A 72,089-nucleotide genomic window follows, 5' to 3' on the forward strand; every position below is an offset into this window, starting at 1 on the left:
CTCTCTAGTACTGTATAACCTTCCTGTTTGATATTTACATTTGCCCTAAAAATAGATCAACGTTCAAGTGTGACATGACGGGACAGCTGGTTTGTGAAACCAAGAAGTTACAGGATATACAGTCAAGTGTTGACGTCATGTATTGGATCCATATCTATCCATGTTATTTCTCTTCTTTATGTTTCTGTAGTGGTGAACTGAGTATAATTGCCAAAGTCCAAACTGGCGTGTGCAGAATACTGAAGACCGAGCAGGAAACACAACAAAACCTGTTGATCACAAACTCCTACTCCCCAAACCCTCACCGCAACAATGGAGCTGTAATTAAAATGGAGGACTGGTGCTCAGTGTGTGTGTGCGTGTGTGTGTGTGTGTGTGTGTGTGTGTGTGTGTGTGTGCCAGTCCACCCCAGCAGTGCCAGGCGTTACCCAGGGTATCATGGCGGGGCAGCTGTCCCAGCCAAGAGGACAATCATTTTCAGAGAAGCAAATGTGTATAGCACAAAAAAAAAACCCCCACAGTTTAGATAGTTTATTATTAAGTGTACTTTGGCATACTCTCATGTATATCCAATAGGCACAAGTACACACACACACACACACACACACACACACACACCAATCAGCCATTCAGACAGCCCTGTGAGCCGTCCAAGAGGCTCAGCACAATCAGTTGGGTTTATTTTGTCTCTGACTGTTCAGAACATCAGGAGTTTGCAACACTACACACACATACACACACACACACACACACACACACACACACAAAACACAAAAACACAAACACACATACATACACACACACACTGCTAAAAATCAATCTGCTGTGTGTGTGTGCTCAATTGATTCATTTGGCTCAGAGGGGAATGTGTATTATTCATTTACGCCAGAGACAGAGGATTCTGATTAACAAACTGCCGTATCTCTGCATGTACACACAGATGAGGAAAACACTGCATTCCTTGGACTTGTTTCAATACTCTGGTGCAACTTCAGCAGCAGGTTTATGTTAATTGTAAAATTCAAGCCGCCTTTTTTTTTTTTTTTTAATCTTAAAGCTACAATATGCAGCTTTTTCCCTTGATGCAGCAAGGTGTTTTGTTAGTCCCACCCTCCTCCATCTCCGCCCTCCTGTCACTCATCTTGATGAGCTGTCTGATGAACTCTGTGGATAATCTAGCAGAACTAGCTTACTGTGTAGAAAGCCCAGTGTCTTTGCTGTTCTTTCTTCTTTCTTTTCTTCCTGCTTTCCTCCATTGTTGTTGTTGCTTCCTGCTCTGCGGCCACTGGCCTCATCTTGATAGCCACAACCAGGGGCGCGTTCAATCGCCTCAAAACATAGCAAACAGATAGTATAAAAGGAAATGGTATAGTGCATTGAACATCCTGTTGCAAAGCGGGTTGCTATTGGCTGAGACGGCGATTACGTGTGACAGCAGGCGTTTGTACGTACGTAGCCAATGAAAATGCAGAATCACCGCGAACGGGATCGAACCTAGGCTACCTCAAAATCCGTTGCAAAATGTTTCACACAGTTGGCAGCGTTTTGCATCGTAGCAAAACGGTGCAAGGTTTGAACGTGGCCCAGTTCACTGCTGGCCCCGCCCATGATATGACACAGTTTCAGCTAATGGTACACGCCCCAAAACGTCCCAAACTTCATAGAAAAGCCAGTTTCAGGAAAATGGGCGATTTAGGCATGAACACACAGACAGACAGATAGACAGATACTGTAGAATATATTCTATTTATTTATTGTCATTTTAATGTGGAGAAGTTGCATGTTGCAGCTTTCATTTTAAGATGTGAAATGCAGGCTCTTGTAACGGCAGGAGGGCACAATAGGCTTTTTCAGCGCTTCGATGGGAGATACAACTCAGAGGCTTTATCTGTCTAAAACCTTTGCTGTTGCACGTTAAGGGAATACAGCCTTGAGACTCTTAAAAACAAATATGTTACAGCATGCCACTTTCTGCTTTTTCTTCTCTCCACATAAAGCAATAAGACATTTTCTTTTCCGTTAGTTGATCTTTCATACATATCCGTCGTTAAATAATACAGCACTTAGAACATCAAAGGGCCTCTCTCTGATGCAATCTCAGAGTAATAGTCCACTTAAGTGGCCAAAAGCCTCTCAAAGCTCCTCATGTCCAGACTGTGGGCCAAGACAGACCCTCTCCTTCTTTCATGTAGACTGCAGCATCACAGAAGTTAATTTCACACTTGCATATTCAGAGAGAATGGTGGTTGGATGAGGTTCAGAGTGTTCACTAACACCATTAGACACATCCCATGCCTCTGGAATTAATGATATACAGTATACACTTTAAAATATGAGCATTGGGGCGTCGTGGTGGCTCAGTGGTCTAAGGTGCATGCCATGTAAACGCAATGTTCTGGGTTTGAATCCGGCCCAGGACCCTTGTTGCATGTCATCCGCCTCTCTCTCCCAGTCTTTCCTGTCTCGCTCCACTTTAAAACTGTCTGATAAAGGCGAAAATGCGCAAAAAGGAAAAAAAATGAACATTGATCCTCTTGAGTATTGAGAAAAAAAAGATTAAGTTGATTTTATTATTATTTAAGAATACAAATATAGTAATAAAGATAAAATAATATGAATATGATATATAAAAAAGAATACATTGTTATTTTATTGAGATAAACTCAGTTTCAATAAAATATATAAACAGAACCAAAATTGTTGGAGGGTGAGGCGGTCGGTCAACTTATGCTGGGTGAAAATGGGTTAAGAAATAAAATCTATGCCCTATTTATAATAATAATAATAATGATAATAAAAAGCTTTATTTATATAGCACTTTTCGAAAGACAGTTACAAAGTGCTTTACAGTCAAAATAAAAGAAAGTCCAAAGACAATAATAACTACTAAAAAGAGAAAAAGTAAAATAACAACAATGTGATGGAATGTGATGAAAAGAGGCAAAAACAGCATAAAAAACACAAAACAAGAAACAGAATGCAACAAAAGCAACAAAAAAGAGAAACTAGAAGGGCACTCAGAGAGCACAGACTTCTGCCAAGGTTCGTGCTATTATTGCTTGTTCGTGAGTCGAATCCGCTCCAAAATGTAATGGGTTCTTCCTTGGCCCATGCTGCACCATTCCACAAAGTTTCATGAAAATCGGGCCAGTAGTTCTTCCGAAATCCTGCTAACAGACAAACAAACAGACAAACAAACAAATTAGAAGGGCACTCAGAGAGCGCAGACCTCTGCCAAGGTTCGTGCTATTATTGCTTGTTAGTGAGTCGGATCCGGATCCGCTCCAAAATTTAATGGGTTCTTCCTTGGCCCATGCTACACCCTTCCACGAAGTTTCATTAAAATCGGGCCGGTAGTTTTTCTTTAATCCTGCTAACAGGCAAACAGACAGACAAACCAACAAACGGCACCGAAAACATAACCTCCTTGGCGGAGGTAATAAAGATCCTAAACAGACTTAAAAACAGAAGAAAAAATGGTGACATAAAAGCAGAACCTCTTCTGAAAGGGTTTTGGCAGCAGAGCCCCAGTCTGGCCTCTCTTCACATCTTCAGTTCACGCTCCCTCCTCCATAACAGCAACCTGGAGTTGCTTCTGAATAATATCCCCAGCTGATCATCGTGTCGTCTTCGGCTCTCAGTTACTTATAGTGGATGCACTGTCAGAAGATCTAACCAGCTGTTACAAATCACGCCATTTAATACGAACGCTCACCTGGACACACCGCTGCACTTTGTTTGCTCAAGTGGAGACACCGAGAACAGAGCGTATTTATGGATCTGCCTGCAGCCACTGTGGCGACGTATTGTAATACAAGTACAAAGAAGGGTGAAAAAACACTCAGCGCTATTAAACTGTAGGGGGACACAAATCAGGGTGACACATAAAGCTCGCCCAAAGGCATGTCCCTGAGCTTGATTTTAAAAGGAAGCGATAAACAACTCCTCCCTCTCCAATAAAACCAGTGTTTGCAGCAGGATGTTTTACAGTTGATAAGTAACACAGGCGCTCTCGTAAAAAGTCCCACTTTTAATAAACAAGCTTTGTGGATGCACTTTGACTTTGAGATTTCCTCTGGGATTCACTGGAATTGTGTAACAGACGTGCAAAACTGCTTCTCTGCTGCTGTGGTGGTGTTTGATCTCACAACCTTTACTGTAGGGTTAGGGTTAGTGAAACATTTTCCTCCTAACAAAGCGACATCTTTGTTACTGTTTCTTGGATTGTTTCTTGGCTCGGGCTACTAGAATTGGCTTTGGTAGGGCTTTTTTGTGAAATAAACCCTTCTGTCTGGCCCATCTGTTTCTCCCAAGAGCTGCTCCTTTGGGTGCACCATGTTTCTCAGTAAAATTACCAGCTTAGTTGTAGTTGCAGGCAAGTTAGATTGAGTTGAGTTGCTGGTTGCTTGAGGTAAAAGTTCCCCATTCCAAATTACTGACAAATTACTATGTTCATTTGTGTACTGCTTTTGTTTTTGATTTTGCTTGAAATTTTTGCATTTGCTTGTAATTGTTTTAATCCATTTATTTGATGTAAAGCACTTCGAGTTGCATTCTATGTATGAATGGTGCTATGAAAGGAAAGTTATTATTATTATTCCCCCAGCTCGGTCTGTGTGTAACTTCCTGCAACAACTCAACTCTCACGAGACTTGAGCGAGAGTTGGTTACACACAGACCGGATCAAGCGAAAGGTAAAGAAAAACATTTCATTTCTCTGTAGGGTCCTTTCCATAATGTTGTCAGACACTTATAACAACAATCTGAGCCTGTCAGTGGCAAAAACAAGAACTTTTAGTGGACGTACATTGACGGTGTGATTTGCCCCGTCGGATTACATTGCAGCTCGTTTCGCGGCTGCCGGCTGAAGCGATCTCGCTCAATACTGGACCAATTTCAAAAATTGTTGTCCCCTTTAGTCACTTAGACACAAAAAGATGGGAAAATAGGGTCCAGGTTGAAAAATACCGAAGTTACCCTTTAAAAACTACTCAAATGCAAGTAAATGTAATTTGTTATTTCCACCCTTGTGATTGTTATAGTGATCATTCAATTAGAAACATCCAGCACCAATCCACCAAGGGCAGAAAATGTCGCTGTTTAATATTAATGAGGAAGGTTTGACATTGATCACCCTTGCAGACTGTCGTGTGTCTGAGAGCCGGGCGAGGGGCGGGGCCACGGTGACAGACGGGAAGTCCGGTTCATAAGAATATAAAGGGTATTGATCGCCCGGCTCTCCCTCTGGAAATGAAATGTATTATTATTATAAATGCTTCCCTGTCCTTGATGGAAACAGATAACTCATTTCCCCTTCTTCTAATATAATGGATGCTGCGTCTCCAATTTGTTTATGTAACTAATGACAGATGCGCTCCAAACGGTGCATAGCGATGTTAGAGCGCGGTTAAAATCTATCCGACCTCCTATGGGATTTATAAAGGGTCTTGTCTCGTTTAATGTGGTGTCCTTAAGAGGGAAAGTCATACACTGGGGGAGGGCAGAGCTCAGAGATCTGCCTGTTTATACATGCAGGTCTACCTTGAGATAAAAGATTACTATTAGCAAGCCCCATTAAGCCCGGGGATATCACAGGAATATGTATGCATTGTATTTTTCAAGGCTTGTAACTGTGTTGTGCCTCATTTGGTGCACAACAAGAACAGGTTTATGTCATCATTTGCGTACAAGTGTATCATGTATCCAATGTTAAGGTGCACCGATTCAACTGAAATAAAGTTTTTGAGACAGCCATTATCCAATGGGTGAATTTTCACCATCCATAAAGATGCTACAGGTAGCATTTTAACATCAGTAAATCAATACCACGTTAAATTTGAGACATTATTACCTTAAATGAACCTGACCATAACTGAGAGGACTATCAGCCTTTACACTGCATATCTCATTGTGGGGCACCGGCTCGGATTTGGAGGGAAATCTGCTGGATCGCTTTACGGCACAAAACAGGAAGAGGTTCTGTTCTTCCAGAGCAAACGGAGCTAAAGCTGAAAGAGTTTCTGGCAGCAGATGGTGGAAGGAGGGAAAGGAAGATGGAGAAATCACTTCCAACATGTTGATCCTCTTCAGGGAGGGGGAGGGGGCAGTTCTGCCATTAAGAAAAAAAAACTGATACCCAGCAGTATGCAATTTGCTGTATGGAACTTTAAGTTAGCTCCTTAAACCCCTTAAAGTCACACTGAAACCACATTTTGAGAGAGTCTTGCTTCTTTAATGTGATGACGTATTTCCTGTTGAAACAGGATGTTGGGGCGGAGGGATCATTCAAAAGTGTAAACCAATGGGAGATGAGTTAGGGAGAGCAAGGCAGTTTTATTTGATGGGAGGGGCGGGACTGTTAAAAAAGTAATGAGATTTTCATATAAAAATACAATAAAAAATTTTTTTTTGTCATTTCTTTGGCATAAATTATCAAATATGGTGTATGATAGTTGGAATGGGCTAAAAGAAATCACATAAAGTCATTTTTCATTTCTCTTTAAATCGTGATATGAGACTATGCTAGATTATGCTAAACACCAACAAAATGTAGAGTCTGAATGTGCAGCTGTAAATAATGACTCCAGGTTCTGCATCAGTATTCCACAGACAGGATGTACTTTACACCTTTAAGACATGTGTGACATTTGAAAAGAAAGTGTCATCTTCCTCTGACATCAGGAACATTGTGTTTGACCCCGTGTCTCTTATCTGTGACAGCACCTGGTTGGCTGTCGGCCTATCTGTTGTTGGACGTACCGCACAGATCAATCATGACCAGCATGCGTCTAACACTTTAAAAGCATTTCCATACATCAATACTACAGTCCAGCGCTGCATTCCTGGAGGCATCAAAACATAAACCTCAGTCACCTGTAAAAGTGATGTTTCTCTTTGAAGTTAAGGGTCCCATATGGTGTAAAACAGGACTCCCCTTGCCTCTGTGATGATAAAGGAGTTGGATGGTCTATCTAAACATGGTGAAAGCATCAAAACGCACAGTTGGCAACTAAATCCACACAATCCATATTAGAAAAGCGAGCCTCTAAACGAGCCGTTTGGACTTCCGTAACTTTGTGGCGTCACAAAGGTTCGCTCATTATCATTTCTGTAAGAAATAATAGACGAACAAAGTATTTTTTTCAAAGCGGTTGAGCGGTTGTCATTGTTTATTACCGGAGAGTTTTCCCTACCTGTAGCCGCCGGGCCGCGGCGTCTCACGTTTCACTCTTGAAACGGTTAGCCAATCGGAACAGAGGGTCGTTAATATTAATGAGCCTTAAAGACAAAGCGACAGAAACAGCCTGTTCTTGGTAAGGCTCAGAGAGATGCTGGAAAATGAATGTGTAAAAGTGGATTGAGAGTGTTTTTGGTTCATGACACCACACACACAGCTTTGAATGGACCTCAAGACACAAAATAAAACACTGGGAAGTGGAGAATATGGGACCTTTAAAGCAATAATGAATAAATAAATGTCCATTTTGCTACTCTGTATCACTGGTTGATATAACGCACAACAGTGATTCAACCTGTATCCAGTTGATGAAGGCTTTTTCATTGTCTGTTCTAAACAGCCGGTGTCTGGTAGCTCCTTCCTGGGAAAAATCCTCTACTGCACAGGAAGTGATGCGTTTCACGTTTCCAGTTTGTTTGGAATAAACAGAAGAAGAAGAACTGGGTAGTTAGCATGAGCAGCGATAGCCACCATGGCTGAACAGACAAAGAAAAGAGAAACTCAATCTGCAGCAACAGGAAATCCAAGCTCCGCCCACACTGTTTGATTGACAGGTGATCTGTGGGAAGTGCAGTGCAGAAGTACCACAGTGATGAGGCTGAGCAACAAAGATGTCAATAACATCAACTAGCACATTACCATTTTAAGAACAAAAAGCTGATGTATTTCAAACATTTTGCCTGTGTACAACATCTGCTTTAATGTTTCCTCTCCACACACACCAACACACACCTTACCTGCTGCACACCTAGTCGTCCTCTGTCTGTATGCAGCTCTGTGTGACTGTATGTTATATCGGGGGAGGAGAGGCCTTCTCTCTGTTTCCCCTTCGCTATAAATCTTCCATCTCCATTTACAATGTCCGGTGAAGCAGTGAAACAGAAGCCGTAACTGCTCGGCTAATCTTCCCACTCTGCATCTCTGCTGGCCATTATGGCTCAAAGAGTCCATTCATCACATCTGTCTGTGGCGCTATTATGGATCAAGGGGAGTCTATCTGACACTTGTGTAAAGGATGGGAAGGCAGAGGGAAGGGAAACTAATCCATAAAGGCAGGTCGGCACGGAACCTGCCTGGGAACACAAGTGTTCATCTTTGATGTCTCTACAAAATCAGAAAAGGTATGATTTCTTAAAGGATAAGATCGGCGGTCTGACAGTTGCATTTTCCCAGAAGAAACCCTATGCTAATTTATGCTAAAGAAGCTTAAAAAACTTTGATTATCACTTATCTTAATTTTGGAGCTGCACCAATCAATCGGCTAGACTGATTAGTTACGGGGTCTTAGGCATTCACAATATCAGTGTTGTTCTCTGATGAACACTATTGTGTGGTTAGTTTTCTTGATTGCATTAATTTGCAGGCAGACAATACTGTGTGAAAAACAGTTTTATACATCTGTTACATTTATGAATGAACTCATCAATTCCAATTCAGCTGAGGAATAGGAACTGGAATTTGAAAAAACCTGCAGGAAACTGAAGTGGAATTGAATTGGAATTTCAGGAAGTTGAATTTACGTAATTCAGTGAAATTCTGTGTTGTTCTTCTTACCACATATCTGAGATTACATAGTGCTATATATTATCAATACTGAATATCATAAAATGTTAAAGGAGCCTTTCAGGTGGTGTTTGAAGCATAACATGTATTCGTAATCTGTACATTATGATTGAATGTGTTTGATTTGTTGAACTGTCTTTTATTTGATTCATAATGTTTGATTTATAATGTTTAGCGAGTCGAGACAAACTCTCTTAGAAGTGGAATTCAATGGAATTTAATGGAATTCAATTCTGTTTCTTGTCATTCCAATTCAATTCACATTCTCTTTCCTTACAGCTGGGTGACATTCACATTCACACTGCAACTCCAGGAAGTGAATTGGAGTTTACCATGCATTCTCAATTCAATTCATGAACGGCCCCGACCCTGTTGTGACTATTAGTCTGTTAAGAACTTCGTAGTCAGGCACTAACTAAGTGTAACTGTAATGTATTGATTTTCCCAGGCTCTGAAACATGTCCACTGGGGCCTGCAAGTCTGTTTAGACTTCCTTAATCAAGTCCTCACTCAGATTCATCACCGAGTGCCACATGATGAATAGCCTGCCAGCACATCAGCAGCCTCAAAATGTCACCCCAGTCCCATGACATAAACAAGGATTGGATTAAAGACCAGTGTGTATGCTAGATGATTGCAGTTTTGGTTGAATGTTAGTGATGAAAAGGCTGTGTGCGCTCATAAAGTTCATTACAAATGGACCAAAATATCTGTTTAAAAACAGCCTTGGTACTTTGTGTCACTGTTGTCAATGTGCAGCTCATTCAAAGCGCCTTCCTGTTCTTCCCTGCTGGCTAGTTCACTTGTGCAGCGTTGTCATTTGAGTTTGAGATGATCTCCAGTCAATACTCTCTGGTTCACTCAACGGTCAAGCCGGGAGACAGTAAAGGTGACGTCTGAAGAAAAATGACTCAGCACAATCCAATCTCCCCCTCCTGTCCTACAGTAGTTACTGAAAACAGATGACTCACTGAATACAGGTAATGGAAAAGCAGTGCTACACATATTATGTATTATGCATTTTTTTTGGGGAATATACAGTAGATACCTTGCAGAAAAGATAGGGCTGCTATACTTTCCCTGTGTGATGTAAGTGTAAGTAAAATACCTATCTGTGTTATTTGTGTGTATTAATGTGTGATTTAATGTCATTAGTTGCTCATGAAATGCCACAATCGAGTGGTAAGTGTTTGATTTGCACTTGTATCTGTAGGATTTGTTAATGTGCTGTATGACTAGTCGAATGGTTGAATTCAGTCCAGTAAAAAAAGAGAAGAAGCAGGGTGCGTAATACATAGATAAATATATTTAAGTAAATACATTCAAACAGAATAGATTTTTCAGTTGTTGTCACCAGCATGTTTACATCTGTGAAGTACAGAGAATTCATGACTGGGAAATACGACCTGCCACAAACCTTCACTTTACAGCCAGGGGTTGAACTGGAGCGGCGGGAGCTTTGGAACGTGTGTTTGGATTACATCTGCTTTTTACAGATCCCAGACCGTCCCATTACCACCGGAACTCCCGGCCAATTTAATCCCTGGTGTTTACAATCCACCATGCCTTACATAACACAGAGAATACCAACAGGCAAATAAAACACTGTAAGCCCCCGGTGGAAACTGTTCCTCACAACAGTAGCTGGGTTTCCATCCAGTTATTTTTATGCAAATTTTGACCAAGCAGCAAACGGCAAATTTCAATAAATGTTCCTCTATATCGCAAAAACGATGTTACGCTTACTTTGAGGATGAAAACATTTTTGTTGGTCAAGAAATAATCCAATAATCCAATAAAATATCCAATTGTCATTATTCATCAATAGGTGTATTTGTTTGTTTTTGTCTTTGGAGGAAAGCATGAAACATGGCCGACATTAGCTGACACAAAAGAACAATAACAACTTGACCAATACTATTCAATTCTTCAAAGACTTTTTCCATTGGATGTGTTTTTTCTGGCGTTTAGGAAGCCGATTTATTCACTTCAACCCACTGATGGAAACACACCGAATTTGAATTATATTTTTTGTGACATTTCAAAAGGTCGCTTTTCATATAGATAAAGAAGAACTGGGTAGTTAGCATGAGCAGAAAATCCAAGGGAAAAGAATCAGATTAATCGCTCAGAGGAAGGCAAGCGTGCTAAAAAAGGAAAACATCGGCATCGCCTTTCCAAAGACGAAAAACACTCCAAGATGAGAAGGGACTGAGGAGCGATATACAGATGTGGCTCTTTCTTTTTTGGACTGGTAAGTTTTGCTATTGTTTATTAGCCGTAGTCGACATTGATTGTTTTAATCATTACAGTGTGTTAGCCTAGTGCGTATATTGAGTGCAAAACACCGAAGCAATGACCGCTTATCACCAAAGGTGTCGCCAAAATCAAGAAAACAAGAATCTCCCAAAAAAAAAAGCCCAAACCAAACCCGTGTAAAGTCTGTCATCTAATGGTAAAAAACATGCTACTGAAATTGCCATCTGCTATTGGCTGATCTTTGGTGTCTGGTGATGTCACTACCCCATAGAAGGTGACATCATCACCTGGCACCAAAGGTCAGCTAATCAGCAGATGGCCAGTTCAGTACCCTGCTTTACTCAGAAGTTTACTTTACCCAGCCCTGGGCTTTACACAGATTTGGGTTTGGGGTTTAGTGACTCTTTAAAATTCACTTTACAGTTGGACGGTAATATACTGTAGCTAGTGTGTCGTTTCCTCAACCTTGATCCAGTGGAGTCATGTCACGGCCGAGCACATAAACCACATTCAACTTCAGCTTTTTTTTTAATGAAATTTGGAAGGCCCAATTGCTATATTACACACAAAATACTCAGGAATCATTTTCTCGGTACATCCCCAAGAGACGAACATACATTTCTGCCTGTCATCGGAGGGGTCGGGGCTCAGTGATTTGCTGAAGGACACTCTGGCAGGAGAGGACAATGACTTTCATAAGGGATTGAACCTGTGACCTTTGGGTAACGGAGCGGTTTCTCATATGGCAGCATGCACTGGTGGCCTATTAAGGGTAATTTATACTTCTGCATAGTGTTGCCGTAGATTCGCTGTAGGTGCTGCTGTAGCTTAGGTGCAACTCAAAAATGTAACTGTGCTTAGGGCGACCGCAAGAACTGTGATTGGTCCGCTTTGTATTTCCTCCGACCTGTATCTGGTTGATTTCCGTTGATAGTGAAAACAACATGGAGCAGATCGAAGAGAGACGAGCTGAGGAGGTTCAGATGTGTTCATCAGCTCATCTCCCAATTATAAACACTACTACTTCTGTTGTTATTACTTCCTTGTTAAAAAGCACCACACTGCCATCTAGTGTTTCGGTGGTCTACGCACAGAATCACCAACGCAGAACTATAACAGCTACAGCAGCAATTCAACGCAGAAGTATAATTTGGCCTTTAGTGAAAAAATTCCAGATTACTGTTTTCGTTGTCATCTTTATACTGTACATATAAGTAGCAGAAAGCGTTGATGAAACAGCCCATAGCAGTAGCTGTTGTTGGTTCGAGGACGTTTCTGAGTATAGGATGCTTGTGGCTGCGTGAAAAAGATTTGAAAAACAAAAAGGACAGTAAACACTTTACATGAAATCCATTTTGCAGCACATTCATAACAGCCTGATGACGGCTACATGGCACATTCATGCATAACCCTAACCCTAACCCTTCGATCCTTATACCAGCTTTGTCAATGCACAATTACTGCACCATATTTGACAATATGAATGAATGTGACATATAGCTGTAAACAAGCTATTGTTTGTGCGGTGTTACAGAATTTCAAGTAAAGTGTCACTGAATTAGTTCCATAAACCATGTTAAGTACGGGACAGAAACAGAAACCTAAACATCCTCTGGATTCCTGGCACTGTGAATGAGGAAGACTGAGTTTACATTTAGCCACGACAGAAGACGGGCAGTCAGGTTTACAACAGTTGTTATAACAAAATGTGCAACCGTCTAACTACAACTGCACAGTGCAGCGTCACTTTTAGGGGTTCAAGACATGAAATCAAATCTATATATATATATTTATCAAGGCATATTCAATGAAAAGTCAAGCAGTTCCATCATGTAGCCTACTTCCTGAACAACCACTGAACTATTTCATCTTCTACTCTACATTCATGTTCTAGACACAGATCTGTTGAATATAATTTTGGATCAGCTGTAATTTAATTGAATGCTTTAAAGCAGTTGGGACGTCACTGGCAGTGTTTAAAGCAGCAAACTGGGGTCGGTTTAACGGTGTCGTGGCTGCCTTATCAACAGGATTAAAACGGGAATTACTGGCGTTACAGTCATGTTGCGATTTTAAGTTCTGTGGCAGGAACGGTGAAAAGCAACCACAAGGCTGCCAGGGAGAGAAACACCAACTGTCATTTGAAACCTTTGTCACTATAGCCCAGTTTCACCAATGTGATGTTTTTAGCTATGCTAGACAAGATCAACACAATCAGAAATGAACAGACATGTACTTTTTTATAACTCCAAACACTTTTTTTTTTTTTTCACATTCAGCGTCATAAATAAAGGGCATGGCCTGGACATGACCCATTTTCATTGGAGGACTAGGTACGGATATTAAAGGTGCTGCATGTAGTATTTTGTATTTCTCAAAATTAAGACCACATTTCCCATAAACCCTGTTGCCAAGAGGATGTTGCTACCTGTCCTCTCTGGTGTGATTTGTTTTAAAGTGGCAGAAGAGCCGATAACAGGCTTGATAACAACAAATGGAGCTGGAATAAAGCTGTGGATTACTTGCAAAGTAAAAATGATTCCTGTGCCATTAAACAATCTAGTAGATTTCCCGCCAAATCCGACCCAATGTCACGCAGTGTAAAATACAGCGGAGGTGTGTATTACGCTGCTAATCTAATTGGTAATGGTCTCTTTTGCCTATAATATTTATATTGATGTCTCAAAATATGATTGATTAAAATCCTACATGCAGCAGCTTTAACTCTGCTGGAGAACACTGTTCACTTCTCGTTCAGTACATAAAGAATCTTCCGTCACAGTTCTGACGGTCAAATATCTCATTCTCTCATTCAACTCTTATATATAGTTTTTCATACTTTCTATATATTTTTTCTTTTACTTCTTCACAGATAGAGAACATATGAATCGACCCTCATTAATTTTCGCCGAGGCTTGACGTTCCTCCACGACTCTTCTCGTCAGGCCCGTCGATATTCTGCTTCATGGTTGTTCAAACAGAAAATAAGGACTGCTGTGCTTTTGCGTTGTTTGGCGCGACAGAACCTGCGTGGAGCCGCGTCGTCGCCCCGCCCACCACAACCCTGGCCACGCCCCCTTCTCTCACATGCACCTCCCGCTCCCACGTGTGACTCCTCCCTCCTCTCAGCACTGCTCCTCCCCAAGAGAGTCTGTGTTCTCCCCCAGGTCTATGGAGGCCGCCGGAGCTCTCATTTTCCCCCGTCCCGGACCCGGACCGGGACCCGGACCGGGCCCGGGGCCCCCGACGATAAGCCCGGCTCCGGGTCCGCCGACTCCCCCGGGCATGCCCCCGCCGCCGTGGCCGGGGTAGACCTCCACGGCGCTGGAGATGGACTGGAGGGAGCGGTCGCGGAAGTAGTGGAAGGCCTCCTGGTCCAGGTAGGTCTGCTCCTCGCGCAGGCCCTGCTCAAACAGCTTGCGCTTGTGCCGGAACTCGATCACCGTCTTGGTGTAGGAGTTGAGCGTGGTGACGGAGGCGGCCATGCAGCAGGTGAAGGAGCCCCAGGCCATGCTGGTTGGAGAGAGAGAGAGACACAGAGAAAGAGAGAAGCGATGATGAGGGTGAGTCATGGAGGATGGAAGGAAGTGAATCTCTCCCTCTCTCTCGGCTTTCCTGTCTCTCATGGCTTTCATCTATCTAATAAAGGCAAAAAAAATGCCAAAGTAATAAATAAGTAGGTCATGTTGAGCCTAAGGTTTGACTGATGCTTTATGGTTTTTTTTTTAAGGCTGGTACTCATACTGCTATTTTTGGATTGAAGCTGCCAATAGCCAATATTCAGTGTCTTTAGATTTGATCATTCTATGCCAAAAAATTCAAAAAGAATGACAAGTATTCAGTGTCCCCAGAATTTAATTGGTGGCATGTTGAAAAAGCTTCTGAAACAGCATTTAGACAATGGGACACTACTACTACTACTATTAATAATAATAAAACAAATCAAAATCAAAAGATCAAAATGTCTCATTAGAGTCAATTCAGGTTAAAGTGATAATCTGTCAGTTCCTAATTTTTTTTATTTAGTCTCTTTAGTCTGTGGTTTCTGCATTGCACTTCCCACAGATCACCTGTCAATCAAGCAGTGTGGGCGGGGCTTGGATTTTCTGTTGATGCAGTTTGAGTTTCTCTTTTCTTTGTCTGTTCAGCCATGGTGGCTATCACTGCTCATGCTAACTACCCAGTTCTTCTTCTTCTGTTTATTCCGAACAAACCGGAAACGCAAAACGCATCACTTCCTGTGTGGCAGAGGATTTTTCCCAGGAAAAGCTTTATGAACTGGATATAGGTTGGATCACTTTTGTGTTATAGCAGTCAGTGATAGAGAGGAGCAAAACAGACGATGATGAACAGACAAATGAAAATTATTACAGACAACCAGTGTAGTATTGATCAATTTTACAGTAAATATGCAATCAAACAAACTGCATCATATCCATCATATCAGAGGTTGGCGATACCGACCTGACAATTTTTAATAAAAGCTCAGTATTGGCCCAATATATCGGTCTAACTTTAAGTCATTTAAATGTAATTTAAATTAAAACAAATAAGGAAGTCTTTTTTTATCAAATGTGCATAATTCATCAAATCATTTCCTAACAGGCTCTCTAGAAACTCGTGGATTTGGAAAAACACTGGGCTGTAGTCAAAGGGGGAGGAGTAATTGGCCAGATGGCGAAGAACAAATGAGACAATTTCCTCCGGGACTAATAGCACTCAGAGAAGCATCTGGGGTGATTCAGCCAATATTCAGAGCTCTTTAGCCTCTCTCCTCCAAGAAACCGAGCCCGACTCGCTCCCAGACAGGTCTGCTTAATGTTACTGGGCATATAACTGATGTGCTGCTAATTGAGAAAGTGGCGGGGCTCCGGGGAAATGGGTCTGTTATTAGGTTCTTAATAGGGAAGCTAACAGTCCCTCTGTGCGGAGACGTACTGTACGCCAAGAAAATACCAAGCAAGCATCGTTTCAGATGCTAAGCACAGAGTATTTGAAAAATCATGAAGATAAAATGCGTTTAGATGCTTGCTTCAAATCCATTATAGAACAAATTCATCATTCATTCTCTTTAAAACAAAGTATCACAAAGTATCTTATCTATAGTCTAATTTGGTGTTGTGTGTGTTTTTTTGTCAACTGAGGACAATAGCTAACTACCATCTTTTAAAAAAATACCACAATCTGGTTTTATGTTTTGCTATCAATCACTTTGTAATAGTAGGCTTCCCTTTTTTCACATGGTGGATATTTTATTTTTTGGAGTAAAACTCTTCCGTTTGCGTTCTAAATTCAAACTGTATTGTCCCATAAAGTTAACTGAACTTATAAAAACCCCAATAAAATTACAAAACATAAAAGCAAAGTAAAACACATAACAAATCACCACAACATAGACTAAAACCATCAGTTGATTAGACCAGACTGCTGGGGTCTATTACATTCTTTTTATTACATTTCTAGGCCTTTTTTGGGGGGAAACTATGTTTAGACTGAAATATTGGGTCAATATCACCATTTTATCAAAAATCAAATATCAGCCAGTCAGTGTCGTCCTCCTCTGATATGATGGACATGATGCAGTTTGATTGATTACAGATTTATTGTAGAATTGATCAATATTACACTGGCTGTCTATGCGTCGCCTCATGCTGTTTCAGAGGCTTGGCATGGAAATGGTCAAGTTCAAAGATATTGGCAAAAATATCAGCTATTGGCAGCTTCAGTGCCAAAAATATCACCCTGAAAAACTCACACTGGTGGAACCATATGGGAAACTAACTGATTGGCTAATTGATTATGGGCTGCGGTTTAGAGGTTTGGATGTCAGAGGTAGGGAGGAAGGAAGCGCTGCCAAACGGGACGGCATTCATGCAGCCATCATGGAAAAGAGTGCAGCATGTACCGTGGAAATGTCTGATTCATGAAACTTTCTCACACCACCTAAATGAGTGCAAATTACATCGTGGATTGATCAATCAGAGGCAGCTGTGGAATGACTGTGACTGTGTGGAATCAGTTGGCCATTTACATGTGACAAACCCCAAATTAAGCATGTTTGGCGACTCTTTAGCCTATAAACAGGAAGGCTTGGCGCGGCATCATTTGCACACAGAGACGGGAATATCCGAGAAGCAGAGATTTACCGAAGCAGGAGTTGATGTTTTGGTTGCAGAGGAGTGTTTTATTAGGCGGTCGGTCTTAAAAGTGGGATTAAAGGCTGTCGTAAAAACAAAACTTGGCAAGAAATCGTTATCTGTCAGCAGTGTTTCAGCGGAGAAAAGGACTCTCCGGGAGGTTTGTCTCTAAAATTACATGAAAAATGCATAATTCTACAAAGAAACACATTTCCTATATCCTAACCATGCCATATCAGTTCTCAGGTCAGAAAGACCAAAAAAAGCTCATATACTTTGAAATGAGCGTACACGTTTTCCGAGCAGATGTGAGATTTAGGACTACGAGAAAGATGGACTTGATAAATACCGACTTCTGCAGTGAAATGAGCGTACACACACACTTCAATATCAGATTTGATCGTATGTTAGCCTGATTAATGAGGGCCAAATCCCAACTGGGCATTTTGTTTATTTTCACTGTTCCTTTTCTCACATTTCCCAAGCTGAAATGAAGCCAAGGTTATCAGTTTCAAGAGTGCATTAAAAAGCGCATGTGAGAGCAGACATCGCACCCCCCCATCGGCCTCACAATACAGCACATTCACACTTTTTTTAGTTGTCCTGAAGGGGCTCTTTGGCCTTCCACTCCGGTGGAGGTTAATTACTCCTACAGACTTTATTCCGCCTTAACGATTCTGCTCGAGTCCCACACGGTGCTAAATGAGAGGCCTTCGTCTGAATGACTGGCAGAGGAAAGCTCCTGTTAGCATGCATGAGGGCAGAGTCCTCATCAACGGGAGGATTTCACAAAACAAAAGATATTCTAGCGAGTGTCAGGTAGGAGTGTGTGTGTGTGTGAGGTGTGTGTGGGGGCGTTTGCAGGTGTGAATTATTAATCGACTCCACACACACATACACACACACACACACACACCCCAACGTGAGGAAGCTGGTCTTTTCCCTGCCTCCCTCCCCTCCCTTGCTCATTCATCCCTCCCTGTTCTTTGCACTGGTTTTCGTCCTTGGCGTTGCCTTCTGCCGATGCGCAAATGAGCTGAGCGAAGTCAGACAACAGCTGCCGCCCGGCTTTACCTTCGAGGAGACAGAAGCGAAGGTCAAGGCCAGTCTTGTCTAGCTAATTATCCCCGAGACAACAGCCCTGTCACTCCCTGTGTACCTGGACGCTGCCTGTTGGCACGCTCCTGCGCCGCGCCGCCTCGACGGACAGCCATCGACGGACGTCCTAAAGGGGGTTTTTTGTGGTTCGGTGGATGAATGGACTATGGATCGGTCTCCGTCCGTCTGTTCGCTCAATCGTTTGTTTGTCAGACACCGTTTGATCGGATTTTGCCGAAACTTGGGGGATGATGCCTTCCGGCGTTTTCAAAACAAGTCAAACATTTGTCCCCCCTGAATGATGGATTCACCCCTTATGCCAATCGGCGCCAAAATGCATCATCCCTCCAAGTTTTGAGAAATCACGTTTGACAGATGGACAGATTTTCTCCGCCACCCATTAGTGGTGAATGACATGTTTACTTTTTGCCTCACGCTGCATTCACACTTTGTGTTTTTGCCATCTTTAGGTTGTCCATCACAAAATATTCTGCCATGAACGGTGATTGGCAGTCCCGGGTCGTTCGTTCATTTAGTGCCTCTGGAGTCCGAGCGAGTGTCTTAGGTGTATTCACGCACCGACGGTCGCTGCGAGGTGCTGCGATGGAATAAGTTGTTTTTCCTTCCGCGACGCCATTTTGAAACTGCAGGTGGGCATGCTGTTGCCTTTCAGTCGCACAGTGACAGAAGGACGGCTTCAACTCGCACAAGATTCTGGCCGTTATTCACAGAACTCAACAGGAAATCTTTGGCTCGGTAATTTGAACTTACTCATAGCGTTATCGGGGCTGTGATTGCTGTGATGGAGCCTCATTACTGCTGCCTTATACTCAGCGATAGCCCAAGTGACAGCCAAGGAAAATCAACATGTTAATTAGTTACATATTTAACAGACACTCTGATTATCCAATGGACCGTGTCCTGCTGAAGATCTGTAAGAAGAGATGAAACAAAATCCTACTGCAGCAATCACAATGTCAGGCATGAACCCAATCAAATCAGATTGCTTTTAAAATTGAAAACAGGACGTTAATGATTGCAAATTCAGTGTGTAAATTTATTAAACACTTTACATTTTTTCCAGAAACATTGATGACGACCTATGAGTGTTTTTTGTAACATTTTTAATATTTAAACTTAATTTCACAAATAAGATTTATTCCAAAAACGTATACGGTCTGATTAGAGCAGGTGGTATTTTTTCCTTTTATGAATTTTTTATGGAGCATGCATGTGATCAAACAGAGGGTGCTGGTGCTGCATGAACACAAGCGGTGAAACAGACCCAGTAGTTTCCCGTTCATGAACGCTGCTGTTTTATGAATTCTGATCACATCGCACAGTCTGGCATCAGAAATGCAAAAGACGGATGAAACTGTACGTGACTTTCATCCTCTGGCTTTACTGCTATTCTTGTTTTTGCATCTTTCGTGAGATTATTTAATCAATGTTGTTTCTATAAAAATCTACAAACCCACACTGGAAATCACCCCAAACCCCCACACACACCCTTCAGAACTAGTGTGTGTGTGTGTCTGACTGTGATTGTATTGTAGACTAGTGGGGATTGTGTTCAATGTGATGTAATGTGTGTGTGTGTGTGTGTGTGTGTGTGAGACTGACCAGAAGGACCAGCCGTAGTCCCAGCTGTGAGGCCTCCAGTCTTCAGGACCCAGGCTCACCGTGATCTGGAACACCTGAGTGTACATCATATGGGCCACCATACCCAGAAGACCTGTATAGACAACATGCACACACACACACACACACACACACACACACACACACACACACACACACACACAGACACACACACTTGCTGTTATAAAAATATTTTCTGCATCAAACACAATCCCTATCAAGGGTGATTTATGCTTCTGTGTCGAACCTATTTCCGTTTTCTCTTTTTCCACCTGATGAACTTGATAGTTTTAAGCGACTTTAACAGGCTGGATAGAAAATTTGGGAATGTCTCACATTCACAACACTTACCTCTGTCTCTTTTGCAGTTGTCTCTCTCCTTAATAACCAAACTGTGTGTGAACTTTACAGGATTAAGCTCCAGTGAGGACTGACAACCCTATGTAGCTGCAGTGTGAACGTAGCCAGTGAAGATCAGGATGTTTTGGGGGCGTAAACACCATTTGCTGTGGGTGTGACTAGCAGAAGTCACAGCAACAACAACAATGGAGGAAAGCAGTAAATAAAGAAAAAAGCTAAATGGCGTCTTTGCTGTCTGCTTCTTGAAAGCCTGTGGTGGCTTTACAGGTGTCAGTTACCAGTGCTGAGGTTTCCCTCCAGTGTCCATACAGACACCAGATTTTAATTTGGGTAAACAGGGTGAATTTACACCCAGTTAGTGGAGATGGGATGCTCTTCTTCTTCTGTTGCAACCACACTTTGTGATTTAGGATGACAGGCAAGATCCGTACATACAAATCTGGCCTAATGCAGCTTTAACCTCAGCACAAGCTAATTTGCCGTGCTAATTAGCATAAACATAAAGATACTAAATCATTACACAATCCGAGTTCCAGCTAAGCATCAATAATAAATCAGAACACATATAATTATCATAATTAGTCACTATACAGTATCAATTGATTTAAGGTGCCGTTGTTAGACATACAATCAATTAGAGATGGGGACATAATCACTCATAAACATACAGTAAATCAAATGGCCACAATACAAATAAGTCAATGTGAGGGGAATGGCATTAATGCAGAGGTTGTACATCATATCCACACATTCAACACATGACATGGCTTGCTTTCCTCTGTGTGTGTGTGTGTGTGTGTGTGTGTGTGTGTGTGTCACGTGGATGTGAAGGATGGATGAGAGCCATGTGTCTCTGTTTGCTTGCAATCACTCTCGCTGTGTGTGTTTCTGTGTGTGTGTGTGTGTGTGTGTCTCTGTATGTGTGTGTGTGTGCAGCATCATGCCATAGTAAATAAAGGATGTCTGCTCCAGATTTACAGTTTGCTATAAAAGGACCATAATTTCTCCCCGGCCTTCAAACCATGACAACAGAGATTTCTAGGAAAAGTCTGTGCATGCGTGTGTGTGTGTGTGTGCATGTGTGTGTGTTTGTGGGCTTGCGTGCACATGTCACATGCTGGTAAGTGTGTGAGATCCTTGTTCTACTGTATGTTTGTGAGTTTACCTGCATGTTAACAGCTGCACGCATACAAATTTGTGCACATTTTCTCTGTGTGTGTGTGTCCAGAGTCAGGAAAAAAGATGAATCCCCTGCAGAAAGGGTTTCTGTGGTACTGATTGGGAGGGTTTCCCAGTAATGAGGAGTATAACAAATTACTATCACCAATCTAAAAAATATTCATCGCTCCCTCTGAATGTCGGAGTGAAGTTGGATTATCCAAAACGTGCGTCCCGCCGCCGCCGCCGCCGCCGCCGCCGCCGCCGCCGCCGCCGCCGCCGCCGCCCCCCGGGCCGGTTTCATCAGAGTGACTCATCGGCCGCTCATACTGGACTCAATTCCCAGTAAAAATAATAAATCTTGAAATAAACAAAGATAGCCCGCACTCTGTTTCTTCTTATTTGATTTTTCTTTCTTTTTTGGCACGGACGTCTCAAGATTATCCATATTAGCCGACACACCAAAAATAAACTCTGTGAATCAATGAATTCTGTTTTTTGCACAAGGACTCCATGTTTGTTCCACTAAAAATGGTATAAAAGTGGATTTACTGTGGATGGAAGTATTCCCACTACGTTGGTTTGATCCAGTAAAAGGACGACGACAACATGGGACTTCATCGCTGTTTAGTTTCCTGATCATTCACAAGAGGGGGAACTGAGGTTTTTTTTAGGAAAGAGAAGGTGCAATCGCTAATTTCGGGGGTGGAACAGAAAAGCGATATAACGAGTCGTGTAACGAATTACTGCTCCCAGGAAGTAGCAGTTAAGAAAATAAGCGAAAAGTAATGCATTACTATTTTACGGTTTCTTTCCGAAAAAAAGGTGACTCTTACAGCATGATTGCTGGCAAAGTAAAGCACATGAAGTTAATATCTCTCTTAAAGCTGCTTTGTGTGGCATTTTTAAACATCAGTATACCGTCATGAAATTAATTATGATTTACCGTAAACAAATAAGACCATATTTGAGCCTCATACCAGTGGTATTGTTAGTGCTGCTGACCGCATTTCCCGCCAAATCGTGAGCACGTTTACATGGACTGCAATATTCCGATATTAACCCGATTAAGACAATACTCAGAGTAAGAAACTACCATGTAAACGGCATTTTCTGATTACCTTAACCCGAATAAGATCATAGTCGGAGTATGCAACAGTCGAATTAAGACGTGGAGTATTCTGAGTATTCCGATTTTAGTGATTTTAGTGATTTTTTGTGATGTCCTATCTGAGTTTTCGCAGCATTTTGCGACACGTACGGCAATCCAACTGCTTGACGACGCATGCTCTAGCTTCCAAAAAGTAACGGCTCGAAGCACAGTGTTTTTCAAAATTAGCAAGAAAATACTAAGGGTATATACCACGGCAGCAACATGACAGAGAGGGTTTCAGGTTCAGTTCCGGAGGGAAACTCGGACGGAGGACGTCGGGACGTAATGTGGCCGTGCGTCTTCAGTCATTAATCGGACTCTGCTCTGTAGCATGTAAACGGGAATATGAATGGAATATTCTATAAGCAACTCATGTAAACACCTTAATCAAAATATTGTCTTATTTAGAATAAGGTCAATAGTTGGATTATTGCAGTCCATGTAAACATAGTCAGTGAGAAATGCAGTGTAGAGGTCTGGTCTGGTTTGTTTACGGTAATTAGAATTCGGCAAATGCATGTGATGCTAAACATGTCACTTTTAAGTCATTTGATTATCAAATAGTACCAGTTATAAGACAGGCAACCATCCGGTGTTTTTGAAATATTGAAATACCCATGAATCAATTTCCAGGTCGCAATTTTTTTCCCCTCCAATCTCTATGCCTTTCCTTTTAGAAAGCAATCCTCCTGTTCACTAATAAAGGCTGGAGTCACCCACACTGATATTGATTTTCACCACATAGATTAACATTTCTCTGGTGAAGGATATTCACCCTCCCTCCACCCACCCACCCACCCACACACACACACACACACACACACACACACATACACACACACACACACACACACACACACACACACACACAAACCCTCCCATGTCATTGGGGAATGTGACTCAGCAGGTGACACTGGGTTTCTCTCAAACTCTACACTGATAGAACAAAGGTGCTGACAAAAAGTGTGCAAAATACTGTAGCGTGTGTGTGTGTGTGTGTGTGTGTGTAATGTAAAATTGTGTGTCAGAATATCATAGTTGCTGTCATGGGAAATTTAATTTAATAAGGGTTCATTTTAAAGTGTGTCTTTAATATGAATCAAAGGCTGTAGGAGGAGGCACTCAAACAGTGTGTGTGTGTCTGCTTGGCTACCAGCGTGCCTTTGTGTGTAAACATCTGTGTGTGTGTGCGTGTGTGTGTGTGTGTGTGTGTACAATGTGCCAGCAGACATCTCCAATCATCCCTGACTGGGAGAGCAACAGCTGGCATCCACTCATATTGTGTGTGTGTGTGTGTGTGTGCGTGTGCGTGCGTGTGTGTGTGTGTCTGTGTGTCTGCGTGTGTGTGTGTGTGTGTGTGTGTGTATTACTGTATTATACTTGTGAGGACCTTCCACTGACTAAAGTCGTTCCCTAACCCAGTGGTTCTCAGCCTTTTTCCAGTCAAACCCTCCTTTGAAACTCCCATCCATTTATTGTAGTTTGTTTGTGTGTTCAATTCTATGCACTGCGACACGGTTAAATTACCTAATTCCACTATCGTTACTTAAATACCACAAGGTAACGTTAAAGTCACCAACTGTTAAAGTTTGTATGGCAGCGAAGACGAGTTACTGTCTGCAGATCCTGTTACTGACTGTGGAGTGTTAAGTTTCACTTTTGTTTTCCCACCTGGAGACTCTGTGGACTGAGTTCAGTCTGCTGGTCTGCTGTCTGTACATCTCCACATTACAGACATGATGTGACATCAGGAGCATTAGAGATCCATTTAGATCCATTTATATACACTGAGCAACTTTTGATTTTGTGCCTCTGTATGGGAAACACTGCACCTCACAGTCAAAAACGCCCTCTAGAGGCCATCTGACGAAGCGCATCATCTCACTAAGTGTTACCTGACTGACTGCCTGACTGACTGACTGACTGACTGACTGTCTGACTGACTGACTGACTGTCTGACTGACTGTCTGACTGTCTGACTGACTGACTGACTGACTGACTGACTGACTGTCTGACTGACTGTCTGACTGTCTGACTGTCTGACTGACTGACTGACTGACTGACTGCCTGACTGCCTGTCTGACTGACTGTCTGACTGACTGACTGACTGACTGTCTGACTGACTGACTGACTGACTGACTGTCTGACTGACTGTCTGACTGTCTGACTGCCTGACTGCCTGTCTGACTGACTGTCTGACTGACTGACTGACTGTCTGACTGACTGACTGACTGACTGTCTGACTGACTGACTGACTGTCTGACTGACTGACTGACTGACTGACTGTCTGACTGACTGTCTGACTGTCTGACTGACTGACTGACTGACTGACTGACTGACTGCCTGTCTGACTGTCTGACTGACTGACTGTCTGACTGACTGACTGACTGACTGACTGACTGACTGTCTGACTGACTGACTGTCTGACTGACTGACTGTCTGACTGACTGTCTGACTGACTGACTGACTGTCTGACTGACTGACTGACTGACTGACTGACTGACTGACTGACTGACTGACTGACTGACTGACTGTCTGTCTGACTGACTGACTGTCTGACTGACTGTCTGACTGACTGACTGACTGTCTGACTGACTGACTGACTGACTGACTGCCTGACTGCCTACCTGCCTGACTGACTGACTGACTGACTGTCTGACTGACTGTCTGACTGACTGACTGACTGACTGACTGACTGTCTGACTGCGCAGAAAAAGAAGAAAGGATGCAACGTACGTTCAAACTGACTCATCTGTTGTCACTTGCATGTTTCACCTGCTGTTATTTATGTCGACAGCGACAACTGAGGAACTGGATTTGGAATTTGAAAAAACCTACAGGAAACAGAACTGGAGCTGAATTGGAATTTCAGGAACTTGAATTTAATTCAGTGAAATTCTGTGAAATGTTTTTTCTTTCCTTTTTTTACCATATCAGATTGCACATAGTGTTATATATTATCAATACTGAATATCATAAAATGTTAAAGGAACCTTTCAGCTGGTATTTGATGCATTTGAACATGTAATCATAATCAGTACATTATGATTGAATGTATTTTATTTGTTCAGCTGTCTTTTATTTGATTCATAATGTTTGATTTATAATGTTTAGCGAGTCGAGACAAACTCTCTTACAAGTGGAATTTCATGGAATTTAATTCTGTTTCCTGTCATTCCAATTCAATCCCAGTTCCAGTTCCCTTACAGCTGGGTGACATTCACATTCACACTCCCCGACCCGACCGGTCCCAAACCAAAGTCCTAACCCTAAACGAGCTGCTGGAAAAATGTCCTCACTTTGAAGGTTTTTCATCATCTTTGTACAAGTTTCTAAGAGTACACAAACACACAAACACACACACACACACACACACACACACATGCGCTCCCCTTCTCCCAGCAGTCCATGCCTATGTTTTGTAAATGGCAGACGGAGCTGGCAGCCATTACTCACTGCTGTGTGTGAGGGAGCAGACCTACAGCAGGCAGCTTCAGGCAAAACATAGGAACAACAGAGAGAGAGACAGAGGGATGGAGGGATAGAAAAGAAAGAGTAAAGAAAGAGAGAGGTGGAGAAGGTTGGAACAAAGCAAGGGTATACAAAGATTAGGCTAGGAAAGGAATGAACAAATTAATGAAGGAGGGAAGGAAAGAAGGAAGAAAGGGGTGGAGGGAGGGGAGGAACGGCTGAAAGGATGGAGGGAGAAAAGGTACAATGGAATGAACGAAGGAAGAAATGTAGGAAGGAGCACAGTAGGGAAGGAAGGGAGGCTGGATGGAAGAAAGGAAGTTAGGAATAAAGTAAGGAGGGAAGGGATGCTAGATAGAAGAAGGGAGAAAGGAGGAAGCTAGGAAAGAAGGGTGGAAGGAGGGGAGGATGGAGGAAAGGAGGGCAGAGATGGCGGGATAGAAGGAGTGAAAAAGAAGGAGGGAATGGACGAAAGAAGGAAGGAAGGAAGGAAGGAAGGAAGGGAGGGATGAATGAAAGGAGGGGGAAGAAAGGAATGAAGGGATGAAGGGAGAAGGAGGGAAGGAAGGAAGGAAGGAGGGAGAAGGAAGGCAAGAAGAGAGGGCTAAATGGAAGGAGGAAAAGATGGAAGGAAGTGGTGAACGAACAAACAAACAAAAGAAGGAAGGGACTGAGGGCTCCGTGGAAGGAGGAAAGGAAGGAACAAATGAAGGATGGAAGGAAAGAAAGAACTAATGACTGAACGCAGGAAGGAAGGAAGAAGCAGCAATGGAAACATATTTTAATAATTACTGAGGTAGCGATGTTTGAGCCATATGTTGTTTGTAAAATAACAACCTGACCGATACTAATCAGTTCTTAAAAGGTGCTGCATGTATCATTTTAACATCAATAAATCATTCCGGCATTCATTTGGAGACATTAGTATAATTACTGTAAACAAATAAAACCATAACAAGATTAACAGCCTCTACTCTGCATCCTCTATTGTTTCTCCACCTGGTGGATCTGGAGGGAAATCTGCTGGATCGCTTTACGGCACAAAACAGTTTCTGGCAGCAGATGGTGGAAGGAGGGAAAGGAAGATGGAGAAATCACTTCCAACATGTTTTATCCTCTTTGGGGGGGCAGGAAGCACTGGGGCTTATGGGAAATGTAGTCTTAATGTGGAGAAACACTAGCACTAACAACACCACTGCTGTGAGATTGAGGAGACCAATCGACTCCAGCATGCTCTCATTGGTTTACAGTAATTATAGCAAGGTATCGCAATTAATTTGACAATGATATACAGTATTTAAAATGCTGCACATAGCACCTTTAAAATCATCTGTATGTAGATGTAACAGGTATTATTATCTTCATCATTATTTAACTTCTGTTATTTCTTTTATTTTTTTATTTTATCTATTTTATCTCTTTCTTTCTTTCTTTCTTTCTTTTTTTCTTTCTTTCTTTCTTAATGTCATTTTAAATAGCTGTGGTGTGTGGCCTTAGGAGGATTTTTATGTGTTTTTTCAGTTTTATGTAAAGCACATTGGATTTGCCTTGTGTATGAAATGTGCTATATAAATAAAGTTTCCCTCGCCTTGCCTAAAAGACTCTTTCCATCTTTCCATAGGTGTATTTTCTGATGTCGTTGCGATCTGATGTTCAGGAAAACTGTTTATTCACTTTTCATTTTTTGCGACATTTTAAAAAAAAATGTGCTTAAAAGAAATCAGTTGGCAGTGGGATGGAGCGGCAGCCAGAGCGTCCCGAGGCTGCCAGCAGCTCCCGGCGTGGAGCAGCCAGAGCCAGCGCCTTGTGTAAGAGGTTTACTGCTGCTGGGAGGAAAAAAAATCCCTGGAACCAAACACAGCGCCGGCTTCCAGGAGATAACCTCTGACCTCAGATGGCCTCCGACAAATCTGCATGTGTGTGTGTGTGTGTGTGTGTGTGTTTTTCTCTCTCCGTCTTCCTGTTCCCTCATAACTCTCCTACTGTTTGTTAAGTGTAAAAGTAAGTTACTGCTTACTCTGCATGCATACGTGTGTGTGTGTGTGTGTGTGTGTGTGTGTATTACACATGTGCAAGAGCATTTGAGTGTGCCTGATGTGTGTTTTATGCATCCTAAAGAAAGTCAAAATCAAAAGAAAGAGAGGTGCTGGATCAAAGAAAACATCAAGTGAAATACAACAGAAGATCCACACACAAAAATACACAGCTGGATGAAAAATATGAAAGAATATGTATGAATGTATATTCCCCCAAAAGCTCTATTTTTAATGGTTAATATTATATTATGCTGATTTATTTTTCCTCACAAACACCAGTTACATAAACACAGAAACACTGATAGTCAGTGGACAGCGGAGGGTCGGAAAACACAGCAAGACTCACACACACACACACACACACACACACACACACACACACACACACACACACACACACACACACACACACTGATACATGGGAGGGGATGGGATTCATTTTCTGAAATGATGATTAATTGATGATTCATTTCTTGTTCCATGCTTTGGGAATATTGTTTATCATGCCAATAAAGCACATTGAATTAAATTTAAATTAAACGGAATACTCACATATGAATAATTTAATAAACAAGTAACGTTCAAGCAAAGCGCTCTTCCTCTGAATTACACTACCAGTCAACAGTTTGGACACACAGTTTTCTTTATTTTTTTACTATTTTTCACATTTTAGAATAATAGTAAAGACATCAAAACTATGAAATAACACAAATGGAATTATGCAGTGACCAAAAAAGTGACCAAAACTATCTTATATTTTAGATTCTTTAAAGCAGCCGCCCTTTGCCTTGATGGAAAGACAAAGGCTTTGGAAAGAAATTCATACACAGGATCAACTTCACTATTTATATTTGTCTAAGGAACTCATTTCAAGCATTTAAGCAGAAGCCTTTAGAACAAAATGGCTTTAAGAGAATGAAAAACACAGAACATTCAATCAGGTGTGTCCAAACTTTTGACTGGTAGTGTACAACAAGTGTTTTCTCTGCCTGTGTGTGTGTATCGTGTGCCGTGTGTCACGTGCTCTGCCTCCACCCACCGGACAGCACGGTGAAGACGGCGGCGAAGGCGTTGAGTTTGAGTCCGTCGATGACGTTGCTGGAGTGGAAGAGCTCCAGACACATCAGGCTGAAGCCGACCACCAGCAGCAGGATGTACAGCACCTCCGACACCACCGACAGCCACAGCACGCCTGGAAACACACACACACACACAACTCAGTTATACACACATATATACAACACACACACACACACACATACACGCATCAAAGCAATACATGCAGTTGAGAAATCATTCCGGTGTGGTGTGGGAGGATTTTACTCCAAAGTTGCAGTTAAACCTGCTGGTTTTTGGCTTTCGATGGAGAGTTTTAGTGTCCCATGATGGTCTGCATGCTGTTTCAGAGGCTTTCCCACCCTGAGCGGAATACAATTTGAGGGGAAATGTGGGATACTTTCAATTTTTGGGGCATGAAAATGGTCAAACTGAAAGCTATCGAATATCAGCAGAAAATATCGGCTATCAGCAGCTTCAGTCCGAAAAATATCAGTATCAGCCTTTAAACCCATGTCGGTAAAACCCTACAGACAGTGAGGAAAACCATGAGGAAAACCATGAGGAAAACCATGAGGAAAACCATGAGGAACTTGGGACAGCGGCACTCCAAAAAGACCAGAAAACAGCAAGACTTGGTCTCAGTTTACCATTTTAAAAATTTTGAATAATAAAAAAAAAATAAGCTGAGACCAAGTCTTGCTGTTTTATGGACTTTCGGAGTGCCGCTATCCCATGTTCCTCATGGTTTTCCTCATGGTTTTTCCTCATGGTTTTCCTCATGGTTTTCCTCATGGTTTTTCCTCATGGTTTTCCTCATGGTTTAGTGATAGCAGAGCACCTAAAGGCCCACAAGAGGAAGCACACCGGCTCTTCATGTCCTACTACAGACAGACAGTGTGACACATGCTGAGCAGGATCCACGCTCACAGCGCTGTCCCGGCCTGCAGAGACAGCATGAACCACTTAGACTCTGTCAGCCGACAGAGGCAGAGTGTATTTATGTGTATTTCATTTCAGAGCTACAGTGAGAGAGAGAGATGGAAAGTGAAAGAGAGGCGGTTCAGATGACCAACTGAACGTTTATTTTAAGCTCCGTTACATTTTAAAAGCTCATAAAACCTCCGTGGGAGACTGGAAATCGTAATGTTGTTACAATAACACCACTAACCACTCTGGAAGGAAACACAGTGATTTGTCAAAGCTCTGACAGAGACGCACCTCGCTGCTGCTCACAAGGATCATTAAGTTTAGTATAGCAGCATGTGGACTTGACCTTTTTACTCACACTGCAATAAAACGTACTCTTTCAAACAGGATGTGTCAATTTCAGTGTCGTCCATCGACGATATGATGGATATGATGCAGTTTGATTGATTACATATTTACTGTAGAATTGATCAATACCTGAATTGATTCCACACGGGTATGAATGAATATGTTTTATTATTATTATCATTAGTAGTAGTAGTAGTAGTAGGAGTAGTGTTAGTAGTAGTAGTAGTTGTAGTAGTTAATAGTAGTAATAGTTGTATTAGTAGTAATAGTAGTAGTAGTAATAGTTGTTGTAGTAGTAGTAGTTGTAGTAGAAGTCGTAGTAGTAGTAGTAATAATAGCAGTAGTAGTAGTAGTAGTAGTAGTAGTAGTAGTAGTGGTAGTAGTAGTAGTAGTCGTAGTAGTAGTAGTTGTAGTAGTAGTGGTAGTAGTAGTAGTAGTAGTAGTAGTTGTAGTAGTAGTGGTAGTAGTAGTAGTAGTAGTAGTAGTAGTTGTAGTAGTAGTAGTAGTAGTAGTAGTTGTAGTAGAAGTCGTAGTAGTAATAGTAGTAGTAGTAATAGTAGTAGTAGTAATAGTAGTAGTAGTTGTAGTAGAAGTCGTAGTAGTAGTAATAGTAGTAGTAATAGTAGTAGTAGTAGTAGTCGTAGCAGTAGTAGTTGTAGTAGTAGTAGTAGTAATAGTAGTAGTAGTAGTAGTAGTAGTAGTAGCAGTTGTAGTTGTAGTAGTAGTAGTAGAAGTCGTAGCAGTAGTAGTAGTAGTAGTAGTAGTCGTAGCAGTAGTAGTTGTAGTAATAATAGTAGTAGTAGTAGTAGTAGCAGTTGTAATAGTTGTAATAGTAGCAGTAGTTGTATCCTGGGTTTCAAAGGAGACTTTTAGTGTCCCATGGTCTAAATGCTGTTTCCACCCTGATAAGAATAAACATTCTGTGAGAAACACTGAATATACAGTATGTAATTTTGGGGATTTTTTTTAGCATGAAAATGGTCAAATTTAACAATATTGAATATTTGCACAAAATATCGGTTATCAGCAGCTTCAATTCAAAAACGTCGGTATCGGAAATGGCCTTGAAGAACCCACACCTGTCAGTCAAACTGTAGTATCAGTGTGTGTATGTTTTTAAGGGTGCAGTTTAATTCCCCAGCAGGTTCCTAACACAAGATTTAGTCACAGTGAAGTCTCCGCCTGGATTCTGGATTCTTTAACTCCAAAACCAACAGCGCCGCAGATGAAGCTGAGGCATGTGGACAAATCACAAACAACAGGATACAAGAACCATCAGGTACACCTTACTGAGGGTTTATCTTCCTGTTATCTTGTGTTTTTATTTATTCAGAGACAGTGAAGACATAGAACAGCCATCTAGACACCTGAGTGACCAGGCCTTCTCACAACGCTCTGATCTTATGAATGGGTTATTTTATTGTTTGTACATATTGAATAAAGGGCTTATTCAGAACTGAATTGACCCTTTTGACAAAACAAGTTCTATTCTCCTTTATAGCAGAGATTTAATGCAAATCTAGTCTGCACGAGCTGTATGGAGAACATTTAAGGATATTTTTTCCCTTGTTTGTAAGAAAGCTTCTCCGGCAGTGAGCCTGGAGAACTGCTGGTAAGTTGTTTGAGGAAAAACGCTCATCTGAGTTTGTACTGGCATGAGGATGAGTAAATAATGATGTGAGTTTTGGGTGAACTATTCCTTTAATGGCATAAACTTATGCGTGATGGTAAGTATTATCAAACTACTGTAAGTCATATGAAGATCAGGTCTTTTAAAGCTGCACTAGGCGAGAGTTTTATGTAAAAATCTATCTGTTTTGAATCATAAAGTGTGGTTGCAACAGAGAAGAGCGTTCCAATCACTAATTGAGATGCACATCCTATGCTCATCCTATTTACCCAAATTAAATTCTGGTGTCGCTATGGTAACTGGTGGGAAATCTTCTCCACACAGGAAGTGACCAATCCAAACTTAAGAGTGAAATCCAAAACTGTAGAGAAAGCTGGACTCAGGATTTCTGGGTAGTGAAGTCTTCAAAATTAAAACTGTTGCCTCTCGCTGCCATTTGGGGGTGCCAACGAGCGATGCCGCCTGCAGCTTCAAGCAAAATAAATATATTTGTGTTTTTCTGAAAATATTATTGATTTTTGTTTATATTAGTGGTTACAATGCCTTATGATGATCGCCGACTGCAGGTCAGAGTTTATCCTCCACTGCTCCACATGCAGCCACTGTAGAAGTCTCACTACTTAGTTAATTATTTAGAAAATGCAAGTTTTACTCTCTTTTCAGCTGTTGGAAGTTACAAGGAATGATCCGATCACTAGCTTATGGAGACACATTGGGATTTTGAGTTAATGTACACATTTCAGTCTGCAGTTGTAATGTAGGTTGGATGGAGGATTAAAATAAGATGAAACTTAAATGATCCCTGTGGGGAAATTGAGTCACTGCAGCAGCAAAATAGTAATAATAAGATACAAGACCTAAAAAATTGCATATAAATACGAATTTAACAAATGGGGGTTATAAACACAGACGCCCAGCAAACATTTCACTGCTGAATAGATGTTGCTGTCCTGCACCAACGTTAAAATCCTGTGTAAACGCAGAATGAAAGTTGATATGACATCTGTAGTTTTCCGTAGCTGCTACCTGCAGTGCTTTGTGAGATTGGGATCGAAAAAGTGGACGACAGCATCATGACAGCGTGGAAAAAACAGCACTAGAACTTTCTGAGACAAAGAAAAAAAAAAACCCAACAAAAATAATATGAAATATATGCCGTTTGAAATGAGTGAAAAATAATAAAAATATCATGAGGCATTAAGTAACAAATAAAACACCATGGATGAACTGGGGACTTACACAGCACATTAACAAAACTGTATTATGGCTGAGTTTAAAGGAAACAGGTTCTCAAATGAAAGCGTCTGTTTGGTCCAGGTGGCGTCATTCAGACAGCAGATAAAGCGGCGCTGGGATTGGGACCAGAAGCGAGAAGACATCAAACCGAATACAGCAGTGACTTGTGGGATATGGCACCCTTCACTTTCTCTCCCTCTCTCCCTTTAAACTCTATGTCTCTCTCACTCACACACACAGAAATTCACAGAAAACGCAGAGACAAAGTGTTGTTGAAAGAGCGGCTGGACTCTGCAGGTCGGGCTGTGGAGGCTTATCAGACATCTGAAGGTTTTCCACACGGCGCTCAGGGAAAACACCATGGGGGATCGCTGCAATACCATGAGCTGAACCCTATGATGTATACTGCGCAGGGATAGACTGATATTAGGTTTCCAAGGCCGATACTGGTACTTTTGGATTGAAGCTGCTGATAGCTGATAATTTTTGCTAACGTCAATACCTTTAAATTTGACCATATTCAGGCCGGTTGCAAAAATTAGCAAGTATTCAGTATTTCCACCTAGAATTTTCTTCTTCTCAGGGTGGAAAAGCCTCTGAAACAGCATTTAGACCATCATGGGACACTAAAACTCTCCATTGAAAGCCAGACTAATGAAATTATTTTAGGTGGGTCAGTAGCTCTTTAAAGGTCCCATATTCTCCACTTCCCAGTGTTTTATTTTCTGTCTTGAGGTCCATTCAAAGCTGTGTGTGTGGTGTCATGTACCAAAAACACTCTCAATCCATTTCTCCACGTTCATTTTCCAGCATCTCTCTGAGCCTTACCAAGAACAGGCTGTTTCTGTCGCCGTGTCTTTAAGGCTCATTAATATTAACGACCCCTCTGTTCCGATTGGCTAACCGTTTCAAGAGTGAAACGTGAGACGCCGCGGCCCGGCAGCTACAGGTAGGGAAAACTCTCCGGTAATAAACAATGACAACCGCTCGACCGCTTTGAAAAAAACACTTTGTTAGTCTATTATTTCTTACAGAAATGATAATGAGCGAACCTTTGTGACGCCACAAAGTTACGGAAGTCCAAACGGCTCGTTTAGAGGCTCGCTTTTCTAATATGGATTGTGTGGATTTAGTTGGCGACCGTGCGTTTTGATACTTTCACCATGTTTAGATAGACCATCCAACTCCTTTATCATCACAGAGGCAAGGGGAATCCTGTTTTACACCATATGGGACCTTTAAGGCAGAGTGAGACGAGTGTATGGGTTAGCAGCTCACTTTCTGTATTGAACGTTGTTTCAGACCGATAGCCCAAAGCCCAAAGTGCTGCTGGCAACTAAACTGTCACAGGTGAGGTGACGGGTACAAGGGTGAATGAAATGCACCAGTCCTGAACTGATTCACTACTGTTGGACACCCACAAAATATCAAATTAGCTAAAAGAACCAGTCTTCCTACCACTAGTACTGAGTGAGAGATACATGTGAGTTCATGTTTTACAGCGAAACAAACATTGCAATGTCAACCACAAACCAAAAATCCAGCCAGTAGTCGTGTCCTGCTACGGCATTTTAAGAGTTGTGCTCACAAAATGACTTACGCAATGAAAATTATTAATTTTGTTGGTTTTATTTGACATTCTCTACACTTGACTGCAGGTATTTCCTTATTGTCAGAATTCATGGAAGTCTGAGAAATCGGGGTCCATCACCAAACCCCCGAGTTCCCAAGTAGTATTTACCAGCTGAAAACTGAGGTGAACTGTATTTCCTAGTAGGAAACTCGTATCTACCATCTTTCCCATGGGATGTGAATGCAGCATGAGCACAGACACCACTGATGTAAAGGGAGATGCAGACAGACAGTAGACAGAGGCAGACTGAATATAATTCGCCAAATCAAGTCCAAGCGAAAGACAAAATCAGAAAAGGAACCTATGCTGGGTTTTCACTGTTAGAAAGTATGTGGTGTGAAACAACAAAGCGGGAGAAAGCAGAAGTGTGAGACGGGGGTGGAGGAAAAAATACAAAAAGGAAAAAAACATAAGAGAACAGAGGAGCGAGAGGAAGTGGATGAGGATGAGAAACCTTTGGAGGCATCAGTGATGAAAGCAGCGCTAACCACATCATGACGTCAAGGTGCAATATTAATGTGACGGCTGTTCATAGAGCCTGTCTGAAGAGAGAGAGAGAGAGAGAGAGAGAGAGAGAGAGAGAGAGAGAGAGAGAGAGAGAGAGAGAGCCACTGAAACCACAAGTCAATCTGAAGTGTTCAGATGAGCAGAGTTTTCTCATTATCTGGTTTTCTCATTACTAAATGGAAGCTGGAGTGTAAACACGTATCTAAAGACAGTTGTGCAACCTGAGGTGATGTTTAACATTCACGTTCCAGTGATGGGTTTAATTTCAAAATGAGATATCTGCCATTTTAACGCTGCAATGTGCAACTTTTTCCCATTAAAATATCAATAATTATTCTACATTATCAGTCTGGGTCTGTCTGTGACCCTGTGTGTTCACGCCTGAATCCCCTCATTTACCTGAAATTGGCTTCTTAATGATGTTGGGATGTTTTGGGGCGTATACCATTTTCTTTGGGCGTGTCTTATGGGTGTGGCCAGCGGTGAGCTGGTTGTGGCTATCAAGGTGAGGCTAGTGGCCACAATGGAGGAAAGCAGGAGGAAAAGAAACAGTGAAGCTAAACATTCCAGAAATAAGATGAACGTCAGCGTCAGATCAGCTGTGTTCTCCGTCTGCTTCTTCAGCGCCTGTGGAGGCTTTACGCTGCAGGTTTCCTCACCCTCAGGAGAGATGACATCATCAAGATGACTGACAGGTGTCGGGGCGGGAACTTGACCAGCTGAGGGGGAGGAGGGCGGGACTAACAATACACTTCCTGCCTCAAGGTGAAAAGTTGTAGTTTGCAGCTTGTATATTGTAGCTTTAAAATGGTAATTCTCAAACTCCTCCACTCTAATTCAATTTTATTTCATATAATGATGCATAACAAATTTCAGAGAAATCTGACAATAAAGTTCTATTCTATCATATCGTATCATATAGTATTTTACTTTTGTTATACTTGCAAAAGCTACACTTGAGAATAGGATACTTTGGTTTGTACTTTTAATGCTACTTAGACTTGTTGAATACTTTTTTACACTTTTGCATAAGGGACTGAGAATAATATAGTGAGGCTTACTTGTACTTTAATACACTTAATAAACTTAAAAGTGGTCCAATTAAATCACAAAAAGTTCAAATACACCTAAATACACTTTTAGTATTTGTGTGCGTCAACCTCAAATATACTAAAAGCATAAAGATATAAACTTAAAGTTAACTTAAGTATACAAGTACTCTTTTATAAACTAATAAGTGGGCCAATTTAGTCACAACAAGTAACAAAATAGTACACTTAACAGTAAACTAATAGTTTACCAAAGTTAGTACACTTGTTATACTTAAGTATACTTTCAAAAATAAACTTTAAGTGTACTACTTATTTGTAAGGGACAGGCTGAATCAGTATTGTGTTATATCATATGGAGATAGAGAGTAGAAACACGGACATTTATTTATATGAAAATGCTACAGATTATTACTTTAAAGAAGCGACACCAACTCTGACATGATATGAAAGTATTGTGTCGTATCATCAAAGTTACTAGATATTTTAACTCTTCCACCTATAAAATAGTGATATTTTTAGAGACAGGATGATCTGCAGCTTTAAAGTACGGGGTCGTATTCAGGCAACATGCAGCGCTTTAACTGCACGACTAAAACACCTTACAGACGGTGTATCACAGGCCATACTTGTCTGAAAAGCACAAAGGCTGACAACAAACACACACACACACACACACACACACACACACACACACACACACAGTTGTATTCCTCACATATTTACACTGTTGAGATCTTGCCTGGATATCACAGAGTTCTCTGCTCACCGTTTGCATCCACAGGGGGAAGAACAAGCCAAACAGAAACAAATGGAGACGATACAAACACACAACAATCTACCGAGATGCGGTCCCGCTACACAGAGTTTCTGTCACCCTTCAGATCTACAGCGAGTGATTTCTCTCAGGGAAACATGGAGGCAGAGGGAGAGAAAACAAGAGCGAGAGAGACAGAGAGAGAGAGAGAGAGAGAGAGAGAGAGAGGAAGAGAGGAAGAGAGAGGTAGAATTGAATTGTAATTGAGTTTTCATTTGTTATGTCATTGCTGATGGTTCTTGATTTTTGTTTAATTACTACTAATCGTCCAGTAATGTCTGTAATATGGCTTCAGTTGACACTGTATTGCTTTGGCACCGCACTGCAGGTTTCATTCCTGTCATGCAAATAAAGCTTAATTTAACTGATTGAATGGAGAAGTACAGAGAGATGGAGAGACAAGGAGAGATGAGAGAAAAAGAGATAGAGATGCCAATAGAGAGAAATGGAGAGACAGATAGCGAGAAAAACAAGGACAGAGAGAAAGAGAGAGAGGACTAAAGCTGTCACTAGCTCATATTTTGTGCCGATATCCAATGCTTTTAAATTTGACCATTTTCATGCCAAAAAAATTACAAGTATTCAGTGTTTCCAACAGAATTGTATTCTTGTCGGGGGGGAAAAGCCTCTGAAACAGCATTTAGACCATCATGGGACACTAAAACTCTCCACTGAAACACAGGATGCTTTTACTACTACAACTAATAATAATAATAAAACATATTCATCCAGAGGTGGGGACTCGCGTCACATGACTTATTGCTTGAGACTTGACTTGGGTTCTGGTGACTTGGGACTTGACTCTGACTTGTACTTTGATGACTTGAAAAGGTTTCTAAAGTCTTGACTTGAGATCTTGTGTTTGTGTAAATGACTTAGATTGAAAGTGATGAGATTTGTTCCAGCAGACGACTGAATTTAAATTCTGTTTTCTGAATTTGTATGGAATGATTGAATTTATTGAAGTTGAAACTGAGTATAGAAATCAAACTCATGATGCTCTTACCAAGTTTTTATCCTATTAAAACCATATTGCATTGAAAAGTCCTAGATATTTAGTTTTCTTTAAGATATTAAATTGATACTGGACTCTTGATTTGTTCTGACTTGACTTGCTGTTCTACATTTAGACTTGAGACTTGACATTAATGACATGGACTTGACTTGGACTTGACTTGGTAATCTACATTTAGACTGGAGACTTGACTTGAGACTTGTGCCTCAAGACTTGAGACTGACTTGGGACTGGAGCAAAGTTGACTTGGTCCCACCTCTGCTTGTAGGGAATCTGATTAACAGAACTGAACAGAATCAGTTCAGGTTAAGGTCGTCCCATAGACAGTGTAGTATTGATCAATTCTACAATAAATATGTAATCAATCAAACTGCATCATATCCATCATATCAGAGGTGGACGACACTGACTGGACCAGACCTGATATTTAATAAAAGGCCTGACTATCGGCCTGATATCAGTCTAACTCTCTCTCTCTGCTGCCTGTCTTATTTCTCGTTAGCTGCTAATTTCCAGCCAGTCGATGGAAACAAACTCCGGGGTATGAAATGCCTGTAAGGGAAACTCCAAATGCAAAATATTGACAAAAATATTTTTTTCCCCCTGAATTCTGAATATGTATCAGTGGATCGAGCGAACTGAAGTTTCATTCATTTGGAGGCGGTGAATAAAACATGACTCGACTGACTTGGCCAGGAGCCAGGAGAGCAGCGATAACAGGAAGCCAGGAGCTCATCAGACCGAGCCGCGACTTGTGCTGAGTGCCTCGTTTCAAATGGATATAATTACATCTTTAATTACTGCGTGTGTGTGTGTGTGTGTGTGTGTGTGTGTGTGTGTGTGTGTGTGTGTGTGCATGTGCAAGTGTGCCAATTGGTGTGTAACGTAGGCTATTTCTGTGTGTAATACATTTTTGCAATTTTCTGTAATCTTTGACACCACAGTCCGGGGGTTCTCAAGCGTTGTCGTATCACAGAAACCCCAAACAGACACACATCAAGTCAAGAACTGTCTCCACTGTGTGTGAAGAGATGATAGCAGTGAGAGTGAAATTAGGATTAGAATAGACACTTTTATACATTCTCTAATTGGGATGACTTCTATTGAATATAGCGAAATTAAACTATTCCTCATTTTTCTGGTGGGACGCCAGGAAACCCCCTTCATTTTTGGCAAATCCCTTCAATCACTTTACTGTTGAGTGATGGGAATACTGGCAGCGGTTTCACCTCTGTGTACTCCGGTATTGAATTCCATGTGATGCATTTTAAAGGGTGACAGCACCCTCAGTTTCAGTCGCTCTCCGCCTCCTTCACTAGTTTGAAAGATGCGATGAAATGGGCGTGGAGAGGGAGGGGGGGGCGGTGAGGCAGGGAGGGCGGCTATCAAGACAATCTGATTATAGAGTTGAACTGAAGTAAGACCCAACGAAACATCCAACCCGGGTGCAGATTGCCGGAGGGGATGGGGGGGATGGGGGGGATTCCCTTCCTCTGCTTTTGATATATCCCCCCCTCTGGTCATTCATTTTTATCGCCGGTGGGGATACGTTTTATCCCTGCTTCTGGTCAGACTGAATTAAATACATGTATTTCTCCAATATGACAGTACATGGCGCAAACAACTTCCAAAAAAACAAAACGCATGGATTATAGAAGGTGCGTTCTTTCCAGCTCATAAATTTGCAGAGCTGTGGATAAAAGAAGGGCGACCAAGTGTAAAAAGAAAAGGAGGTCCGTCATCAACACTAATTGTTTAGCTAAAAGAACGGTATGTGAGAAATCTTTCTTCCTGCTGTCCACAAACACATGCTGACTGGCACACAGCTGGCATCACCTGCGGGCCAGACGCATAAAACTGTAGATTCAAGCCAAAGCAGCCACTGTTTTACGCACAGCCATTACGCACCGGCACCGCTGTATATTTTGAGCCATAATGGCCCGATTGATCACACCAGTAGGTCTGATTTATTATCTGATGTGCGTTATTCCTATTCCCACATTACTGTACGATATGGTGACAATATGTAAACCTATTTACTCCACTAGAATAGAAATCAGGCTTGTAGAAAAGGGATGTTAACGCACGCATGTATTACATTTAAGGCTCAAAATAAAATGTTGCACAAATTCCCTCTTTTATATTATCCTTCTCTTTGCCACATAGTTATATCACACTCACCGGGAGCTGACACAAGCATGCATTTTTAAGCATGCATATTTTTCATTTTCACGCCTCCTTGTGTAAAATATCACCCAGGAAAAATGCATTCCAAAAATATCCCCCCCTCTGTTTTTTGTTTTTTTTACAAATCGCACCCTGCATCCAACGCACTACTCACACTGTAGAGACAGACACAACATACGTGTTGTGCATTCATTTGTTGTTTCTGCATTCGCCGTTGCTCTCGTTGTTGTTGTCATTGTTGCTGCTGTTGCTGTTGTTTATGTAACACCAAGACAAACTCCTAGCAACCATCTGTCGCATGGCAATAAAAGTTTCTGATTGTGATCATTACAAGAGAATTATATATATTTTTTAGAATTATATATATTTTGCACATTCCTGCACAAACTGTACAGCTTTTTCATTTCACTTTAAAAACAGATATATTGCACATTTTCTATTATATTTTTTCATATTCTGTATTGTAAATATCTCTATTTTTGTTTTTTATATTTATGTTCTTGACTTTTTGACTTGCAGTACTTGTGTTTTTTACTTCTACTTTCTTATTTTTCTCCATGTTTATTGTATGCACCTACATACCAAGGCAAATTCCTTGTATTGTGAAAACTTACTTGGCAATAAACCTGATTCTGATTCTGATATATGTGGAGGTAATGCCTGGTATTATTGTCTTCTATCTCAAACAGCACCTACAGTATGTATATGTTTTAGTGTTTCTGGCCACTTTAATATCACTCTGTCTATGTTTAGTGGATGGTACGAGCGGCGGAGCATCATGTGGAAAACACCATTCCACATTAAATACTGAGCACATACCGAAAAAAAAGCGTTGTGTTCCTGTGTATAAAAACACAGCAGGCCTGGTGCGCGCGTTTGCCTCAAAGGAAGGCAGATTAACATACTGTATCCTTGTGTCTTAAGCAAGGTCGCCCTGCTCATTTACACAATACATCACACCGTCCAGCAGCACCCTCCACACACCCGACACCGCACCTCCACTTCTTCCAGATGGCATTTACAGATGAAACCACCGGAGAACTTCCATTATTAACTACCTGCTCTGCATGCAATAGTGAATCCGCGGCTGAGTTTACATGCAGAATAATATTCCCTTTATTCAGGATGCTCAAATATTCTGTTTATGAGCTGGAGCTCGTAAAAAACAATATATCCTGTTGATAATAACCAGGATAAACCCTTATTCCCGGCTGTGAGAGACCTGGATGAGGTGCCTGCATGGGATATTCCCATATTATCCAGGATATTGATGCATGTAAACATGCTCTGCTGTCTGTTTTGCATGGTGTCATGGGTGTTATGGGATCATGCAAAATTTCATGGAAGTTATTTGGTCAAAACATGGCGGTGAGCGTTGGTAACTCTGGTTCCTCTCACATCTGGAGAGAAGGTGAAGCGGTCTTGTATCTTTCTGTCATGAAAGATGTCAGTATTGATGGTTGTTTGGAAGGCAGAAGGCATCAGAAGGGTCATTCCTGTCCAGAGCCTTTTCTGCCAATAGGAAACACTGTATCTCAGTCATTTAGTGGTGAATCTATGTGTTTAATGTATATCCTATATTCACTAAGCCCTAAGGCGAATCTAAAATCATCTGTCACCAAACTTCCTCACCCTCCTACAGTATATCAGCTAAATTTCCTGGGAAGAGTGGAGCAATGACTGATGACTGACTGACAAGATGTTATTATTTGGTCAGTGTGATAAATTATTAGACGCCGGTCAGCAAACTATCAGCTCAGAGGGAACATTTGTCTTAAATGATTCCCTGATGTGATTTCTGTCAGTAGTTATGGCTTCCAAATCAATTTCTGGCAATTTTGCTTCATCTTTGCTCTCCAAAAACTACAAGATCAAATTTGGATTCACATAGGCCGGCGTTACACCGTGAAACTATTCATGCAACTTGGTTGCGTTGGTGAGTTGCGAGTTGCATGACGTTCATGCAACTTTACTGTTACATGATGCATTTCAAATGCAATCAAACCTACACACAACAACAACAACAATAGTTGACAACACTCTACAATAGTTTAAACTGTTGAAAGGGGGGGAAAGTCAAGTTTTACAACAGCAAACATTATTTTGTGTTGACATCAAGTTAAAAAGTAATTCAGCATATTAAATCTCTTCATTGTGGTGTAATATTAACACAATGTAAGCTATGTCCACAGTTAGCGGTTAAGCTAACGCCAGCTAACGTCCACTGCCAAGTTAACTTTCTTTATTTGTCTTGAATCTATGACACAAGCTGTTTGCCATCCATTGTTTTTGTTAGTTACACTTTCAGCTAGGCCGTAGTAGTACTGGTCTAACTGAAAGTCATGTGACATGATATCAGCATTTTGATTGGCTGTTGCATTAACCTAGTTGCAAAAAGTTCAGTTTCAGCTTGATGCAACCAGGTTGCACGCAAGTTTTCAGTTAAGGAGGTGATTTCAGCAGGGGGTGAGACACAGTGCAGCTCCGATGAAACTCAGCTGCATACGGCTGAGTTGTATGAAAAGGTTTTGCCGTGTAACGCCGGCCTGAGGCCACACCTCACCATACCTGACACACATGTCTATATGTCATATTAACTAACCCTAACCCTAAGACCGACCATCACATAAGACCTACACACCTAAAAAAGACAATCAGTTAATGCGCGGCGAGTTTCCTTCTACTCCCATATAATCACAATGAGGCCAACTGCAGCTCCAGTCTCTCTGCTGACCTGAACTCTAACTGAAATAGTCCAGAAAAGAGATAGGTAATGGATAGAGATGCCTAGTGGATTATTTGAGGGGGATTCTTTTTGCGCGGTTTTCCCTCGGCATGGCAGGAACAGGTGGGGAGCGGCCGGGAGCGGCGGTGAAGCCTAATGACGGTCATTACTCACCTCTCTCCGACGCAGGGGCCAGATCGATGAAGCTCCGACACTTCTCACCTGAGAGAGGAGAAGGTGAGAGAGGGGGAGGGAAAAGAGGGAGAGAAAGGTAAGAGAGAGACGGAAAGAGGAAGAGAGGCGGGATAGGGAAAGAACGAGGGGTGAAATGAGGTGGGAATGAAGCGGAGAGGGAGGGAGGGAGGGAGGGAGGGAGGAATGTGGCAAAGCAAGGTAAAGCAGTGGGGAATGTAAAGATGGAGAGAGGTACAGTAGATGAGGTGATTAGTGAGAAGGAGATAGGGGTGTAAGGATGAAAATTAATGTAAGATATGTAATGGAAAAGTGCCAAGAAAGAGAAAAGCACAAAATGAGCGTTAGTTTCAGTGTTTCAGACTGATGAAATAATACAAGGAAAAAGGATCGAAACCAGAAAATCAGTCAGAACAAACCAAGAGTCCAGTATCAATTTAATATCTTAATGAAAACTAAATATCTAGGACTTTTCAATGCAATATGGTTTTAATAGGATAAAAACTGGGTAAGAGCATCATGAGTTTGATTTCTATAATCAGTTTCAACTTCAATAAATTCAATCATTCCATACAAATTCAGAAAACAGAATTTAAATTCAGTCGTCTGCTGGAACAAATCTCATCACTTTCAATCTAAGTCATTTACACAAACACAAGATCTCAAGTCAAGACTTTAGAAACCTTTTCAAGTCATCAAAGTACAAGTCAGAGTCAAGTCCCAAGTCACCAGAACCCAAGTCAAGTCAAGTCTCAAGTCTTCTCTTCATGCATCAAGTCAAGTCTCAAGCAATTAAAACTGTGACTCGAGTCCAAGTCATGTGACTCGAGTCCCCACCGCTGATGTCTAATATCTCAGAATTTATCATGTTATTCCTATGGCCACAGTTCATTTTGTACGAGTGAATTCTTGCACAGTCACTCCCAGCCAGAAAAGAGTGATGGCACACTGATGTTCAGCCAGGAGACCAGGAGGATGTCAAGTCTTATTCTTTTGGTCCCTAGTTTTATTTCTTTCAGTCCATAAGTTCTGCCCTTTCTTCTGTTTTTATGTGAAGCATTTTGTGAGCTCTGTATTTAGAAAGTGCTAAGCTATATACTGTAAATAAAGTTTATTATTATGATTTGAAGCCAAGCCTTGCTGTGGCTTATTAATCACGATTATTTGTCTAAGCTTTAGGAAACAAAATTATTTTATTGAATTTTTTTACCTTAACATATACGTATTTTCACTTTTTTTCAGATCTAAAAATAGCAGCAGCCAGAAAGTCTTGTTTTCACTCTTACTGTCTTACTCTCATAGTCGTCCTTCTTTACAAAATTCACATCATAAATAATTACTACTTTTATTCCTTTGGGGTGCAGCTACAGCCCTTAGGCAAAATTTTGCACAGAATCTGTACTAGTTTGTCATCTGGTTTAAAGCCAAAGTGTCAAATGACAGACGATGACCCACTTTCAGCAACTAAAACGTTTTCAGGATTTTTTTTCTCTAATGTCGGGCCGATCCATTCTTTTCCACTTTGCTCGTCTCTGTTTTTAAAAAGATTCTCTATGTGAGGTTTCTCTGCTGCGCCTCCATCTCACCTTTCATTTTGGTCACATGTTTCACGCATTCAAAGGTTGTGATTGGTCAGGAGTAACGGAAGCGGTTGAGATACCACAACGGGACTTTCAGGGGAATTAAAACACTTAAATTTCGCAGAATTACACAGTTATTAATCATGATGGGAAACATAAAATTGCGATATACGATTATCTCTGATTATTTGTGCAGCCCTATACTGAATAATGAATTTCAGGCAACAATTTTCTTTCAAAATGGATCCATAACATTTTGGAATGAAAACCTTCACATATAAATTATTGAACTGAGTGCTCTTCCCCATGAAGCCAAAAGGGGCGTTGTAATGTAAAGACTATAAACAGATGAAGTCAGACCAATTCCATTCACCAACAGCGAATGTGGACATCAGCCTTTTTGAATACTTTCAAAAGCATCTGTGGAAGAGTTCACTTAGATATAAATCATATATAGATATAAATTTAGAAAGAAAATGTACCCAAAGTTCATTTAATATGCGTAGTTGAACCATGCTTTAACTTTGTGCAGTGAATCATTTTTTAATGTTGCAAAAAAAGTAGTTTAAGAACATGAAAAGAACTTCTTGTACATCACACCTACATCATGTCATCCTAACATTTTGGATTTCATATGAATTCTTTAATTAAGTCGATGGAGCCCAAGCTGTGTTTAGCTAATGAGTTGGTCTTTGATGTCCTGACTCCACAGCCACAGTGATTCAGGCTATAATCTGACAACCGGTGATCAAATGCGGTTTTTCTCCGTGAGGGAGGGGAGGGGAGGGAAAGGGTTAAGGAAGATGAAAACCTCGTAGCTCGAAGCCTTTCAGGAAAGGCAATCTTACTTTCAGAGTCATAACCGTGCTTTTTAAAGGAGTCCTGTGTGAGACGGGGCCCCCTGCAGGCACAGAGTTGAACAAGGAGTCACAGAGTGAATAGAGAACATTTTGGGATTAGAGATCATTTTGTGTAACGTAATACAACCACACTACTGCCAAAGCACTGTAGTTTACAGTCAGTGATGGACGTTGTTAATACCCTAAACTGGTATAAATGTGGAGTGAGGAGGAGGAATGTCTACATAGCAGATAGTGACTACTGTGACTGTTCAAAAGTTAAACAGAAATATCTTTCTCCAGCCTATAGAAAACTGAGACACTATCTCTAAGACTGCAAAACCTCCAGCGAGAAAAAAGTAAAGTCTGCATACACAAAGTCGCAGACTCTCTAAATCCAGTAAGGAGGGAAGAGACTTGAAATTGAAAAAGCCTTTATTGTCATGGATCAGAGCCAGCGCGCTTCAACCAAAAATGTCTTCATCAGGGCAAGAAATGGCTCCACAATGAACAAGGACTACTTTACTGTAAAAGGACTACAGCCAATCAAATTTGAGCAATCAAAAAGCACATGCAAAAAGTCTGTGTAAAGACAGTGGAGGACCAAACCAAGGAAGCAAACCCCTCTCCCAAAAAACATACAGTACATTAACGCAGGGTGGGAGGGGCTCCAGCAATAGGGGAGGAGCTATTTTACGACCCAGAAGAAACATACATTGAGCTGAATACAGGGGACAACAACACACCAAATGGAAAACAAACAGATTAGAAGTTTATCCTTCCTCCACATCTTTACACCTACTGAGAAGACTGTAGGATACAGTAAAGTGAAAATCTTACATAGGATGCCTTATGTTTTCTACCTCAAGACTCAAGACGCAGGATGATATTGTACAAGGCGGCATCAGCCAGGTTAAAGCCAGAATAAAGTCCCGGGAGACTCCAACCACTGTGTTTGTGTGTGTGTGTGTGTATCTGTGTGTTTGCATACTTGTGTGTTAGCGTTCACATTCACACATACACATAGTGTCCAAGTGTCACGTATGTACGAGAACACGCGAGTATGCATATACAACCTTGCGTAGACTGTATGTGTGTGTGTATACAGTATATCTGTGCGTGTGTGTGTGTGTGTGTGTGTGTGTGTGTGTCTTTGCGTCACCCTCAGCAGTTGGCTGTAGGGAGTTGATCAAGCCTCGGTGGGACACTGCAGGTCACAGATCAGCGGCCACAACATGAGCCATAACTCAGCCAGCGTCCAGCGTCACAGCCAGCAGGCAGGCCCATCCATAACCAGCCTAAACACCAACCCCCCCCCCCCCCCACACACACACACACACACACACACACACGCACACACACGCACACACACCTCACAGAGCCCCTAACACCAGATGAAGAGATACACTCTGTTTGTCTATCAGATACTGAATGAGAAACCACTGGTCCCGTCTGCGAATGGATTTGCACGTTTTGATACACAGGGTGAGATTAGATTGATTATGACCAGACAATAGATTATATTAGATTAGATTAGAATAGAATAGAATACATCACATTACATTACATTACATTGTATTAGATTGATGAAACATCACTGATCCCTGAGGGGAAATGTGGCCGTTGCAGCAGCAAATAGTAAGAGAATATGAAATGAAAAACAAAACAAAAAAGTAGGATAGAAATATAATATATAGGCGACAGTGACTGGCTGAAACGTGTCTAACCCTAATAAGTACATTCACTTATTCAACGCTTGCTGAAACATAATGGTAATATCTGTTGATAGGAGTGAATCCAAAAACTGATTTTAGTTTTTAACAAATGAAGCCATGTTGTGTATATGAGCAACAGGTGTCATGCAGTGTAGACTGAACTACGGTCTGCTTGGTTATTTTTCCACTAACAGCTGAGATTAGGCTTGATGCTCCTTTACTGAGCACAATGCATAGTGAGGAGGAAACTAATTAAAATCCAATATATTGAATATCCCGGTGTCCATAGTTTATGGTTGGTTCATAGTTTTCTTATTATGCATGCAACATGCTTTTTTGGCAAATATAGTGCAGAAAAACTCAACTCAGGTAACTCATCTCTTCCAAGGTTATATCTCCAGAGAAGTGAAGAGAGAGAGAGAGAGAGAGAGAGAGAGAGAGAGAGAGAGAGAGAGAAAAGGAAGAAGCAGACAAATGTGTTCATGACTTAGTGAGCTGCAGTGAAAATATGCCGAGCCAAAAGGTGAGCATAGCGGCTGATTAGACATGAATCTAAAATGTAATTAAAGAGTGACCCGGGCTGTCTGTGACCTGATGACAGGACTAACGGCACAATCAGTATTCCTGCTCCCTCCTCTCCCAAGACCGCCTGCAGGCAGAAGACTCTCTAATATGTCACTTATCAAAAATCACAACATCTGCCAGGCTGTAGCGTGGAGACGTTCATCTAAAATAAGAAGGGGTTTTAGGTGAGTTCAGGTGGTCTTTTCTGGTAGGTTTTTTTTAGCCCACAGTCCCATCTCACACTTACATTCTCACCAATCATCTCCCTCCCTCCGGCCCGGCGGCTCTGCAGTGTGTTTAATCACTGATCCGATGTCATTTGGGGCTAATAGCACCTGTAATGAATATGAATGGTTTTGCGTAACCACAGCTATTGTACCATCACTGTTGCAATTGTATCTGTGTCTGCATTATTCTGCTGTAACTGCAAGGCAACGACTCAACAGGCAAAAAACCTAACTCGAATGAGATGAAAAGGAGTCAGCATTACTTCTTCTATGCTTTAAAGGGGCACTAATATAAGAACTTTTCTCTATTTATATACATAAATTAACAAAGATATTTAAAGAAGACATTGTTATTTTTTTTTAGTTTTTTTTTTAGTTCAATTTAAAGTTATTGCATTTAAAAAAAATCCACAGATTTTTTCAGGAAAGCATCACAGCTGGACTCAGTCCTGATTGGCTCCCTCACTAAAGAGTCACTGAAATCCATCCAATCAGGCCAGTTTGCAGCATTTGAACTGGAAAGCCTTCACTCAGCAGGTTTACCTTATTTGAATGAGAGGAGCCGCTGCTGCCGGCCAATCAGGGTCCAGTATTTTGACTGTTCAGCCTGCCAGGACTTAAGTCTTCATGTTCATTCAGTAGCATTTTAATTAAATTACATTCATTCACAAAACATCACAAAGAACATTATTCCTATCCTGAGACAAAAATCATGAAAACTGAATAATATGGGACCTTTAAAAACTAACTGCTAAGAAATGAAACTGGTGAAATGTTAAATCTGCTAGTTAACAAACAGGTTAGTTTAAAGTCCTGTGAAGTTTTCAGCGTGAACTTTCTGTGAACTAAAGCCTCTTTTACTGCTTACTGCTCTTCAAGCCACTGCTCACAATACTGAGCTCAGCTGCTTACATGCTCACTTAGCCTGCCTGGCCAGAGTGTGGTGATGTAATGAAGTTAGTAAGCCTGACCAAAGTCGACAAATCCTGACAGCACTCTCATTTTATTTTTTTATTTATCCTTTATTTAACTAGGCGGCCTTCTCTGTTTCTTAATGCAGACTTGACTAAGAAATCAACAGGATAAACAAACACATAAAAGCACTCAACATTCCAAAATATATGCAGATATAATATCGCAATCAAATCCCTAGAAATAAGCTTTTAATTAACCGGTGTCACTAAATGACCGCCCAAAGTCCATAAACAGTCAGGACAGAGATGGAAAAAGCAAACCTCTCCATATCCAGTCTGACTTGAGTTCATTAATAGTCATTTTAAATTCTCGGAGGAGGCCCGGCTCCTTCAATTTGACATTTTTATAGTTTACTCCATGCAGAACAGAACAGGGCGATTTGGACAGTAAAGAGCGAAGAACAGTGAGACTGATGAATAAAAGAAGTAAATTAAAACGATATTCACCAGCCTGACCGTGCGTCAATAACACTCGGACACGTCTCAAGCTGACAACTATGCAGCGACTGAGATCTGCTCCTGGACCAGCTGAGTGTTGTTAAGGCCTGAAAGCAACCAATCAAGTGCTTCTGTGAGGAGGAAAAAGTATAAAAGTATAAATTAATGCCTTGAAAACTTGACTTTTGCTTCTATTGGTGATTGTGATGTGTTATGATGGAGGTTAGAGTCTACCCACCTTAATTTACTGATACAAATAGAAACCATGCAAAAAAGCCATTTACAATAGCTCAAGCGTTAGCACCATTAAAAGGTGATTTCACAACAATGTTTGGGCAAGAGTGTGGAAATAAACTAAACTTTATTCCATTTCCAAGTTCTAACTACTGTTGCCCTCAGGATGGATGATGTGACACCTAATGTTACACTGCAGTTAACTGATGAGCTTGAAACTGCTGACAAAAAAGTTCAAGATCAGTGTTGGGGTTGTTACTCAAAAAACAAAAAAACATTAGTCATTACACCTCGAATCCTCCCTTATCTTAAAAAACCTGGATAACTCCATTACCTGTCCTTCTTTGTGAAGGATCAGAATAAACAAATAGCACCGCATACTGAGGCACAGTCGGAGGCAAGAATTTTAAATTTTGATTTTTACACATATCTGCATTAATTTGCACACTTGGGTAATTATTCTCTGTAGCCTGGGGCTGGAGCTGTCTGCTTTCTGTTTGTCCTTTTAAACACAATTTGGGGGTCTTTCACCATTAGTTCAATGTTGTCGCGCTATTTAAAGCTGCGATATACAACGTTTTTTCATATTAAAATAATAATGAATGAATAAGATATATTATGCAGTATCAATCTGTGTGCCTGTGACTCTGTGTGTTCAGGCCTTAATCTCCCCGTTAACATGAAATTGACTTTTCAATGATGTTTGGGGCGTTTTGGGGCATATACCATTTCCTGTGGGCGTGGCCAGTGGTGAGCCGGGTCGTGGCTATGGAAGTATTATATTATCTGTAAGTATTAGCATGGAGCCTATACTATCACTCAATAGTAACTCGTTTAATATGGGAATAAGTCAGGTTTCTCATAATTGGAGTATCAGTTTACCTTCTTTTAAATCACTTTTTAAAACATACTTTTATCGACTTGCTTTTGATCTTGCCCACTTTTAATCTTGTGTTGTTTCTTTGTTTTTAATCTCATTTGATCGTCTTTCCTATTTTTGTCTCCCCATTACGTATTTTACTACTCCTGTCTTTGTGCCTTCCTGCACTTTGTAAACTCTGCTTTACAAACTCTCTGTTTACATGCATCGACCCAAAGCCAGGTTACTTGACTAAGTGGGTTAAGAATTCTCCATGCATGTAAACATAGCCTGACACCCAATCAAAATCTCATAAAATTTGACTTCCACTGTACGTAAATTCCAAGCAGCCAGTAGCAGGTTTGGAAGTTAATGAATGTTCATTAGGGATGCCGGTGGTTTGGTGTCTCTATGATCTCCTCAGGATGTGGCGCTGCTGCTCGCTCGCACTTACTTCTCCATCCTTACGGGGAACATGAGCGGCGATGGTTCAAAGGATTTTTTTGCTCCACAAAGGCAAACAGGAACATAGAGCGAGGGAGAGTAAGTCAGAGAAGAAGAAGAAGAAGAAGAAGAAGAAGAAGAAGGAGGAGAAGAAGAAGAAGGAGAAGGATGAGTGAATGAGAGTGAGAGGAAGAGAGACAGGGAGTTACACTTTACCATGTTAATTAACATAACTGTGTTCAGGGCGACATGTGATGTCGAAGCCCTCTTTTATCCTCCCATGCTAGAATTACCATAATAAAGATTTTTTTTTTTACGTACATTGAGGAACGCACCACTACTTGTAAAGCTCTAAGGCGGAGACTGGAAACATCCTCAATGCAGTCTCAGTGACAAAGTACTGAGAAATGTTCTGATCAGCACATCACCTCTCAGACAGATGAAATTCAGTCTGAACTAGAAAAGCTGCATTTTCTGAAGAAACTGTATGTCCTTGCTGAAGTAGTTCAAATGGAGTCATGTTGAGTTGAGTAGTTGAAGTAGTAGTAGTATTGGTAGTGGTAGTGAGAGTAGTACTAGTAGTAATAGTACTATTAGTAGTGGGCTAGCCCTACTTTATATATCAGAATTATTGTGTCTCTTGGCCACAGTGAGATCATTGAGATCTCTCAGGTCTTCTGACCAAGGTCTGTCCCAAAGTCCAGGCTTAAAACTAAGGGAGACCGAGCTTTTTCAGTTGTAGCTCCCACTCTCTGGTCTTCCTTTAGTCATAAAAAACGCAGTCAGTGGATAGTTTTAAGAAGCTTTTAAAAACTCACTTGTTTCGTAAGCACTTTGTTTTGTAATGTGTGTTTGCCTTCTGTGCAGTTTTTAATGTTTTTATTTTGTTATTTTCTGTTTTTCTGTTTCTAACTTTCTTTTTTATTTTTTATTTTTTTAATGTTTTCATTGTACAGCAACTCTGGTTTCGAAAGGCGCTTTATAAATAAAGTTTACTTACTTACTTACTATTAGTGGCATAATAATAATATTATACTAACTAAAAGCCACTCGGTAGAGCACAGTGTTCCCCAACGCTGAACAATTCTCCAAACCTTTTGTTTGTTTATTGTTTGTCTAACAGATTTAATTTTCCAACAAAATTGCCTGTGAATATAGCCTGATATACAGACTGAAAGGCCATTTTGTTCCCACTCCATTATTCAGTCTGAGATTGCCTCCATGTTAGCCGTTTTCTGTGTGTGTATGTGTGTGTGTGTGTGTGTGTGTGGGGGGGGGATATAGTCACTGACATATCCGGCCGCTCTGATGTTATTTTCAGTGACACTGATGCTGGGCATATTTACTAACTTCACCAAGAATGTCAGCCATTTTTGACAAGAATATTGCCTTTGCAAAGACAATATGTTGGTTAAGGAATGATTTGAACAAATATTATTCTGCCAAAACGCCAAATAAAAACCGCTGCACGTACGGTTCAGACTTTAGTCCCGCACACAAAGGCTCTGATTGGCTCGATTGTTTCTCAGAGCGAGAACAAGCCGTTGACTAGAGCAACACCAGACTCTCTGAATCTGGAACCAGGCTAACGTGAATGCAGCAACCAACTTGGAAGTCCCAAATGTCGGTTTTTCCCACCAGCACATGAACACAGCATAATAGTTAAGGCTAAAAAACAAAATTGTCTAACGGCGGAAATCCCAGATCAGGATCACCACCAAAATCTATTCAACTGACCCTTGGGCCGAGGGTCTGTCAACCAAATTTCAGACAAACAGACATGGTTGGAAACTTCAGCAGGCACACTAGTTAAGGAAGATATAAGATAAAAACTTTGCAGACTGTGCAGGGAAATTAGTCTTGGACATGATGGCAGAAGCAAAAAAAAACAACCCCAAAACAAACAAACAAACAGCAGATTGACATTTCTGCAAACATTTCTGGAAGGCAGAGCTGCTCTGGAGGCAGAAAGTAAAACCTCGGTGGAAGCTCAAACACTTCCGCTGCATAAAGGATCCAGAGCCGCAGCTTTTCCTTGACAGTGAAACCTGCATGTTGGGACATCTGAGTCCCACCGTTACGCATCTTAAATTTGTTCTATCTTATCTAAATAAACAAAAACTAGGCTAACAACTGAATAATACTTTAAATAAGGCAAGAAATCACCCATATTTTTCTAGTGGGGTATCCTGTATACGTCCTTATTCTCCAGTATCCCTCCTGACTAATAACTGTCAGCAACTGAACCAAATATCAGGGGGAGAGAGAACGTACACCGATATCATGATGTATAATTATTCTCATTATTCCAGCCCTTCAAGGCAGATGCTGCTGAGAGAAACCAGTGAGCCGTGAGCATTATCTGGTCTCTGCGGTCACAACAAATGGAGTCAGTGTTGGCAGGTTTCAGTCAAGGATCCACATAAATGCGGTGTGTCCCATCAACATTTTTACAAGTCTCTATACATTGTAATGTGAAATGTAGAGCCTGATATATCAGTGCGTTGAATATGCCTTTCACACATCACTACTGGCCTATTTTAACTAAAAAAAAGGGAAATATTTCAGCTGTTTCACACTGGATCCTTGAAAATACAGGCTATGACCGTAATGATTTGATTTACATAAGACCTGGGAAAAGCCAGGCAACAATCCAAACAATTTTTATTAGACAATTTAATTTCGGTTACTTTTTATTTTGACAGTCAATTCCAGCGGTCAGTACAGCCCGTCTCAACTACTCTGGATTCAATATACTTTTGATATACTCCAAAAAGATGTCTGGATTTTATGGTACTCGCCCCAAAAATATTACTGGCAGATATATTTCATATCATTAACTTTTCCTCCCCAATTATCAATGTCAGCACTGACCCCAAAGTCTTGTATTTGTCAGCCCCTAGTGGAGAGTGAGGCATAATGTAGCTGTATACTGTACACCATCCATTCTTTCATATAGGATAATATTCAAGCAGAACAGTGTGCTTGTACGTCTGCTGGAGGTTTACCGCGGATCAATCTGCAGTAAAGACACTCTCAGAAAGACAGGCACACGTTGGGACTGGACCGATATATCAGTCTGCCAATATTGGGCTTTTATTAAAAATCTTATTTAGGCCAGTCAGTGTCCACGGATGTGATAGAGGTTGCTGCTTCAGAGGCTGTAAAGCCTGCAGTGAAACCTGCCTCTCTCTGCCTTAAAGAGCTGATAACACACCTGAAAGGCTTTCAATGGAGAGTTTTAGTGTCCCATGATGATCTAAATGCTGTTTCTGAGGCTTTTCCACCCTCACAAGCATTGATTTCTGGGGGAAACACTGAATACTTGTCATTTTTTGTTGTTGTTTGTGGCATGAGTATGGTCATATTTGAAGATATTAAAGTACAAAATATCAGTTTATGGTAGCTTCAATCCAAAAGTATCGGTATCGGCCTTCAAGAACCCATATCGGTCAAACTGTGACACACACACAGCCTCTCACTATCTATCTTTCTCTCACAAAGCAACTCTCTCACTCTCTCTCAGACACACACACACACACACAGTCACTTGCTTTCTCATACTCTTTATCTCTCTCTGTCTCCCTAAGCCATTTATTTACTCACACACATAAACATGCACACACACGTGGTTTCTCGCTCTGTTTTTGCTAACCCATTCATTCACTGTCACCCTCTCTCTCTCTCTCTCTCTTTCTCACACACATCACACACACACACACAGCTATCCCATCTCTCCATCTCGGAGCAGTGTTGCTGGACAGAAGATGTCTCATCCCGGTGTCCTCTCTGCCGCCGGCCTGGCAGCGACCGGCCGACAGCTGGGCCGAGGGGTCGAGGTTCCAGATACTGTCTGCCAGCAGGAAGAGCTGGAAGCTAGACCAAGGAGGATTGGCTTCACCCTCTCAGGACAAATTACGAAATGGGGGGGGAGACAAAATACCAGAACCACCTAACAGTATACAGTCCTCCTTATCCTGAACTGTTCCTACTGAGGCTGTAGTTTTGTGGTGTTTAGCAACTATCCTGTTAAAGGAATACAAGTTTTTGGGAGGTTGGCCTTTAGTCAAGTTTAGGGCATTTTATACTTTAATGAAAACAGCGTCTCTGTACGTAAACTGGTGTTATTTGACGTGTATTTTGGGTTGAAAAGGGTCTCTGTAGGTGTTGTGTTGAATCTCAACTTCGCAGAGTCGAGCACTCTGATTGGTCGATCATAGGGGCGATCATGACGGCATCCAACTCTTCAAGCTCCACCTGCTTCAAAAGCTACTCCACGAGCTGCGTAGTCACGTCCATGTTTGATTTTTACCAGTGATTGTCGTCACGTCTGCTAAAAAACCTGCTGTATTCCTTTAAAGCTACACTAAGCGATTTTGTTCTGACCACTAGAGGGCGACAGAAACCGCAACACATTTTGTAAACACACAGCAAAGCTACTGGGCGACGGAAGCCCTTAAGGACAAACCGTGCATAAAGGCTAATAGTTAAAATAAACGTACCTACGGAGAAATATTGCCGGTTACCAGTCTCACTTTGCCAGATTTTTCTCCCGCTGAAGGTCACATGTCCCACGAAGACAAGTGAAGAGGCAGGCAGCAAGTTTACTAGTTGAAAAGGTTTACTCGCTCGCTTCATCGATTCGCCATTACTTGGGCCGAACCTGACAACAAGCTTTAGGAAAGAGCTGAAAACAACAACACAGCTGCTGCTGTGTGGCTGTGTGTTTCTATCATTACGTCTCACGGAAATCTCCATGTAGCACATGTTAGATTCAGGATTGGTTACAGGGTCTGAAATCGCTTATTGCAGGTTTAAGTATCTGTAAGTAGGTTCGACTTGCCATGTTGATGTGATTTCCCAGACTGTTCTCCTTGACACATTAAATAATGCTCCTACAATTCAGGCACCAAATATTTGGTCTCTTTGGAGCTGTTAGTTGCCTCACGTTGCTTTGAAAACTTATAAAAGCGGTGACTGTCAGACCTCTACATACTGCTAATGGCTGCTAACTGCTAATATAACTCACCTGTGTAGCTGCCTTTTAAGATTCAGTTACATGAAAGTAAGTAATCTGCTGTTTTCTTTACTTTGTTCTCCCCTTGTAGTTTCTCCTTTTTAGCTCTAGGTTTTAGGGGAAAGAGGGCAGCAGCAGTTTACCTCCTGACTATCCTCCTGTTAACCTGGCAGTCAGGATGACTGAGTGGTTAGAGCAAATAGAAAGATCACAGGTTCAATCACTGCAACAGCCATGTTGAAGTGTCCTTGAACAAGACAAACAAACCACAAAAAAGAACAACAACAACAAACCCTTTAGCTGTTGCTCTTAGCTGATGCTCTTATCAACTTAATGCCTAAAATACTGTGGACACACAGGAATAACTGAAAGACTAATTGACAGATCGACTGGCTTTTTTAGGTTACCGGAAATCAGAAATCAACCACAGACAGTACAGTAGACATAAAATGATCAGGGATGAAAAAGAGGGAATGATGTAAAAGGACCCCAAGCTGGATGGGGCCGTTCAGAGACACAAGGTGATGCTGTACTAAGTTAGACGCATCATGCATCACAACATTCAGCAGCAACCCTGGGAATGATATCAACTTCTTGAGAAAAACTGGACACTGGGATGCACTATACCTACTATAGGAAGTGAGTGAAATAAAGTTAAGAGCTTAGAAATATTTCATCAGACTACTGTCGCCATACAAGCCGAGTAACACTTCAGGTAAAGTGACAAGCCAAACTGCTGAAATGCCAGCAGTGTGCCCTCTTTCATCAGAGGCGGGATGAGGTTTCCAGCTCTCTGCAGCGGACCTCAAGATGATGAGGAATTTACTGCAAGAATGCCACTCAGTAAGAGTCGCGGCTATAGGCTGCAGTGCAGGCTACAGCATACTCTATGCGCCGTGCGCCTTGAACGCGCAGCAGCTGCCTTTCACAGCATAAAGCCGCATGGATATCAAGAAGAACACATGACCGCTGTGTTAACCATAGGTAGGCTGCGCAAAAACAAAGCAATCAACAACACATCGTGCTGTAATAAATATGAAACCGAAACTAAGAGGGTGTCACTTTTACGCACGGAGGCGTTTCTTTGTACGCGCCGCTTTAACCGACACAGGAGCGTTAACTTTGTTTCCATTCTCACCTGTTTGACCAGATGGGACAATTCTCTGAACCATAAACTGTGCCAAAGTCCGACCGAATCTAATACAACATAATTTACCACCAAAACCGCTTATATAAATAAGACTGAATTTGCGGGGACAAAGTGGAGCAATGGTCATCAATCATTGCTGATGGGATGACAAGATTTGTGATTAATTAGATTTAGGTCACTAATCACATTTTAGAGGGAACATTGGTACTGAATGCTCCCCTGATGAGATTTGTTTTTATTATATTTATTTTATGACAAATTTTGCCTGATCTTTGCTCTCCATTATGACAATAACAACTACATGATCAATCCTGGACTCGCTGGTTTACAGCAGGTGCGCACACCTTGCCTCACACACCCAGTTGCCGCCCATGCGTTACCCACCTGCCTCGTGGATGTTCTCCTCGCAGGAGTACCAGATGCCGGTGTGGAAGCGGCGGAAGAGGAAGCGGTCGTCCCCGGTCTCCCAGCTGTAGTGCACCTTGTTCTGGTCCGTTTCGTTCACGCCGTAGTCGATGCAGTTGTGGCGCCGCTGCTTGCTGCAGTTGGGCTTGGGGACGCGCTGGGTTCCCTCGCACCAGTACGTGGTGATGAAGGCGGTGGTGGAGAAGAAGAGGGCCACCAGGTTCAGCCCCACCGACAGCAGCGCGCGGCATTTCCGCGTCGTCTTCATGATCTTGCGAGCGGTCGCGTCCCCGCAGGCCGCAAAAAAGTTCATCCAAGGCGGGAGGCAGGAGGCGGCGGCGCCCGGTCAGAGGAGGAGAGGCATGGTGGAGAGAACCGGCGAAGACGCACAGGGAAATTACGCGCGTCCGCCTCGTTTCTCCCGGTGTGTCCTCAGTGCAGAATGAAGTGACAGCAGCTCGGCCGGGCGCTCCGAGGGAAGAGTGACAGCGGCGAATTGGAAGTATCGTCTTCCATCTACTTCAGCATCACATCTGACAGTCCAGCCGCACAACGGAGGAGCGGACAATCCAGAGAGAAACCAGCCGACAGGACGCTCAGAGGAAAACTGCAGCTCGGTGCTGCGTGCATTCCTTTAGCCTCTCTCTCTCTCTCTCTCTCTCTCTCTCTCTCTCTCTCTCTCTCTCTCTCTCTCTCTCTCTCTCTCTCTCTCTCTCTCGCTGTCTGTCTGTCTGTCTGTCTGTCTGTCTGTCTGTCTGTCTCTCTCTCTCTATCTCTCTCTCTCTCTCTCTCTGTCACTATGTCTCACTGTCTCTGTCACTGTCTCATCTCTCTGTCCTTTCTCTCTCTCTTTTTCTCTCTCTGTTCTCTCTCTCTCTCTCTGTCATGCCTCACTGTCTCTCTATCTGTCTCTCTAATGTTTATAATATTTCCTCAGTTGATCCTACGTCGCTTTACACTGTTAAACTGGATGTGTGATTTTTCACTCATCTGTGTCTTCTTTGGGACAAGGCATATTTGTGTGTAGGTAATAAACAGCTGTTGTGTTGAAAAGTAACACAAATGTCCGTTGTCGACACACAGATATGTGATAATAAATAAATAATGTAAATAGTGTAATAATAAACGATACACATTTATAAATAGTTTAAATATAATAAATTATAAATATTGAACTACATTAAATATTGAACAGTCGTTTGGCTACAAAATACTTGGATTATTGAGAATTGAAATTGAGAGTGATCAGTTTTCTACAGGGTTTGTAAACCCACTGCAAGGAGGAATGTGTTTTCTAGCAAACTAAAGAAGTGAAACATCCTGGAGTCCCAATGCACCAAAAGCACAAGTGGTGAGTGGGTAAAAGACCTAAAACTTTAAAGTGGTAATCTGTAAGATCCTCATTTTATTTATTTAGTCTCCATCTTTGTTGCTCAGCCTCACTGTTGCGTTTCTGCACTGCTCTTCCCACAGATCACCTGTCAATCAAGCAGTGTGGGCGGAGCTTGGATTTTCTGTTGATGCAGTTTGAGTTTCTCTTCTCTCTGTCTGTTCAGCCCTAGTTTAATACATCCATGGTTCAGCCATGGTGGCTATAACTGCTCATGCTAACTACCCAGTTCTTCTTCTGATTATTCTGTTTATTCCAAACAAACCGGAAACGTAAAACACATCACTTCCTGTGCGGTAGAGGATTTTTCCCAGGAAAGAGCTACCAGACACCGGCTGTTTAGAACAGACAGTGGAAAAGCTTTATGAACTGGATATAGGCTGGATCACTGTTGTGTTAGAGCAATCAGTGATAGAGAGGAGCAAAAATGGCATGTATTTATATACAAATTTTTACTTTACATTTCCTGTAAATTCCTGTAAAACACTCAAACCAACTTTTGTTAACATTATTTGCGTACCTTCACAGGAGTGATTGAAGAGAGCATCTGGTTAATTCCAATCACATCCCAAAAATAAGTTTAAGAGTTGACACATTTATCTGTCAAGATTTACTATGAAAACCAAATAACAAATCACCATCGGTGTCACTGTCATCGGTGTCACTGCCTAGAAAAGGCGTTTGAAAGTCAGGCTTCAGAAAGAGTTCCCATCCCCTACAATACAAACTGTCTGTAGGCTTTAAAGTTTGTCTGCAGTTAACGCTCGCAGGCAAATCTGACTTTTCCTTCTTTATAGATTCCTTAGTGTTTCCCTCAGAAGTTTTGTCTTTGTCTGGAAAAGCCCTTAAGAAACAGCATTAACACTAACTTGCCGATATCCGTTTTTCCCCACGGTGCGCCGAGGGCATCAGGAGCCAAGTTCAGGTCAGGCAGTCAGGCAGTCAGGCAGTCAGTCAGACAGTCAGTCAGACAGTCAGTCAGTCAGTCAGACAGACAGTCAGTCAGTCAGTCAGACAGACAGTCAGTCAGACAGTCAGTCAGTCAGACAGACAGTCAGTCAGTCAGGCAGTCAGTCAGACAGTCAGTCAGTCAGTCAGTCAGTCAGTCAGTCAGGCAGTCAGTCAGTCAGTCAGTCAGACAGTCAGTCAGTCAGTCAGACAGACAGTCAGTCAGACAGTCAGTCAGTCAGTCAGTCAGACAGACAGTCAGTCAGTCAGGCAGTCAGTCAGACAGTCAGTCAGTCAGTCAGTCAGTCAGACAGTCAGTCAGTCAGTCAGGCAGTCAGTCAGTCAGTCAGTCAGTCAGACAGACAGACAGTCAGTCAGTCAGGCAGGCAGTCAGTCAGTCAGTCAGGCAGGCAGTCAGTCAGTCAGGCAGTCAGTCAGTCAGGCAGTCAGTCAATCAGACAGTCAGTCAGTCAGTCAGTCAGTCAGACAGTCAGTCAGTCAGGCAGTCAGTCAATCAGACAGTCAGTCAGTCAGTCAGTCAGTCAGTCAGTCAGTCAGACAGTCAGTCAGTCAGACATCTGTTGCTTCGTGAGATGATGCGCTTCGTCAGATGGCCTCTAGAGGGCGTCTTTGACTGTGAGATGCAGTGTTTCCCATACAGTCAAAAGCTAATGCGTACCTTCACAGGAACGGTCGTTTTGTCTTTGTCTTTGTCTGGAAAAGCCTTTAAGAAACAGCATTAATACTAACTTGCCGATATACAGTCAAAAGCTAATTAGTGTAAAGAAATGGATCTAAATGGATCTCTAATGCTCCTGATGTCACATCACATCATGTCTGTAATGTGGAGATGTACAGACAGCAGACCAGCAGCACTGAACTCAGTCCACAGAGTCTCCAGGTGTGAAAACAAAAGTGAAACTTAACATTCCACAGTCAGTAACAGGATTTGCAGACAGTAACTCGCTGCGATACAAACTTTTCCGTGTTTAAAAAGTAGCATCATGAAATGATATAATGCTTGGCCGGGTGTTATTTGAGCTGGTCTGTAGCTCAAGCCTAATGGTTGAGTAAAAAGCATTATAGCTGGGTCACCATGCTGCCTAACTCTTCACTCTGTCTCATGGTTGGCACATTTAGGACGTCCTGATTGAAGCACTTATGAACTACTGCACTTGGCTCCTCAGCAGCCAGGCTCAGAGAGTGCTTTCTGTGTGTCGCTGTTGTAAACTGTGGCGCAACATGAAAAATTAGTCCAAGCAAAGTGGGACACACACACAGCTAGAGCCTCTTGTTTCATAAAAGGCCAATATCGGCCTTTATGTATCGGTGTGACCCTGCAGGGAGATAATTGAAATGCCAGGTTTGGGCCCAAATATCAATCAATCAGATTATGATAAATCTCTCACAGGATAACGATGAAAGCTGGAGTTTTCCTGTTTATAGCAGGACTATTGATCACATGGCCTTCTGATCAGCTGACAGAAAACCAGAAAACCCCTCCTCCTCTACGGCAGACCCACGTATCTCTGACCGCCGCACGCTTCTCACCGTTGTTTGTTTTTCCAGGTGTGATGTCCTCGATGGATACGTAGAAACCGGCCGGCCTTCTTATCGATCAGCCAGCAGAGCGTTCATACTGCCAGGCATGAAAATCACCTCTGACAAGGCTGCACCGCCCACCGCAAGAATCCATCACCTCCCATTTTATGGCTCCCACCCTCAAATCAATACAGCCTGTGTCGGCTGTGTGGGGAGCGTGTATGTGTGTGTGTGTATATATGTGTGTGTGTGTGTGTGTGTGTGTGTGTCTCAGAGCTCTATGCTGTATGCGTGACGTATGGCGGTCCAGTCTGATTCAGTGTGACAAAGCGCCTTGGGAAAGTCAATAAACAGAGCAGAAAATGGTGAGCGGATAAATCTGTGATAATGCTGCTGAATTTCTCCGCAGTCAAACTCTGAAACTGGACAGAATGGTTAAAACATGAACGCTGAGGAAACTGAGATGGGTTCAAGTCGGCTTCAGTTCAGTTTGGACGCAAAGTAAATACATGTGATGAAGACACTAGGAAAGGTACAGCCATCTAACACACAGAACCAGTTGAAATGGAACTACTGGTAATGCATGGGCTAGTCATTAAACTGAACAGTGGGTGTTTTCTTTGGTCTGAACCGGAGTGGAAAAGCGTTCTTTGTTGCATTTTTGTATTTGGTTTGTTTAGTTAAGTGAACCCGGGCTTGTAAACAAAAGTCACATGACTCACAAGTCGCTCCTTTATTGGACAGACTTTTGGTGACCTGTCATCCTGCCAGGTTAGAGATTGTGGTGTTGGAATAAAGCAAATCTGACTCCAGTTCTTGTAACTTCTATCTAACATGATGGACTTGGTCTGCACTCTTCTTCTGTGGTGTTCATACCAGTTAAGAACAAATGAAGAAACAGCTGAATATGAGCATCAGTCCAGACTTCGTTTTGTTCTGCTAGGCTTTCCAAGCATGAGGAGCTGCTGGCTATCAGAAGTCAACATCTGTCTCCTTCTACCCATAATTCCTTGTGTTTTGGGTTTGTTTAATGTAGTTGGTTTGGAATATACGTTCTCACTGCTAACAAACTGCACTGCGTTACAGCAAATATCATGTGAACACCTTAGTTTGATTATCAAATACATCCAAGTACACCCGAGTTAAAGGGGGAAATCTTCGCAATTAGAACCACGTGAACGCTTAAATCAAACGATCTCCTTAACACTAACTTGAATATTGTATTTCTTTTAATGCAGCCAGTGAGAACGACGTGTTTTAGTCGGTTTCTCCTTTAGTCTCAGCATCAAAATTGGTGGCTTTTAAGCTCCTAAAATAGAGCTATGAATCACCTTGTCTGTTGGACGATTGGATCCCGTTTCTGCCTTGAAAACACACACACGCACACACATGCACACACACACACACACACACACACACACATATATTTTGCTGTGTTGTTGGATAGATGCCCCTGACAAGATTTCCCATTGGATATATGGTACCATCTGTGGGTCCGCCCCAGCTTTGTTTGCCGTCTGAATTAAATCCCGGCAGCAGCCAGTAGATCACGACGGCCACGTTAACACAGCGCTCTGCCCACACAGCTCCCTGCAGCAGCCTGAAACACTATATACCCCCGGCACAAACACACACTCCCTCTAACACACCGACTCTGCTTCAAGTGCGTACTCTGGTTTTCAAGCTTCACACACACCAAAGTTAGGACGTTTTTCAAGCACCTTGTTTTTATGCTTTGTTTCAGATTTAGAGTTATTATGTTCCGCCACATTTTTCAGGAAACTTTCACTGTTGAAGGCGAGAAGATTTAGCTGAAGATCGCCCAGATAATTGTCTTCTTTCCTGTCCATTGCTTCCTATTTGTGGAGATTTCTCTGCCTTCTGCAGGCTGCAGGATAGTCATAAATGATGGCTATGAAAAGGATAGATACACCCAGAAAAAAACAGGGATCCTCAATGGTTCTTCGGTTAAGGATAGTGGTTTTATATGAAGCCGTAATCACTCAATGAACCCTCTGATTTGTGAAATTTGACAGAAATGGAAAATTAGAATCAAAACCCAGTGCGGTTCTTAAAAGATTATTTCGCTGCTGCTGTTTTGGGACATTTCATGCATTCTTAAATGTTTCTATACAGCACAATAATAATTTGAGAACCATTTCAGCATAGAGAAGCTTTCTAAAAGGGTTCAAATTAGTCCCAAAAATAGTTCCATTGGTACTATATAGAACCTTTTTTGTTAGGAGTGATAAAGAAGGAAGGAAAGAAGACAGAAAGGATATCATAGGTACAAAACTTAAAGTTGGAACATACCCAAGGTGCTAGTTAAGCTTCTGAGGTGTGTGTCTGTGTGTGTGTGTGTGTGTGTGTGTGTGTGTGTGTGCGTGTGTGAGAGAGAGTAGAGAAATCCCTCCAGCTGTTCCTCAGTGTGTACTGTGGGCTGGTTATCGCCCCCTCCTGATCCTATTAAGGCTCAGTTTATACACACACTCTCATTAGAGGGGAAAATGACTCCACTCTCAGCTTAAGCACACACACACACACACACACACACACACACACACATGCATGCACGCACACACACACACACACACACTCTCACACTATATGGTCTCTGAGCCACATTCATTTTCACTTATTTATTAAGCACAATTGCACCTTTTGGGGCGGGAGATGACTCATCATTAATTTTATATATTTTATTTATAATTTTGACCTGTTATTATAGCACCCCCCTTAAGCCCAATTAGTGTAATTTGGAAAACGCTCTAACACACTGATGTGATGCATCATTTCCCCAAGTTTCATCCAAATCCAATCAGTGATGTCTGAGATATCATGCAGCGGATGGGCAAATATAACAACTTTTTAAAAAACAGAGTTTACAAAGTGCTTTACAGAGAGTCTAAGAAACAAAACACAAAACAAACAAAAACAAAAAGGGCAACAACACAAGATTACAAGACAAGAGACGAAAATGACATCAAGGCCGGTCTGTAGAACTGTCTTGGGAAGTGATTTAAAGGAAGACACTGACTTTGCGAGTGTAGTTTCCTCTGGCAGGCCGCTCCACAGTGTCGGGGGTCAAGTGGCCGATCTCCTTTAGTTTTCAGTCCAGACTGAGGAGCAGCCAGAGGAGCATCGCCCGAGGATCTCATATGGGGTTAAAAGGTCTGAGATGCTCCTTCCCCTCAGTCGGTCCCATCCCAACACCTGTCATTCTTCTGGATGAGCTGTACCCTGAAACAGCGTCTGTCCTGAGGCTGAGGTACCTGCTCTGACAGCCACAACCAGCTCACTGCTGGCCACGCCCACAGGCCACGCCCACAGGCCACGCCCATAGGCCACGCCCACAGGCCACACCCACAGCAAATGGTTTACACCCCAAATTCTCCCAACATCATTGAAAAGCCAGTTTCAGGCAAACAGGGGAACTTGGCATGAACACACAGACTGATAATGTTGAATATATCCTGTTTATTTATTGTTATTTTAATGCAACAATAGTTGCATATTGTAGCTTTAATTTACCACTCCATCACTTCATCTGTCCACCAGTCCAGAGACAACAGACAGACAGACAGACAGACAGACAGAAAGACAGACAGACAGACAACAGACAGACAGACAGACAGACAGACAACAGACAGACAGCGAGACAACAGACAGACACACAGACAGACACAGACAGACAGACAGACAGACAGAGATACAGACAGACAGACAACAGACAGACAGACAGACAACAGACAGACAACAGACAGACAGACAGACACAGACAGACAGACAGACAGACAACAGACAGACAACAGACAGACAGACAGACACAGACAGACAGACAACAGACAGACAGACAGAGATACAGACAGACAGACAACAGACAGACAGACAGACAACAGACAGACAACAGACAGACAGACACAGACAGACAGACAGACAGACAGACAACAGAGAGACAGACACACACACACACACACAGACAGACAACCAGCCAGACAATAGAGAGACAGACAACAGACAGACAGACAGACAGACAGACAGACAGACAACAGACAGACAGACAGAAGGCCAGGCAGCAGGCGGAGCTTCGGGGGGTTTGGTGCGGCCCGGTGTGTGAACAGCATCATCACTGACGGACGTCCCGACAGAGACAGATCCACACCTGGACTCCCTGCAGCTGCCAGACAGGTGGAAGCAGCTCCTCGCCCTGTAGAGTCACCGCTTTTGACTCTCGGCGCTCAGGTGCAATGTCACCGTTCTGGCTGTCACTTTGAGTGAAACCCCACTCCGTCTCGCCCGATGTTGTATCTCTCTCACACACACACACAAATACACACACTCACACATACACACACACACACACACACGACAGGGGAGGGATGGCCGTGTCGGCGGGGAAACACAACGGCCGTTAACTACGGCCTGACAGTGGAGCGCTGTCGGCTGACGGCTGCCGCTGCGAGCGACCTTGGCTGAAACTGACTACGGCTCGCGGACCAAAGTGGATCTTGTGCTTAATCAAAGTCACCGGTCCGGCTTTCTGATTCCGTATGCCGGGCGTTAGTTTTATTCCGAGATGAGGTTTCACGGCTCGGCTCCGGGGGCTGCAAGCACAATACAAGCTTTCATTTCAGTCCCTTCCCTCGGATGAAAAGATCATCTGCTCAGTATTAGAGTTAGACCGATATATCTGTCTGGATATATCAGCCTGATTGGCCTTTTAGTTCAAATCAGATATCAGCGTCATAAAAAAAATACTCTCAGTTTATAAATCAGTCAATAAGTGCTGAGATACAGTGAGTAAACAACAGTAATTGTCTGTCAAGAAGAACAACTCTCCCTCTAGAAACCAGAGCCAAGACCAAGACTCTGGTCTAGGCCAGGCATGATAGTTTCTATGGAGTATTTATCTGAGCTCTCATGCCCAAATGAGTTTTATTACAGTAGTGCCGACAGTTCTGAACAGCAGAATGTAAACATATTCTTGAGAGATCCATATGCCTGGGTGCTGTCACTGTGCCACAAACTCAATAAAACAGCACAGACAGAGTCTCTTCATCACATCACGGACCAGAGTCTCGGCTTCTCTCAGGCTCGGAAAGAGACTTCTTCTTCAAGTTAACAGTTAAAATAGATTGATCTGTGTAAGAGCAGAACAGCGTGCTGCATGTGAAGTCTGTTTTAGACCTGTTTTAATCCAAACCAGGCACAAGCAAGACTGCCATAACACCTTGCATGTCAGGTAGATACTTGTTGAAGTTTCCTTTACCTGGACCATATGTTAAAACTGATCACAAGTACCACATGTCGCATCGCTTATGCTAAACGACTTCCAGTGTGTGCTCCTCATCGCAGGATACGGCTCAAGAGGCATTGCCGAATACTTTGGCTACATTGCTAATAACTAATATGTGCAGGTTGTTGGTCCTGAGCCCTGGGTCGCCTTGTTACGCACGATGCCACTACTCGCTCTCCATCAGCCGGCGCCAACACACTCACAGCACCCCCAAAAAATGAACAGCAGTTTCCAGCGAAAATAACCTGCGAATCAATTCCACGGTCAGCAGATTCCTCCTGGTTGTGTTTTTCCAATTAAGCGGCTAGATGGGTGGGAGGAGGGCGGTCTGGAGGAGGAGGAGGGGGGGGGGGGGGGGGGGGGGTAAGTTGTTTATTTTGGCCAGTAAATGACATTTATGCAAATTCCCGCAGGATGGATTGCTGACAGTGGTGTGTAGCGTGCTATGCCGGCATTTTAACAATCAGCTTGCTTCGCTGTATCGCGCTCAGTATCAGCGTTAAAGTTAAGGAACAGCTGCAATCTGCACTGCGGTTGGCAATTAGGCTCGATGACACTGGGTGACACTAGATGGTGAATGGACCTTAATGGCAAGTTTGGGATGAGGGAACAACTCTCATCAGAAAACAGGATGTATCTTTCATTAGCCCTTGAAGGTCCAGTCTGCGTTTACCTGGACAGCAATAGTCCAATATAAACCCGATTAAGACAACAGTCAGAATAAGAAACTGTAAACAGCATTTTCTGATTACCTGAATAAGGTCATAGTCGGAGTGAGCAGAATCGCATTAAAACATGCGGAGTATTCTGATTTTAGGACATTTTAGACTGTAAACACCTTAATCCAACTAGGACTCTCTATCGGAGGATTTGCATCTTTAAAGTAGCCGCCCTTTGCCTTGATGGAAAGGCAAAGGCTTCGGAAAGAAATTCATTCATAGGATCAACTTCACTATTTATATTTGTCTAAGAAACTAATGTCAAGCATTTAAGCAGAAGCCTTTAGATCAAAATTGCTTTAAGAGAATGAAAAACATAGTGCATCAGGTGGGTCCAAAGTATTGACTGGTAGTGTACATACAGTATTTATACCTGTTGACTATGATTCAAACCCACCAACCCCCCTCACTCCAGCCCTGGATTGAGTCTGTTTGTAGCTGCAGCTGAAGCTGGCTGGTCTGGGAACACGTCTGCTAGATTTGTGGCTTAACTTGGGTTTTAAGTCCCAGTTAGGAGCAGAGTGGAGTGGAGCAGAGTGGAGGGTGAGGAGGGTGAGGAGGGTGAGGAGGGCCTGGAGCTCGGTGCTAATGTGACGCTGTGCAAGGAACAGTGTGCTGTGAGAGTGTCTGGTAGTGTGTTCTTGGAGGGAATTCAAAGAGTGGATGGCTCAGACTCAAGAGGGCAGGACAGGAGGTAGACTGTGTGTGTGTGTGTGTGTGTGGGGGGGGGGGGGTTGTTTGTGCTTTTAAGGGTAAGGGTCATGAAGTTGTGTTTGTTCACTGAGATGGAGAACCTGATTGCTGAATGAAATAAGGGAGGTTAAGAAAGTTAGGAAGAGAAAGAGAGAGTGTGAGAGAGAGAGAGAGAGAGAGAGAGAGAGAAAGAGAGAGAGAGAGAGGTGGCAGTTTGCCTGCTTCTTAATCCTCTCTGTGAACAGCTGTTGACTTCTCTCCTCCCATAATCTCAGCAGAGGAACAGCTAAAAGGTAGTGTAGACAGCTGTGTGTGTGTGTGTGTGCGTGTGTGTGTGTGTGTGTGTGTGTGTGTGTGTGTGTATGCGTGTGTGTGTGTGTGTGTGTGCGGGGGGGCTGGTGCGTGTCAGTCCATCTGTCTGTCTTTTGGCCTGTCGGCAGGCATAACTGTATTCAACTCAGTGTAATGCTTGTGTGTGTGTGTGTGCGTGTGTGTGTGTGTGTGTGTGTGCGTGTGTGTGTCAGAGACTTTCCAATGAGCGGCCCTGCTCATCCCCATATTTGCTGATTTCCCAGGGTGCAGCGGGGCCGTCTTGCCCTCTCCCTGGCTGTGTGGTGACCTGCAGCTCATTACACCCGCTGCTCAACCTCCTTTTGATGCTCTCCTCTCCTAATCTAATGGGACTTTCTGTCTGTCTATCTGTCTCCAGCAGCCAGCCGTATCACCGCTTCCACCAAAATGAGTTTCTGAAGGCCGGTGCCAATATTTTATTTCCATTATCTTTAAATTTGACAATTTTCATGGCCAAAAAAAAATGCCCCAAATTACAAGTATTCAATGTTTGTCCCAGAATTTTTGCCTCTGAAACAGCATTTGGACACTAAAACTCTCCATTAAAACACATCGTTGCATGCTCGACACTGACTGGATCAGATCAGATTTTTAATAAAAGGTCAACATCGGCAAACCCGTGTATCAGTCTAACCCTAATCCACATCCATCTAATCATCCATCCATCTGATGAGTACTGACTTGTTGATATTTGACGACATGTGAAATACTCGGGGCTTAGAGGAAGTCAGATTGCTTTCATTTCATTGAACTGGTGTGACACAAACATGACAGACTGATACAGGAGGGCTTAAAACTTAGTTCATCAAACCCATGTAGTAATGTAGTTGGGGGACTTTTCTTCTTCCCTTCTGTTCAGCCAGTGGGTCGATATAAAACATTAGAGACATACGGTGCGTTTGGCTTTTATTGGGTCGACATAACTTTTACTAACTTCAAAAACGCTGATGGGAGTGACACACATGCTGTAAAGGGGTTCTAAACATTTGATGGTATAATCGTATAGCCTAATTAGCATAACCGGCCTAACTCGGTTATAAAGTTATAACATGCTCTGCACATAACTGCACATGTGCATCACTATTGGGATGATAAATGGCTGTTAATATGATTTTTATTTGCTGCTAACGAACTGGTCATTGGCCATTTTGGTTCTTCAATATCTGTACAGTGTAGAGGATTTAGCGTGTAAACTGAGCACCAACGCCTTAAGTTACATACTATCTTTTAAACTTTTACTGTCCCACAGCACAAAATGACTGTAATATATCTGCAGGGGTTGATAGGGCTGATGATAAATACAAATGACTCAATCATTACTTGATGCTGAGATTTCTGGCTCTCCAAACTCTCTTTCTGGCCCGTGCTCTGCTCTGTTTCTGAGCCTTCTTCCCCCTCCGACCTGCTGGCATTTTCAGCTGCTCAGTGATGAAGGACGGTGCCATGACCGAGCAACACGCTTCAGCTATGAAGGCTAAGAAGCCAAAAAAGCAAGTATTATTATTCCAGAACTTAGCGTGGGGATGTATCACCTCTTCACTAGATGTTTCTGAGCTGTGCTCTAATTAGCTCGCTTACTTTTCTATACTGGGAGAATGTGACTTCGTTGTTTGTGTCATCAGCCCGCCGTAAACTGAGCCGGACCTGACGACGTTGTTGCAGTACCTTCTGGTCTCCAGTAGAGGCCGATAGAAGTCAAAGATTACTTAAAGCCCCTTTAAAAGTACAATCATTTGTTTCAATTGTATTCTATTAATCATTTTGTGAGAGTGAGTGTCACTTTTGTTCAGATGGTGGATATCTCAGTTTGGAACTGAACACCTCATTTGCAGAGTTGCACAACAGTCATGACTTGATGCTAAAGGCGCGTCGCAGCAGGTTTGACAGCTTTATGTCTCTTCACAAAGCGCAGCGTGCCACATAATGAGCTGCTTGTGTACCGACGCAGGCGCCGTGGTGTCGGTGTAACTCCGGCGATTATCCGAGCCGCGTAGCCCGCCTCCAGAGAGCGGCACAACAGGCCCGCGCTTGTACATCAAATCACTGAAGTCATAATTTAATTTCACACCTGCTCCAGTTTCATGGGATACAGATGAGCTATTTCTCAGGTGGAATGGGACTTGAATGGCTTCAGCACCTGCTGCCCCGTCTCGTCTCGACTCGTCTCGACTCAACTCATCTATTCAGCTCCTTTAGAGGGGAACTTGTGATTGAGAGGGGAGGCTCTCTGAAGGCCTGGCCTCAGCCGGGTTACACCGATACACCACTTTGAAAATATATTGGGCCGATATTGGCCTTGTATTGAAAAATGAATATCAGACACCCTTAGAAAAAAGAAGCTTACTTTCTGCACTTTTAGTAGACTTATTTTAAACTAAAAAGGAGCAAGAATACTTTTATTTGACTTTTGTTGTACCTGCAAAAGATACACTTGAGAATAAGTTATACTTGTACTTTTAAGCTTATTGAATTTTCACCATTTACACCAACATTTAATACACCACTGGATGAACCCGAGTCTCATTCAAGTCCATCCTCTCAACCCCTGTCTCGTCTTCTTTTCTCCTGTTCTTACTGCTTACTTCCCCTCTCCTCTCCATTCTTCTTCTCTTTCCATCTTCTCTACTCCATCCTCTCTTCATCTTCCCCTCCTCCCTCCATTCTTCTTCATTCATTTCACCTCATCTTTCCTTCTCTGTCCTTTTCCTCCTTTGGCCTCCTCCTCCCCTCTCCTCCCCTCCTCCCCTCCCCTCCTCCTCTCCTCCTCCTCTCCTCTCTACGGATGGAAGAGAGAGAAGAGGGAGAGAGGATGAAAGAGAGGATGGAGAGAGAGAGTGAAGGAGTGATAGAGAGAGACCTGAGAAGGTGGAGTGTTTATGAATATTCATGCGTCAGCGTTATTATAGCTCTCCGTTGCAGTACATTTTCATTTGAATTTAATTTTCATGGTCGAATTCCATTTCAAGTTTAAATCCAGTTAAGTTTTCAGCCAGTATTTAATAATTTAGTTCGTTTTGCTTATTTTTCAAAATGTATTTCTCTGAATGCCCAGCGTTAGATTGGTTTCTGTTTAGTTTTATTTACAGTGTTAGTATTGCAGCTGTGATAACCTGCAGTGTGCTGCTTAGCATCTGACCGATATGGCTTTTTGAAGGCCGATAGTGAAAGCAGTATTTTTTGGGTTGAAGCTGATGAAAGCCATTAGTTTGAGAAGGCAGCCAAGTTTTTTTTTTTTTTTTTTTGGAAGGGAAGGAAATAGAGCAAAT

General features: G+C 42.2%; 1 protein-coding gene across 1 annotated transcript; it reads right to left on the minus strand.

Annotated features, from left to right (window-relative positions):
- Nucleotides 1–14,184: 14,184 nt before the first annotated feature.
- gsg1l (gsg1-like) lies at nt 14,185–58,152 on the minus strand. The gene is made up of 5 exons (XM_071894784.2): nt 57,864–58,152; nt 43,421–43,468; nt 29,153–29,305; nt 19,918–20,029; nt 14,185–14,572 (listed from the first exon to the last, which is right to left on the minus strand). The coding sequence occupies exons 1-5, from the start codon at nt 58,150–58,152 to the stop codon at nt 14,185–14,187; spliced, it is 990 nt and encodes a 329-aa protein (XP_071750885.1).
- Nucleotides 58,153–72,089: the final 13,937 nt, after the last annotated feature.

The sequence above is a fragment of the Centroberyx gerrardi genome, chromosome 7 (assembly GCF_048128805.1).
Source record: "Centroberyx gerrardi isolate f3 chromosome 7, fCenGer3.hap1.cur.20231027, whole genome shotgun sequence".
NCBI classification, from domain to species: Eukaryota; Metazoa; Chordata; class Actinopteri; order Beryciformes; family Berycidae; genus Centroberyx; species Centroberyx gerrardi.

Bases quoted from the DNA above. Each gene is read 5' to 3' on its own strand.
- gsg1l (XM_071894784.2), bottom strand. From the start codon at position 58,152: ATGAAGACGACGCGGAAATGCCGCGCGCTGCTGTCGGTGGGGCTGAAC. The intron at 29,306-43,420 runs GTGAGTAATGAC...GTGTGTTTCCAG, and splicing joins GGCCCCTGCGTCGGAGAGAG to GCGTGCTGTGGCTGTCGGTG. The intron at 20,030-29,152 runs GTGGGTGGAGGC...TTGTCTATACAG, and splicing joins CGTCTTCACCGTGCTGTCCG to GTCTTCTGGGTATGGTGGCC.